The sequence below is a fragment of the Pseudophryne corroboree genome, chromosome 4, assembly GCF_028390025.1.
Source record: "Pseudophryne corroboree isolate aPseCor3 chromosome 4, aPseCor3.hap2, whole genome shotgun sequence".
Lineage (NCBI taxonomy): Eukaryota > Metazoa > Chordata > Amphibia > Anura > Myobatrachidae > Pseudophryne > Pseudophryne corroboree.
In genome coordinates, this window is record NC_086447.1 from 501038658 (window position 1) to 501110746 (window position 72089).

General features: G+C 45.6%; 1 protein-coding gene across 2 annotated transcripts; it reads left to right on the forward strand.

Annotated features, from left to right (window-relative positions):
* The first annotated feature begins 10628 nt into the window (after positions 1–10628).
* On the forward strand, positions 10629–40565 carry LOC134911556 (uncharacterized). 2 transcript variants are annotated; one of them, XR_010176669.1, is made up of 4 exons: positions 10629–10726; positions 22779–22864; positions 23019–23069; positions 40282–40565. XR_010176669.1 is itself a non-coding variant. In XM_063919701.1 (4 exons), exon 4 carries the CDS (start codon positions 34635–34637, stop codon positions 35889–35891), a length of 1257 nt encoding a protein of 418 aa, XP_063775771.1. In that variant the 5' UTR covers positions 10629–10726; positions 22779–22864; positions 23019–23069; positions 34605–34634; the 3' UTR covers positions 35892–37882. The 2 variants fall into 2 exon arrangements, 1 of the variants encoding a protein (XP_063775771.1); XM_063919701.1 differs by lacking the exon at positions 40282–40565 and adding an exon at positions 34605–37882.
* The last annotated feature ends 31524 nt before the right edge of the window (positions 40566–72089 follow it).

The window sequence follows — 72089 nt, forward strand, 5'->3', positions numbered from 1 at the left end:
TACACGATACTGAGGTGTACAGACGGCTCACATCAGACCTTACAATGACGTTTAAAAAGGAATTGGATGCCATCTTATTGGAAGCTGTCAACAATGGTTTCATTACTGAGAAGGTCTGTCAGGCATTGACTACAAGTTTTCCTAAGACCCCTGTTTTATATTCTATTCCAAAACTGCACAAAAATTCTACTCACCCACCTGGTCGTCCCATCATCAATGCCCGAGACTCCATCTATTATATTATATCACAGTACTTGGACAGTTTTCTTCAGGAATTGATTCAAGATCAACCCACCTATCTTAAGGACTCCTCCACCTTCCTCAGAAAATTGGTCACTCTACCTACTTTGCCGGAAGGATGTCACCTATGTACACTAGATGTGGTTTCATTATATACTAACATCCCCCATGACAGCAGCGTACAGGCAATCCGCAGATTCCTCACAGGCAACTTAGCCTATCGGTGCCCAGACATCAACTTCTTTTGTGACCTACTTAAGTTATCCTTAACAAGGAATTATTTTTTATTCAACCGACAATGGTACGTCCAACTGAGAGGTTGTGCCATGGGATCGTGTGTGGGGCCGTCCCTGGCCAACATATTCATGTTTTGACATTGACAAGGACCTTTTCTTGCTGAATCCCATGATGCGATCCAAAATTTTGTACCTAACTAGGTACATAGATGACCTTTTTATCATTTGGTCCGGTACCAGCCAGGAATTCAGTTCCGCGATGGACTATATAAACACACTGGACGTTAACATACAATTCACTTACACCATCAGTGATAAAGTGGTCCATTATTTGGATGTTGAAGTATCTCTGCATAATGGGAAGCTGGTCACTGACCTTTTCAAGAAACCTACAGACCAAAACACTATTTTGAGGGCAGACAGCCAACACCCTAGTTTTGTTTCTCACAGTTTACCTAAATCCCAATTCCTGCGGGCAGTCCGTACCTGTGATACACTGGAAAAAGCGGAACGGCGTATTGATCTTATGATGCAGGACTTTGTTAGTCGTGGATATGCAATCACTCACCTAAGGAATATCAAGAAACAAGTCCTGGAAACATCGAGGGAAGATGGTCTCTCTATTAAGCCAGTGAACCGCAATTGTGATAATAAAGTCCCTTTTGTCCAGGAGTTTCACCCATTCAGTCACAGGAATATGCAGATTGGCAAAAAGTTGTGGCTTATCATCACAGCGTATCCTCAAGGACTGTAAATTGATGGCTAGCGATAAGCGGAGTCATAATATCTGTGACATTCTTGTCAGGAATGACATCTCCAACTTGGACATTGGAACTCCTAAGACCTTCCTGGCTCGGCAGCCAGGTTGTTACAAATGTTTAGGCTGTACTACTTGCCGCTCAATGGAATGTGGCTCAACTTTCACCCACCCACATTCTGGCGCTAAAATCAGAATTAGACATTTTCTTTCCTGCCTAAGTTCTTTTGTAATTTATTACATTAAATGCCCCTGCGGCTTGCTCTATATAGGCAAGACCATTCGCCAGTTCAGGGAAAGGATGGCATTACATCGCCAGGCCATCCGTTCAGCGCTAGAGGGTACCCCCCAGGATCAACCGGTAGCTCACCCCTTCCGTGAAGCCAAGCACACCCTAGCCAGTTTACGCCATAAGGTCATTGACCATGTCCCCATCAACATATGGGGGGTGATCGGAAAGCCCTTTTGCTCCGCAAGGAGGCCCGCTGGATTTTTGAGCTTCGTACACTTACATTGTACAGGCTCAATGAATCCAATAATCTAGTGATTAAACATTATTTGATAATTGATGGCCTCCACTAACCACATGATTTATTCCTTTTAGTTTAGAGTGTGATATATTAATTATATTACTTACATCTACAGTTTTGCTGCCGCTCTAACTCTCGGATTGAAGCATTATGATTTGCATTAATCTTATATGCACTTGCTATAAATAGTTTCTGCCTTACAGATACAGTATAGGTATTCACTTTATTTCTGTACGATGCACTGTCAAATAGTGTTATGTTTCTACCCGCAGCGCTGTGTGTGTGAGTCCGGCGGGTTGCTATGGTAACGGCGCTGGAGAGCTCACATCGCTGGAGGGTAACGTCATTGGCCCCCGTCTGGGACACGCTCACGCTGCGAGGGGATCTGTCTGTGTATGGTTTTGGTATTTAAGGTACTACTGTTATTCTTGTTATCTTGACCTGATGAAATTTAGAAATAAATGAAACGTTGACATTGACAGTAGAGATGAGCGGGTTCGGTTCCTCGGAAACCGAACCCCCTGAACTTCACCCATTTTACACGGGTCCGAGGCATACTCGGATTCTCCTGTATGGCTCGGTTAACCCGAGCGCGCCCGAACGTCATCATCCCGCTGTCGGATTCCCGCGAGATTCGGATTCTATATAAGGAGCCGCGCGTCGCTGCAATTTTTCACTCGTGCATTGGAAATGATAGTGAGAGGACGTGGCTGACATACTCTCACTTTGTTTCAGGGGGCTGCATATCTTTATTCTGGGGACCAGCAGTATTATAGGAGGAGCACAGTGCAGAGTTTTGCTGACCAGTGACCACCAGTATTATACGTTGTCTGCCTGAAAAACGCTCCATATCTGTTCTCAGTGTGCTGCATATATCTGTGCTCACACTGCTTTATTGTGGGGACTGGGGACCACCAGTATTATATAGGAGGAGTACAGTGCAGAGTTTTGCTGACCAGTGACCACCAGTATTATACGTTGTCTGCCTGAAAAAAGCTCCATATCTGTGCTCAGTGTGCTGCATATATCTGTGCTCACACTGCTTTATTGTGGGGACTGGGGACCACCAGTATTATATAGGAGGAGTACAGTGCAGAGTTTTGCTGACCAGTGACCACCAGTATTATACGTTGTCTGCCTGAAAAAAGCTCCATATCTGTGCTCAGTGTGCTGCATATATCTGTGCTCACACTGCTTTATTGTGGGGACTGGGGACCAGCAGTATTATATAGGAGGAGTACAGTGCAGAGTTTTGCTGACCAGTGACCACCAGTATTATACGTTCTCTGCCTGAAAAACGCTCCATATCTGTGCTGCATTGTAGTATATAGTAGGAGTACAGTGCATAATTTTGCTGACGACCAGTATATAATATATAGGAGTACGGTACAGAAGGCCACTGCTCTACCTACCTCTGTGTCGTCAAGTATACTATCCATCCATACCTGTGGTGCATTTAAGTTTTGCACAGTTTGCTGACCACCAGTATATAATATATAGCAGTACGGCACAGTAGGCCACTGCTCTACCTACCTCTGTGTCGTCAAGTATACTATCCATCCATACCTGTGGTGCATTTCAGTTTTGCACAGTTTGCTTACCACCAGTATATAGTATATAGCAGTACGGTACAGTAGGCCACTGCTCTACCTACCTCTGTGTCGTCAAGTATACTATCCATCCATACCTGTGGTGCATTTCAGTTGTACGCAGTATATATAGTAGTAGGCCATTGCTATTGATACTGGCATATAATTCCACACACTAAAAAATGGAGAACAAAAATGTGGAGGGTAAAATAGGGAAAGATCAAGATCCACTTCCACCTCGTGCTGAAGCTGCTGCCACTAGTCATGGCCGAGACGATGAAACGTCGTCTGCCAAGGCCGATGCCCAATGTCATAGTAGAGAGCATGTAACATCCAAAACACAAAAGTTCAGTAAAATGACCCAAAAATCAAAATTAAAAGCATCTGAGGAGAAGCGTAAACTTGCCAATATGCCATTTACGACACGGAGTGGCAAGGAACGGCTGAGGCCCTGGCCTATGTTCATGGCTAGTGGTTCAGCTTCACATGAGGATGGAAGCACTCATCCTCTCGCTAGAAAAATGAAAAGACTTAAGCTGGCAAAAGCACAGCAAAGAACTGTGCGTTCTTCTAAATCACAAATCCCCAAGGAGAGTCCAATTGTGTCGGCTGCGATGCCTGACCTTCCCAACACTGGACGGGAAGAGGTGGCGCCTTCCACCATTTGCACGCCCCCTGCAAGTGCTGGAAGGAGCAACCGCAGTCCAGTTCCTGATAGTCAAATTGAAGATGTCACTGTTGAAGTACACCAGGATGAGGATATGGGTGTTGCTGGCGCTGAGGAGGAAATTGACAAGGAGGATTCTGTTGGTGAGGTGGTTTGTTTAAGTCAGGCACCCGGGGAGACACCTGTTGTCCTTGGGACCAATATAGCCATTGACATGCCTGGTCAAATTACAAAAAAAATCACCTCTTCGGTGTGGAATTATTTTAACACAAATGCGGACAACAGGTGTCAAGCCGTGTGTTGCCTTTATCAAGCTGTAATAAGTAGGGGTAAGGACATTAACCACCTCGGAACATCCTCCCTTATACGTCACCTGCAGCGCATTCATCATAAGTCAGTGACAAGTTCAAAAACTTTGGATGACAGCTGAAGCAGTCCACTGATTACTAAATCCCTTCCTCTTGTAACCAAGCTCCTCCAAACCACACCACCAACTCCCTCAGTGTCAATTTCCTCCTTATACAGGAAAGCCAATAGTCCTGCAGGCCATGTCACTGGCAAGTCTGACGAGTCCTCTCCTGCCTGGGATTCTTCCGATGCATCCTTGAGTGTAACGCCTACTGCTGCTGGCGCTGCTGTTGTTGCTGCTGGGAGTCGATCGTCATCCCAGAGGGGAAGTCGGAAGACCACTTGTACTACTTCCAGTAAGCAATTGACTGTCCAACAGTCCTTTGCGAGGAAGATGAAATATCACAGCAGTCATCCTGCTGCAAAGCGGATAACTCAGGCCTTGGCAGCCTGGGCGGTGAGAAACGTGTTTCCGTTATCCACCGTTAATTCACAGGCAATTACAGATTTGATTGAGATACTGTGTCCCCGGTACCAAATACCATCTAGGTTCCATTTCTCTAGGCAGGCGATACCGAAAATGTACACAGACCTTAGAAAAAGAGTCACCAGTGTCCTAAAAAATGCAGTTGTACCCAATGTCCACTTAACCACGGACATGTGGACAAGTGGAGCAGGGCAGACTCAGGACTATATGACTGTGACAGCCCACTGGGTAGATGTATTGCCTCCCGCAGCAAGAACAGCAGCGGCGGCACCAGTAGCAGCATCTCGCAAACGCCAACTCGTTCCTAGGCAGGCTACGCTTTGTATCACTGCTTTCCAGAAGAGGCACACAGCTGACAACCTCTTACGGAAACTGAGGAAGATCATCGCAGAATGGCTTACCCAAAATGGACTCTCCTGGGGATTTGTGACATCGGACAACGCCAGCAATATTGTGCGTGCATTACATCTGGGCAAATTCCAGCACGTCTCATGTTTTGCACATACATTGAATTTGGTGGTGCAGAATTATTTAAAAAACGACAGGGGCGTGCAAGAGATGCTGTCGGTGGCCCGAAGAATTGCAGGCCACTTTCGGCATTCAGCCACCGCGTGCCGAAGACTGGAGCACCAGCAAACACTACTGAACCTGCCCTGCCATCATCTGAAGCAAGAGGTGGTAACGAGGTGGAATGCAACCCTCTATATGCTTCAGAGGATTGAAGAGCAGCAAAAGGCCATTCAAGCCTATACATCTGCCTACGATATAGGCAAAGGAGGGGGAATGCACCTGACTCAAGCGCAGTGGAGAATGATTTCAACGTTGTGCAAGGTTCTGCAACCCTTTGAACTTGCCACACGTGAAGTCAGTTCAGACACTGCCAGCCTGAGTCATGTCATTCCCCTCATCAGGCTTTTGCAGAAGAAGCTGGAGACATTGAAGGAGGAGCTAAAACAGAGCGATTCCGCTAGGCATGTGGGACTTGTGGATGGAGCCCTTAATTCGCTTAACCAGGATTCACGGGTGGTCAATCTGTTGAAATCAGAGCATTACATTTTGGCCACCGTGCTCGATCCTAGATTTAAAACCTACGTTGTATCTCTCTTTCCGGCAGACACAAGTCTGCAGAGGTTCAAAGACCTGCTGGTGAGAAAATTGTCAAGTCAAGCGGAACGTGACCCGTCAACAGCTCCTCCTACACATTCTCCCGCAACTGGGGGTGCGAGGAAAAGGCTAAGAATTCCGAGCCCACCCGCTGGCGGTGATGCAGGGCAGTCTGGCGCGAGTGCTGACATCTGGTCCGGACTGAAGGACCTGCCAACGATTACTGACATGTCGTCTACTGTCACTGCATATGATTCTCTCACCATTGAAAGAATGGTGGAGGATTATATGAGTGACCGCATCCAAGTAGGCACGTCAGACAGTCCGTATGTATACTGGCAGGAAAAAGAGGCAATTTGGAGGCCCTTGCAGAAACTGGCTTTATTTTACCTAAGTTGCCCACCCTCCAGTGTGTACTCCGAAAGCGTGTTTAGTGCAGCCGCTCACCTTGTCAGCAATCGGCGGACGAGGTTACTTCCAGAAAATGTGGAGAAGATGATGTTCATCAAAATAAATTATAATCAATTCCTCTGTGGAGACATTCACCAGCAGCAATTGCCTCCAGAAAGTACACAGGGACCTGAGATGGTGGATTCCAGTGGGGACGAATGAAATGATGGGTTTGTTAAAGTGTGCATGTCCTGTTTATACAACATAAGGGTGGGTGGGAGGGCCCAATTCCATCTTGCACCTCTTTTTTCTTTAATTTTTCTTTGCATCATGTGCTGTTTGGGGACTATTTTTTTTGAAGTGCCATCCTGCCTGACACTGCAGTACCACTCCTAGATGGGCCAGGTGTTTGTGTCGGCCACTTGTGTCGCTTAGCTTAGCCATCCAGCGACCTTGGTGCACCTCTTTTTTTCTTTGCATCATGTGCTGTTTGGGGACTATTTTTTTTGAAGTGCCATCCTGTCTGACACTGCAGTGCCACTCCTAGATGGGCCAGGTGTTTGTGTCGGCCACTTGTGTCGCTTAGCTTAGCCATCCAGCGACCTTGGTGCACCTCTTTTTTTCTTTGCATCATGTGCTGTTTGGGGACTATTTTTTTGAAGTGCCATCCTCGGTGCAAAATTTAGGACTACAAATAATATTGTGAGGTGTGAGGTGTTCAGAATAGACTGAAAATGAGTGTAAATTATGGTTATTGAGGTTAATAATACTATGAGATCAAAATGACCCCCAAATTCTATGATTTAATCTGTTTTTGAGGGTTTTTTGTAAAAAAACACCCGAATCCAAAACACACCCGAATCCGACAAAAAAATTTCAGGGAGGTTTTGCCAAAACGCGTCCGAATCCAAAACACGGCCGCGGAACCGAATCCAAAACCAAAACCCGAAAAATGTCCGGTGCACATCACTAATTGACAGTGATGCTACTCAGACAGCTCCTTTGATTTTGCTTCATGCATGCTGTATTAAGTCCTATGAGTGCCGTGTTCCAGTCATCTGCATATATATATATATATATATATATATATTCATTTTTTCTCAGTGAGATATTAACCGCTGAGCTAGGTTTTTTACTCATATAGCGCTGTTAGAGTTTCTCGGATATAAATGTCATTTTTTTCAATAGAACTTCTTTCAGTTAATTTATCCTGTTAATAAAACAACTGCACTCCAATATATCCTATGAGTGGGATGTAGATCTTCTGCTTAATGTATGGATGTTTTTTTTTCTCTGATTGCGACTATTAATCCATCTTCTCACAGTTGTGGGTTACACTAAAACTTATAACTTCTGCTATGTCCCTTTGATACAGTAGGAAATGAAATACTTTTTTTCTGGCTGTCATTCTATTGCGTACTGTAACTCAGCACTTAAACATTAATCAACCTGTTCTTAGGTACTGAATTCTGTCAGCTGTCTTATTGCCACAATATACGGTATATCTGCTTTGTAAAATGATAAGTCTCTGGTATTTGTTTGATTTTTGTTTTTCTCTTATACCTCAGATCTTACCTTTTCCTCTAGTTGCAGCGCCCACCCCACTGCCTGGACTTCCTGTCAGCTGCCACATGTTCTCACAAAGGGGGTCATTTCGAGTTGATAGCTCGCTAGTTATTTTTCGCAGCGCTGCGGACAGATAGTCGCCGCCTATAGGGGAGTGTATGTTTGCTTTGCAAGTGTGCGAACGCATGTGCAGCCAAGTGGTACAAAAAAGTTTTGTGCAGTTTCTGAGTAGCTCAGAACTTACTCAGCCGCTGCGATCACTTCAGCCTGTTTTTGTCCAAATTGACACCCGCCCTACAAACGCTTGGACACGCCTGTGTTTTTCCAAACACCCCGAGAAAACAGTCAGTTGACACCCACAAACGCCCTCTTCCTGTCAATCTCCTTGCGATCCGATGTGCGAATGGATTCTTTGTTAAATCCATCACTCAGCAATGATCCACTTTGTACCCGTATGACGCGCCTGCGCATTGCGATGCATACGCATGTGCAGTTGTGACCTGATCACAGCGCAGTGAAAAATCCTAGCGTGCGATCAGGTCGGAATGACCCCCAAAGCTCTTTACAGCTTCTCCTGCAAAGAGTGCTCTAACGTTTCAATATGGGCTGTCACACTGTACTGTGCATTCCACTTCTTGGCAGCTTTCTCTGCCCAGCGTCTACTTCGGCGCCTCTTCCTCAAAGCTCTGTGCAGCAGTTGCTGCTTTTCTGATGCTCACAGCTCTAACTGACCCCTCTCTCCTACCTTTTCCACACATCTCTGATCAACACTCACAAAATTTCCAGCAGACTATTCTGCTGCATCTGTGTATAATGGGGCTAATTCAGTAAGGATCGTACAAACAAATTAGCAAAAACTGCGACCAATTGCAAATTTGCGAAAAGCATGCCCAAACAGAATATCTGCAACACTAATTTAATGTTACAAAAAAAAGGTGGACTTGTCAAATTTGCAAATTTTGCGATAAGATTTAAAATTCCACATTTTTTGCAAAAAACTTACACTTAGTCACATTTTTTGCGTAAAGGTTTCTGATGTCACAATTTAACATCAGCCACACATAACATTGAGCCAACCATGCCTACTGACAGGATGCGTCGAACAACAGACGAGCTACTTCCGCTGGTGAATCTAAACACGCAGGCGGAAAAAGGAACCAAAAAATAGTTTTTTTTATGTTGAAAGTTTACATACAGTACATGACATATTAATGTTTCTTTGTTATTATTAACATTCCTTATGTTATTGTTAATGTGAAAATACAAAAAAAAAAGTGGTGAATAATGAAAACATACCTCTATGACCCTCTCCAGGAGGGACAGAATGCTCTGCTCCTGGACTTTTCTCTTCATTTGTGATTTCCATCACATGTGCTGAGACACCTTTCTTATCCATTAGCCTGTTCAAAACAGGTGCCGGCAATCATACATTAAGAGAAAAGTCCAGAAGCAGAGCATTCTGTCCCTCCTGGAGAGGGTCACATTGGGAGGTATGATTGAAATGTCCACAAAATCACAATTATTGTGGTGATGTTATTGAACATATGTTTCTTTTTCAAGGGGAGAAAAAAAAAGCCTCACACATATATGTGGGTATGATTTTTGAAGATAATAATTGTTTGTTGCTTTAAATCAGAAAAAAAAACTCAGCTTTTAAATAAAAAGCAATTAATCAAACAAAATAAAAACTTGCTTGTAAATGTTATTGTATATGTTTAAAGGAAAACAAGTGTGTTCTTGACAAACCTGCATTGTTATTGGGTGTAGTACGGTATGCCGGCGCTCGGGCTCCCGACGACCAGCATACCGGCGCCGGGAGCCCGACCGCTGGCATACCGACAGCGTGGCGAGCGCTAAGGAGCCCCTTGCGGGCTCGCTGCTCTCGCCGCGCTACGCGCGCCACACTATTATATTCTCCCTCCAGGGGGGTCGTGGACCCCCACGAGGGAGAATAGCTGTCGGTATACTGTGCGCCGGGATCCCGACATTCGGCATACTGAAGACCACCCTTGTTATTAACTTAAAGAATTATTAGGTTACTACTAACTAGTGATGAGCGGGTTCGGTTTCTCGGAAACCGAACCCCCCCGAACTTCACCCTTTTTACACGGGTCCGAGGCAGGTTCGAACCTTCCCGCCTTGCTCGGCTAACCCGAGCGCGCCCGAACGTCATCATCCCGCTGTCGGATTCTCGCAAGATTCGGATTCTATATAAGCAGCCGCGTGTCGCCGCCATTTTCACTCGTGCATTGGAGATGATAGGGAGAGGACGTGGCTGGCGTCCTCTCCGTTTATTGTTGAAGTTGATTGCTTTATTGCTTAATTGTGGGGAGGACTGGGGAGCAGCTGTTAGCAGGGACGTGCAGTCAGGGGAGGCAGGGGAGGCAGTGCCTCCCCTGTCATTAATGATTAAAATAATACAAAGAAGATACATAAGACACATATTCTGTCATATGTATCTCCTTTATATTACTCTAATCATTTTAGTCTAGAAATCTAGTTCGGGAGGCACCGATAGCAAGTGCCTCCCATACACAGTGGGAACGGGGATGAAGCGGGAGGCAGGGCCAAGTAGTGGGCTGTAAAAGCCCATTAGAAAATAAGGGGAATGCGGCACTTATACAAGTGCCTCGCTGGCAGGGAAAGCACGCCCCTGCCAGCGAGGCACATGTGATTGGACAGCGGATCCAGTGCTGGATCCGCTGGCCCAATCACACATACGCGGCGGGGGGAAGTGGTGGCGGGACCCGGCAGTTACATGGAGCTGTCCCGGGTCACTACAGCAGCGGTGGCCTCGGTAAACCCAGAGCAGGTGTGTATGTGGCAGCAGTACTGGACAGCACTATCCCCTCTCGTTCCTCCGCCGGGTCCGCCCTCCCAGCCAGCAACAGCGGCATCATGATCCCAGGTTAGAGAGGGGGGCAGCTGCAGTGAGGTGCAACCATTGGCGTGCACCCCCTAATGTCCACCCCCTCCCCCACCCCCCCAGCAGCGCGCTGGTTAGTCTGCCCGTTGTCTGGGTGATCTCCCCTCTTTCGTCAGGAATGTATGTGTATGACAGGCAGCCGTTCGGAGACACTGCGGGGCCAACGGACCGCATTATTGATGACAGGTGTGTGGGTACTGAGGGGCCAGAGTCCAGACAACTAGCTGACACAGAGCCGGGGCTGGGCTGAGTAGCGGGCAGAGCTGAGGGAAGCGCTCAGAGTTCTCCAAATTATTCAGTCAGCTGGCTGTGCTTAGAGCTCGGCTGACTGACGAACAACTGAAATGAGAGGGCCAGTAATAACTTGCATACTGGTGTGGTGGGAGGCTGGTGGTGGGTTAAGGTGGATATACAGGAAGGACAACTGACAGAGGGACACGCTAGTGCTGATGATCGTGACTGCAGCCTGCTTCTCACTCACAGGCACATGTATGCCTGTGATAGTGTGAGCAAGAAGCAGCTCAGGACTGGGATCATCAGCACTAGCGAGATCCACTGCCAGCCTTTGCTTTACATCTAGTCTTAAAAAGGTGGCATGGGGGTTGTGTGTGCCCCCCTCCCCAACGGACATTTTCATTCTGAATCTGAACTTATCTTCCTCTCCTCACTCGTGTCGCCCCGTCCCCACATGACAGCTCCTACCTTCTCCCTGACCCTCTGCTTTCCCTGGCTGGGGCTGGGCTACAGAGACACTCAGAAGACATTCCCCAGCTGTGTCTCTGCTCCTCCCCCCTTCCCCCTTTGTGTTTGCTCCCCCCCCCCTTCCATGCCTCAGCTCCCTCTCCCATTTGTACCTCATCCACTTAACCTCCTCTGTGCCTCTGCCCATTTGCTTCCTGTAATTCTGACACATCCCCCCCCCACCCCCATGTGTGCCCCTGCCCCTGCCCCTTTATTGATACCTCTGCTGCTTCCTCATTTGTTCTTCTCCCCCCCTCAACCCGCTATGGCTGATGACTGTGATCAGTGGCAAAGACCATATACAGTACCATATAATTCTTTTAAAGGATAAAAGGTAAGCACAATTCTCCATTGATAGTCATTTTATAATCATTTTATAACTTTTATGTGTGCGAATATATATATATATTTTTTTTTAAATTTACCTCTTGTTTTACATATGTTTATATATACTTATTTACAGTACATATCTGTTTTATGAGTGTGTGTGTGTGTATATATTTATTTTACATTCCTATTCTATGTGTCTGTGTATGTGTGTGTGTGTATATATATATATATATATATATATATATATATAAAATGTTTTTTTACACATTTATTTATATTTCTACCTTATCGGTAGAAATATAGACTGTGAGGTGTAACGGGAATTTCTCCTCATACTGTGTGGTGTAACGGGAATTTCTCCTCATACTGTGTGGTGTAACGGGAATTTCTCCTCATACTGTGTGGTGTAACGGGAATTTCTCCTCATACTGTGTGGTGTAACATGAATTTCTCCTCATACTGTGTGGTGTAACGGGAATATCTCCTCATACTGTGTGGTGTAACGGGAATTTCTCCTCATACTGTGTGGTGTAACGGGAATTTCTCCTCACACTGTGTGGTGTAACATGAATTTCTCCTCATACTGTGTGGTGTAACGGGAATTTCTCCTCATACTGTGTGGTGTAACATGAATTTCTCCTCATACTGTGTGGTGTAGCGGGAATTTCTACTCATACTTTGTGGTGTAATGGGAATTTCTCCTCATACTGTGTGGAGTAACAGGAATTTCTCCTCATACTGTGTGTCGTAACGTGAATTTCTCCTCACACTGTGTGTCATAATGTGAATTTGGCTCATGCTCATACTGTGTGGCATAACACGTGACTTTCAGCTCATACCGTGTGGCATAATGTGGATTTTGGCTTATGCTGTGTAGGGTAATGTGACTAAGGGGCACCACTGTCAGTTGCTGGTAAGCATGGGGACATGTGTTACAAATGCTGGTGTCCTGCACATGTGTACATTTTAAACTTTACTTGCATTATTTTAAAAGTCATATGTTCAGCCCCCTAAATATCCCGTACTTTTCAGAGTAGCCCACTCAAAATTAGAGCGTAGGTGCTGGGGGTGCAGAATGCATATGCACCTAGGTCCACCACTCTCTATTTCCGCCACTGGGTCAAGAGTAGGTTGGGGAAGTGTAAGCAACGATATGGTGCAGCGCCAACTAGGGCTCAGGGTTATGCCATAGCACCATTAAGTTTAATTTTATTTCACTGGGGTTTATGATATCTACATGTATTATTAGGAACTAGGGAGAAATTAGATTAAGCCATGTGACGTTACTGAGAGAATGTAAAATAGTGCTAGACACGCCCCTGGGTTGTGCTAGACACACCTAAAAGGTGGTTATAGACACACCCAAAAGGTGGTGCTTGGCATGCCCCTCCTGCTGTGCACCCCCTAATAAAATTAGCTGCGCACGCCTATGGGTTGTCTGTGCCTCCCCAGCCAAGCACCTCACCGCACGTCACTGGCTGTTAGGAGGAGTACAGTGCAGAGTTTTGCTGATAAGTGACCACCAGTTTTATCCGTTCTCTGCCTGAAAAAAGCGCTCCATACCATATCTGTGCTCAGTGTGCTGCATAATATATCTGTGCTGAGTGCTCACACTGCTTAATTGTGGGGACTGGGGAGCAGCATATAGCAGGAGTACAGTGCAGAGTTTTGCTGACAGTGACCACCAGTATACGTTGTCTGCCTGAAAAACACTCCATATCTGTGCTCAGTGTGCTGCTTTATTGTGGGGACTGGGGACCACCAGTATAATTAATATTATATAGGAGGAGTACAGTGCAGAGTGCACTGCTGTACCTACCTCTGTGTCGTCATCCATTAAGTATACTATCCATCTACATTCTATACCTGTGGTGCATTTTAGTTTTGAAGTTTGCTGACACAGTGACCACCAGTATACTATATATAGCAGTACGGTAGGCCACTGCTGTACCTACCTCTGTGTCGTCATCCATTAAGTATACTATCCATCTACATTCTATACCTGTGGTGCATTTTCGTTTTGCAGTTTGCTGACACAGTGACCACCAGTATACTATATATAGCAGTATGGTAGGCCACTGCTGTACCTACCTCTGTGTCGTCATCCATTAAGTATACTATCCATCTACATTCTATACCTGTGGTGCATTTTAGTTTTGCAGTTTGCTGACACAGTGACCACCAGTATACTATATATAGCAGTACGGTAGGCCACTGCTGTACCTACCTCTGTGTCGTCATCCATTCAGTATACTATCCATCTACATTCTATACCTGTGGTGCATTTTAGTTTTGCAGTTTGCTGACACAGTGACCACCAGTATACTATATATAGCAGTACGGTAGGCCACTGCTGTACCTACCTCTGTGTCGTCATCCATTAAGTATACTATCCATCTACATTCTATACCTGTGGTGCATTTTAGTTTTGCAGTTTGCTGACACAGTGACCACCAGTATACTATATATAGCAGTACGGTAGGCCACTGCTGTACCTACCTCTGTGTCATCAAGTATACTATCCATCCATACCTGTGGTGCATTTCAGTTGTGCGCAGTAAATATAGTAGTAGGCCATTGCTATTGATACTGGCATATAATTCCACACATTAAAAAATGGAGAACAAAAATGTGGAGGTTAAAAATAAAATAGGGAAAGATCAAGATCCACTTCCACCTCGTGCTGAAGCTGCTGCCACTAGTCATGGCCGAGACGATGAATTGCCATCAACGTCGTCTGCCAAGGCCGATGCCCAATGTCATAGTAGAGAGCATGTAAAATCCAAAAAACAAAAGTTCAGTAAAATGACCCAAAAATCAAAATTAAAATCGTCTGAGGAGAAGCGTAAACTTGCCAATATGCCATTTACGACACAGAGTGGCAAGGAACGGCTGAGGCCCTGGCCTATGTTCATGGCTAGTGGTTCAGCTTCACATGAGGATGAAAGCACTCATCCTCTCGCTAGAAAAATGAAAAGACTTAAGCTGGCAAAAGCACAGCAAAGAACTGTGCGTTCTTCTAAATCACAAATCCCCAAGGAGAGTCCAATTGTGTCGGTTGCGATGCCTGACCTTCCCAACACTGGACGGGAAGAGCTTGCGCCTTCCACCATTTGCACGCCCCCTGCAAGTGCTGGAAGGAGCACCCGCAGTCCAGTTCCTGATAGTCAAATTGAAGATGTCACTGTTGAAGTACACCAGGATGAGGATATGGGTGTTGCTGGCACTGGGGAGGAAATTGACAAGGAGGATTCTGATGGTGAGGTGGTTTGTTTAAGTCAGGCACCCGGGGAGACACCTGTTGTCCGTGGGACGAATATGGCCATTGACATGCCTGGTCAAAATACAAAAAAAATTACCTCTTCAGTGTGGAATTATTTCAACACAAATGCGGACAACAGGTGTCAAGCCGTGTGTTGCCTTTGTCAAGCTGTAATAAGTAGGGGTAAGGACGTTAACCACCTCGGAACATCCTCCCTTATACGTCACCTGCAGCGCATTCATCATAAGTCAGTGACAAGTTCAAAAACTTTGGGTGACAGCAGAAGCAGTCCACTGACCACTAAATCCCTTCCTCTTGTAACTAAGCTCCTGCAAACCACACCACCAACTCCCTCAGTGTCAATTTCCTCCTTACTCAGGAAAGCCAATAGTCCTGCAGGCCATGTCACTGGCAAGTCTGACGAGTCCTCTCCTGCCTGGGATTCCTCCGATGCATCCTTGAGTGTAACGCCTACTGCTGCTGGCGCTGCTGTTGTTGCTGCTGGGAGTCGATCGTCATCCCAGAGGGGAAGTCAGAAGACCACTTGTACTACTTCCAGTAAGCAATTGACTGTCCAACAGTCCTTTGCGAGGAAGATGAAATGTGACAGCATTCATCCTGCTGCAAAGCAGATAACTCAGGCCTTGGCAGCCTGGGCGGTGAGAAACGTGGTTCCAGTATCCATCGTTAATTCAGAGGCAACTATAGACTTGATTGAGGTACTGTGTCCCCGGTACCAAATACCATCTAGGTTCCATTTCTCTAGGTAGGAGATACCGAAAATGTACACAGACCTCAGAAAAAGAGTCACCAGTGTCCTAAAAAATGCAGTTGTACCCAATGTCCACTTAACCACGGACATGTGGACAAGTGGAGCAGGGCAGACTCAGGACTATATGACTGTGACAGCCCACTGGGTAGATGTATTGCCTCCCGCAGCAAGAACAGCAGCGGCGGCACCAGTAGCAGCATCTCGCAAACGCCAACTCGTTCCTAGGCAGGCTACGCTTTGTATCACCGCTTTCCAGAATAGGCACACAGCTGACAACCTCTTATAGCAACTGAGGAAGATCATCGCAGAATGGCTTTCCCATATTGGACTCTCCTGGGGATTTGTGACATCGGACAACGCCAGCAATATTGTGCGTGCATTAAATCTGGGCAAATTCCAGCACGTCCCATGTTTTGCACATACATTGAATTTGGTGGTGCAGAATTATTTAAAAAACGACAGGGGCGTGCAAGAGATGCTGTCGGTGGCCCGAAGAATTGTGGGCCACTTTCGGCATTCAGGCACCGCGTACAGAAGACTGGAGCACCACCAAACATTCCTGAACCTGCCCTGCCATCATCTGAAGCAAGAGGTGGTAACGAGGTGGAATTCAACCCTCTATATGCTTCAGAGGATGGAGGAGCAGCAAAAGGCCATTCAAGCCTATACATCTGCCCACGATATAGGCAAAGGAAGGGGAATGCACCTGACTCAAGCGCAGTGGAGAATGATTTCAATGTTGTGCAAGGTTCTGCAACCCTTTGAACTTGCCACACGTGAAGTCAGTTCAGACACTGCCAGCCTGAGTCAGGTCATTCCCCTCATCAGGCTTTTGCAGAAGAAGCTGGAGACATTGAAGGAGGAGCTAAAACAGAGCGATTCTGCTAGGCATGTGGGACTTGTGGATGGAGCCCTTAATTCGCTTAACCAGGATTCACGGGTGGTCAATCTGTTGAAATCAGAGCACTACATTTTGGCCACCGTGCTCGATCCTAGATTTAAAACCTACGTTGTATCTCTCTTTCCGGCAGACACAAGTCTGCAGAGGTTCAAAGACCTGCTGGTGAGAAAATTGTCTAGTCAAGCAGAACGTGACCCGTCAACAGCTCCTCCTACACATTCTCCCGCAACTGGGGGTGCGAGGAAAAGGCTAAGAATTCCGAGCCCATCCGCTGGCGGTGATGCAGGGCAGTCTGGAGCGAGTGCTGACTTCTGGTCCGGACTGAAGGACCTGCCAACGATTACTGACATGTCGTCTACTGTCACTGCATATGATTCTCTCACCATTGAAAGAATGGTGGAGGATTATATGAGTGACCGCATCCAAGTAGGCACGTCAGACAGTCCGTACATATACTGGCAGGAAAAAGAGGCAATTTGGAGGCCCTTGCACAAACTGGCTTTATTCTACATAAGTTGTCCTCCCTCCAGTGTGTACTCCGAAAGAGTGTTTAGTGCAGCCGCTCACCTTGTCAGCAATCGGCGTACAAGGTTACTTCCAGAAAATGTGGAGAAGATGATGTTCAACAAAATGAATTATAATCAATTCCTCCGTGGAGACATTCACCAGCAGCAATTGCCTCCAGAAAGTACACGGGGACCTGAGATGGTGGATTCCAGTGGGGACGAATTAATAATCTGTGAGGAGGGGGATGTACACAGTGAAAGGAGTGAGGAATCGGAGGATGATGATGAGGTGGACATCTTGCCTCTGTAGAGCCAGTTTGTGCAAGGAGAGATTGATTGCTTCTTTTTTGGTGGGGGCCCAAACCAACCAGTCATTTCAGTCACAGTCGTGTGGCAGACCCTGTCGCTGAAATGATGGGTTCGTTAAAGTGTGCATGTCCTGTTTATACAACATAAGGGTGGGTGGGAGGGCCCAAGGACAATTCCATCTTGCACCTCTTTTTTCTTTCATTTTTCTTTGCATCATGTGCTGTTTGGGGACAATTTTTTTGAAGTGCCATCCTGCCTGACACTGCAGTGCCACTCCTAGATGGGCCAGGTGTTTGTGTCGGCCACTTGTGTCGCTTAGCTTAGCCATCCAGCGACCTCGGTGCAAATTGTAGGACTAAAAATAATATTGTGAGGTGTGAGGTGTTCAGAATAGACTGGAAATGAGTGGAAATTATGGTAATTGAGGTTAATAATACTATGGGATCAAAATGACCCCCAAATTCTTTGATTTAAGCTGTTTTTTAGGGTTTTTTGAAAAAAACACCCAAATCCAAAACACACCCGAATCCGACAAAAAAATTTCGGTGAGGTTTTGCCAAAACGCGTCCGAATCCAAAACACGGCCGCGGAACCGAATCCATAACCAAAACACAAAACCCGAAAAATGTCCGGTGCACATCACTAATACTAACATATATTTTAAAGTAATACATGTGTTAAATAGTTTAAAGCTCCCTTACATGTTGATAAATTTCAATGCAGCTGAATAAACTGCATTGTGGTCTGCAGTGTGAGCTGCTTCAGCTGTGTGTAATAAAGCAATGATTGCAGTATACATCGAACATTCTACAACTGAGGTCAGATTGTGCAGATTTTAAGGTTGACCTGTAGTCACTCAGAAAGTGCACACCATAAATGTGCGTTCAGTTGTAAAAATGTGTATGCTCCGCCTATCTAAAATCTGCATACGCCCACAACACGCCCCTGCTCGTAGTTTTTGCGAGTCCAGACCTTTAGTATGCCGCCTACAGGCCTAGTTTTCGTAGTGTATACGCAGTTTTACTGTCTCAGATTTAGTATTTTATGTCTCAGATTTCATGTATTTTCGCAATTTTTGCAGTTTTGCGTTCCTTGTTGAATTAGCCCCAATACCCACATGAACCCTTTGGTTTATATATTGTGTGTAAACCTGTCTCTGGTACTAGCAAGTGCCACCTGAGCCATTTCATTTACCTTACGCTGCCACCAATTATGTATAAATTGTAGAGATGAGCGAACCCCCCTGAACCTAGGGGATCTAAGGCAATCTAAGCCACTATTTGGATCTCCCTGCCTGCCCTGGATCCCCAATTGAGGCAAAACCTCAGGATCCCGCTGTCAGATCCTGAGGTTTTGGCTCGGAAAGCAAAGTCCCCATTATATTAATAGGAGACCGCTAATCGGCTCAGAGAGTCGCCTGTCACGGCTCTTAGCCAATCAGCTTGTCCCCATTGACTATAATGGGGCAAGATGGATGCCCCCACTGTGTGCGCCATGGCTCACACTGCCGACACAGCCGCCCGCACTCCTGCATTGCCGAGACGGCTGCCCACATCTCCACACTGCCGACACTGCTGGCACCCCTGCACCGAGGACACCTCCAGCACTCCCGCATTACTGACACTGCCGGCACCCCTGCACTGCCACCACTGCTGTCACCACCTCACTGAAGACACCGCTGGCACCCTTGCACTGCTGGCACCACAACACTGAGGACACCGTTGGCTCCCGTGCACTGCCGACACTGTCAGCACCACTGCATTGAGGACACAGCTGGCATCCCTGTACTGCTGACACTGCTGGCACCACTTCACTGATGCCACCGCTGACACCCCTGCACTGCTGACACTGCTGGTACACCACGCTGAGGACACCGCTGGCACCCTTGCACTGCCAATACTGACCGCACCACCGCACTGGGGACACCGCTGGCACCCCTGCACTGCTAACACTGCTGGCACCACTGCACTGAGAACACCGCTGGCACCCCTGCAGTGCCAACACTACCGCACTGAGGACACCGCTGGCACCCCTGCACTGCCTACACTGCTGGCACCACCACACTGAAGACACCGCTCACAACTTCGCACTGTGGACCCTCTGTCACAGTAAATGCACTATTGGTCTAACCTGCACTGTATCCACCCTGCACTGTAACCCATGCTGTATCTGACCCACACTGTATCCAACCCACATTGTATATGACCTGCACTGAAACCCGTGCTGTACCTGACCCACACTGTATCCGACCCCCATTGTATTTGTCCTGCACTATATCCTACCCACACTACCCACACTATATCCTACCCACACTTTATTTGACCTGTGCTGTATCCAACCCACACTGTATCCGACCTGCGCTGTACCCAACCCACACTGTATTTGATCTGCACTGTTACCTGCACTTTTTCCGGCCCACGCTGTATACTGTATATACAACTCATAGTTTATGCGACCCATACTGTATCCTACCTGCACTGTATCTTGCACTGTGTCCGACGTGCACTGTATCTGACCTTGCACTGTAGCCAACCCTTACTATATAGCGACACACACTGTATCCAACCTGCACTGTAGCCTACACTGTATCCATCCCGCACTCTGACCAGCACTGTATATGACCCAAACTGTATCTCATACTGTAGCCAACATGCACTATATCCAACCTGCACTCCGATCTGCACTGTATCCAACCCGCACTGTATCCAAACCGCATTGTAACCTGCACTGTATCCGACCCGCACTGTATGAGATCTGCACTATATACAACCCACAGTGAATTCCACCTACACTGTATCCGAGCTGCCCTGTATCCACCTGCACTGTATCTGACCCACAATGTAACCTACATTGTATCCGACCTGCATTGTATCCAACCCACTTTGTATCCAACCTGCATTGTAACCTGCACTGTGTCTGACCTGAACTGTATACGACCAGCACTGTAACCTGGTCAATATTTAACTGTGTGTCCCAAAGTATTCTGCACTGTACTAGGCAGGTACAGAATGCTGTTTTTTGTGATTGGGGAGAATTTGGGGAGCTGCATAACAAAAATGCTGATTGATCGGGGCTTTACATGGGCACAGAGTGCCAGTCAGAAGTGGCCCAAGGCCCCCAGGAGGGTGGTACAGACTGGGCACTGAGAATAGGCATGTGCTGGGGGCATGTGCACTTGTGTAGGGGGCATCGATGTCTGCTGTTGCTATTTTATACATGGTTTCTTTTTTTTTCTTTGCGGTTTGGTAACTACTTGATATTCTACACACGATTCTCAGGCAATTGTTTTCAATTGATAGTACTTATGAATTGGTTTGATTGGTTATTGCTAATACAGTACTAATTTGTAAATCATTTTGAAACAGAAATAAAGTTTATGTCACTGCTCTGTTGCTTAGTGTAGCCAGCCAAGTTTTGGCCTATGTTGGTAAACAATATTTTGAGTGAGGTTGTCAAAATTGAGTGGAAATGAGTGGAAATTTATGTTATTGAGGTTAATACTGTAGGAACAAAAACATCCCCAAATTCTGTTATTTTAGCTGTTTTGATGATTTTTTCGAAAAAATACAGACTCAAAACCAAAACCCGCAAGGGTGGTTTTAGCAAAACCAATCCAGATCCAAAACATAAAGGAGATCCAGATTCAATACCAAAACACAAATCTGAAAAATGGCCCGGTGCATAATACATTGGCTTACCATACTATCCCTTTAAACTAGGAACACAGGGGGTAGTTCAGAGTTGACCGCAGCAGCAAATTTGTTAGCAGATGGGCAAAACCATGTGCACTGCAAGGAGGGGGGGGGCGGGGGGGCAGATATAACATGTGCAGAGACAGTTAGATTTGGGTGGGGTGTGTTAAAACTGAAATCTAACTTGCAGTGTAAAAATAAAGCAGCCAGTATTTACCCTGCACAGAAACAAAATAACCCACCCAAATCTATCTCTCTCTCTGCACATGTTATATCTGCCACACCTGCAGTGCACATAGGGGGTAATTCCAAGTTGATCGCAGCAGGAAATTTTTTAGCAGTTGGGCAAAACCATGTGCACTGCAGGGGGGCAGATACAACATTTGCAGAGAGAGTTAGATTTGGGTGGGTTATTTTGTTTCTGTGCAGGGTAAAAACTGGCTGCTTTATTTTTACACTGCAATTTAGATTGCAGATTGAACTCACCACACCCAAATCTATCTCTCTCTGCACATGATAAATTTGCCTCCCCTGCAGTACACATAGGGGGTCATTCCGAGTTGTTCCCTCGCAAGCTGCGTTTTGCAGCTTTGCACACGCTAAGCCGCCGCCTACTGGGAGGGTATCTTAGCTTATCAAAATTGCGAACGAAAGATTAGCAGAATTGCGAATAGACACTTCTTAGCAGTTTCTGAGTAGCTACAGACTTACTCGGCATCTGCGATCAGTTCAGTGCTTGTCGTTCCTGGTTTGACGTCACAAACACTCCCAGCGTTCGCCCAGACACTCCTCCGTTTCTCCGGCCACTCCCGCATTTTTCCCAGAAACGGTAGCGTTTTTTCACACACTCCCATAAAACGGCCAGTTTCCGCCCAGAAACACCCACTTCCTGTCAATCACATTACGATCACCAGAACGAAGAAAAAACCTCGTAATGCCGTGAGTAAAATACCTAACTGCATAGCAAATTTACTTGGCGCAGTCGCACTGCGGACATTGCGCATGCGCATTAGCGACTAATCGCTCCGTTGCGAAAAAAAAATAACGAGCGAACAACTCGGAATGACCCCCATGGTTTTGCCCAACTGCTAACAAAATTCCTGCTGCGATCAACTTGGAATTACACCCATGGTTTTGCCCAACTGCTAACAAATTTGCTGCTGCGATCAACTCTGAATTACCCCCACAGTTCTGTGGCTAGCTGTCTCTGACCTTGCATTTCACCTGGTTTTAATCAGCAACAGAACCTGTGTAATCCATGAGCGTCCAGGTTTAAAGGGAAATTATGATAAGCCTATGTATAAGTACACATATCCAACACATATTTGTGGTACAGTAATATATCATAACAAATATTTAATCACAATACCACCTATATACAGTTAATTACCTTTTTTTTTCTTATAACTGTAACCCATTCTTTAGGCTAATGGGCTAATGGGGCAGTGCCTCCATCCAAATATGTAACAACCACTTCTGTGGCTTTGGGGCCTACTTGGAAAAACCCTCCGGTGAGTGTGTTATATTTATCATATATACTTTATGTAATAGGTGCAACATGAAAAGTATTGTGCTGTCTATACATATTTGTATAACCACTTACACTGTCTAGAACAAGTTTGAAGAACTATTTTATTTATACAGTATCTTTCCCACTTTTCCTAGGTACTCCTCCTTCTTCACCAGCAACTGGAGTTACAGTACAGTGAATAACCGGTAAGTCTATTTATATACAGTAACTCTATTACATTCTATCTAGTAACACCATACATATGCCCTGATTCAATCATTGATAATACTGTGAATTAGGGGTGCCTTAAGTGGATGAGTTTGGCATCCCATCGGTCACTATGTTGGCAGTCATGTGACCGACACTGGGATCCCACCACCTCTCAGAAGACCGGTATTGGGACACTAACAGCCGACATTCTGCAGGTGAGTATAGGGCACCAGGGGGGTTAAGGTTAGGCACTAGGGTTTTTTTGGGTTATGCAATATGCAGGGGGTTAGCCATAGCCAACACACCTGAAGTGTTAGCCTTCGCTGATACCCCTAGAGGGTCAGCTCTAGCTGACACCCATGGAGGGTTAGGGTAGGGGAGGGGGCAGGGGTAAATAACTTATCCGGCATTTTATACACAACCCACCTTAAGTATTATTAATTGCTTAGAACAAGAAAACATATATACAGATGGGTCCACGTTTATCTTGACCTTTAATAGGATTAACTGAGACTGGCCAGTCGGACTTAATCCCCTGCTGTAATGACTTAATTCCCTACTGTATTGTTCTCTGTATTGTATTGCAGCTGAAAACAATAGATGAAGGGTTTATGTTAATAAACCGTGTTGTGCCTAGGCACAGCAAACTAGTCAAAATAACCGTGGACCCATCTGTATAGGGCAGCACAGATGGTGTAATGGTTGGCATTACTGCCTCACAGCACTGAGGTCATGGGTCAATTCCCACCATGGCACTAACTGTGTGGAGTTTGTATATTCTACCAGTGCTCGCGTGGGTTTCCTCCAGGTACTCTGGATTCCTCCCACAATCCAAAAATATACTGGTTCATTGGCTCCCTACAAATTAACGTTAGCGTGACTGTGTGTGCGAGTACATGTGGTAGGGAATATAAAATGGTCAAAATACTCTCTGTAAAGTGCTGCAGAATATGTGTGCGCTATGTAAATAACTGGTAATAAATTTTATATATATACATACATACACACACTGCTCAAAAAAATAAAGGGAACACTTAAACAACACAATGTAACTCCAAGTCAATCACACTTCTGTGAAATCAAACGGTCCGCTTAGGAAGCAACACTGATTGACAATCAATTTCACATGCTGTTGTGCAAATGGAATAGACAACAGGTGGAAATTATAGGCAATTAGCAAAACACCCCCAGTAAAGGAGTTGTTCTGCATGTGGTGACCACAGACCACTTCTCAGCTCCTATGCTTTCTGGCTGATGTTTTGGTCACTTTTGAAAGCTGGCAGTGCTTTCACTCTAGTGGTAGCATGAGACGGAGTCTACAACCCACACAAGTGGCTGAGGTAGTGCAGCTCATCCAGGATGGCACATCAATGCAAGCTGTGGCAAGAAGGTTTGCTGTGTCTGTCAGCGCATTGTCCAGAGCATGGAGGCGCTACTAGGAGACAGGCCAATACATCAGGAGACGTTGAGGAGGCCGTAGGAGGGCAACAACCCAGCAGCAGGACCCCTACCTCCGCCTTTGTGCAAGGAGGAACAGGAAGAGAACTGCCAGGGCCCTGCAAAATAACCTCCAGCAAGTCACAAATGTGCATGTGTCTAATCAAATGATCAGAAACAAACTCCATGAGGGTGGTATGAGGGCCCGACATCCACAGATGGGGGTTGTGCTTACAGCCCAAAACCATGCAGGTCGTTTGGCATTTGCCAGAGAACACCAAGATTGGCAAATTCGCCACTGGCACCCTGTGCTCTTCACAGATGAAAGCAGGTTCTCACTGAGCACATGTGACAGATGTGACAGAGTCTGGAGACGCCAAGGAGAACATTCTGCTGCCTGCAGCATCCTCCAGCATGACCAGTTTGGCAGTGGGTCAGTAATGGTGTGGAGTGTCATTTCTTTGGGGGCCGCACAGCCCTCCATGTGCTCACCAGAGGTAGCCTGACTGCCATTAGGTACCGAGATGAGATCCTCAGACCCCTTGTGAGACCATATGCTGGTGCGGTTGGCCCTTGGTTCCTCCTAATGCAAGACAATGCTAGACCTCATGTGGCTGGATTGTGTCAGCAGTTCCTGCAAGACGAAGGCATTGATGCTATGGACTGACCCACCCGTTCCCCAGACCTGAATCCAATTGAGCACATCTGGGACATCATGTCTCGCTCCATCCACCAACGTGACGTTGCACCACAGACTGTCCAGGAGTTGGCGGATGCTTTAGTCCAGGTCTGGGAGGAGATCCCTCAGGAGACCATCTGCCACCTCATCAGGAGCATGCCCAGGCGTTGTAGGGAGGTCACACAGGCACGTGGAGGCCACACACACTCCTGAGCCTCATTTTGACTTGTTTTAAGGACATTACATCAAAGTTGAATCAGCCTGTAGTGTGTTTTTCCACTTTCATTTTGAGTGTGACTCCAAATCCAGACCTCCATGGGTTAATAAATTTGATTTCCATTGATAATTTTTGTGTGATTTTGTTGTCAGCACATTCAACTATGTAAAGAACAAAGTATTTAATAAGAATATTTCATTCATTCAGATCTAGGATGTGTTATTTTAGTGTTCCCTTTATTTTTATGAGCAGTATATATATATATATATATATATATATATATATACACATACACAGTATAAAGGCACAGTTGTTACATTAACCACTTGCGTGGCATGGTCACATCAGATGTGACCATACCAGACTGTGCTTTCCCTGACACAGTCACATCTGATGCCACCTGTCAGAAAGCTCACTGTGCGGCTGCAGGGAGAGAAGCTCCTGCTGTTGCAGCTCCCAGAAGGACCTGTGGTGCCTCTGGTTCCTGTTTACCTCTGCCCCAGTACCAGTGGTACTGCTGATCATTGCTGATCAGTCAACCCAGAAACACTCCCCACCTAGCTGCTGCAGACATTAGCAGTCACTGGGGAAATGTAAAAAATAGCAGCCCTCACCTTCCCTGAGGAGGGGGCTGTTCTGAACCTAATTCTGTGCCCCCTTCTCTTTGCTCCCTGTCCCCCTGCTCTGGAAACAATAACATTGGGAAAAATTTTGAATATGTAATATGAAGAAGTAGGAGGTGTTAAGAATACCTCCAATATAGTGTACTTTTGGGCTAGAGGAGATGGTCAATAGATGATGAAATTGAGGAAGGTAAGGTTATCTGAGAGGATGGAAAGATTATCAACTCAGTCTTATGCTGGCCATACATCAGGATGGCCAATATTAGATGCAAGTCATCTCCGATTACCCCCTGCAGCTCCCCGGCATATGATATCATAAAGTCAGACTTTGTACCTTACGATCTATCGTACAAACTTTAATTCCAGGCTACCAAGATCGTCTGATCATATGTGCAGCACATATGATCAGATGGGATGCGGACAACATCCCGCCGGACGGAATCCCGGCAGTCAAAATACCGCCGCCGGAATCCCGACTGGCACAATCCCGACATATTCTCCCTCCGTGGGTGTCCACAACACCCATAGAGGGAGAATAAATTAGTGTGCCGAGCGTAGCAAGGCACCGTGCCCGCAGCATGGTGAGCGAAGCGAGCCCGCAAGGGGCTGCATTCCGCTCGCCACCCCTGTCGGGATTGTGTGGTTGGGATTCCGGCGTCGGTATTTCGACTGCCGGAATCCCGTCCAGCGGATTTAGTACTGATCCCGATCAGATGATGTGACATTTGACCTGCGTGACCGCGCATCGCATCATAATCGTACCCCAGAAATGCACGATGTGCAACGATGAATCGTACGAGGCTTTGAAATCATGCATTTGTATGGAAAATCGTCCTAGTGTATGGCCAGCTTTAGACATTTTAAGTTTAAGAAAGCATTGGAACATCTAGAAAATTGCAGAGAGACAGTTGGAGATACAAGTGGTGAGAGAGGATGAAAGTTCAGGGGAGGAGAGGTAGATCAGAGTGTCATCAGCATAGAGATGATATTGGAGGCCAATAGAACTGATGAGCTCTAAAGAGGATGCCACTTAGTAAATTTACCCCTTAGAGGTAAATTTACTGCTGTTTTAACTACTTCAAAAGGGTATAGTAGAGGAACCAGACGTGTTTTGTGATTTCTAGGATTGATGTTTGTAGGTGTTCAATCAGTAGATTTATCTTGTATTATTTAGTCCTGTCTTTTTGTGGTCTGTTTGCATTACCAACTTGTGCCTATTTTTTAAAGTGCTCTGTGGGTTTTACTGTACTTGTATGTTAGTGTGGTGTCATTGGCTTCAATGCAGTTATTGATTATCCATTGTGTTTGTATTTTTGTATTATTTTTTGTGTTAAAAATGGAAAGAGAGATTAGTTGAACAAACAGAAAAATCACTGCGCTGGTTAAGAGATTTTAGGAAAAAAGAGTGTGTCACAGACCACCCTGAACATGCAGTTTTGGACAATATAGTCCAAATTGACTGACATGCACGGGTGATGGCTATATCATTAATGACCCATGGGAGCACACATCGTTAACAATATAGTGCATAGACACTGGGTGATATTACAAACAATATCAATCAGAAGGGTGATAATGAGCGATATCACGCATAATACTGTATTATCTAGTGTGTATGAGCCTTAAGATATCACAGGCCCATATCTATATGAAATGATCTCTTACAGTAGCTACAGTATGACTATGTTGATAGGTGATGGTGTGGCTGAGAGATGATGTAGGGATGTATGATGGTGTGCTGAGAGTCAATGCAGGGGGAGATAATGGTTTGCTGAGAGATGATGCAGGGTAGAAGATGGTGTGCTGAGAGATGCAAGGGGAGAGGATGGTTTGCTGAGAGATGATGCAGGGTAGAAGATGGTGTGCTGAGAGATGCGGGGGGAGATGATGGTGTGGCTGAGAGATGCAAGTGGATGATGATGGTGTGCTGAGAGACAACACAGATGTGCTGAGAGATGATGCAGGGTAGAAGATAGTGTGCTGAGAGATTCAGGAGGAGATGATAGTGTGGCTGAGAGATGCAAGTGGACGATGATGGTGTGCTGAGAGACAATGCAGATGTACTGAGAGATGATGCAGGGTAGAAGATAGTGTGCTGAGAGATGCAAGAGGAGATGATGGTGTGGCTGAGAGATGCATGTGGATGATGATGGTATGCTGAGAGACAACAGATGTGCTGAGAGATGATGCAGGCTGGGAATAATGGTGTGCTTAGAGATGACGCAGGGGGTGATGGTGTGCTGAGAGATGTTGCAGGGGGGAGATGATGGTATTCTGAGAGATGACACAGGGGAGAGATAATGGCATGCTGAGAGTCAATGCAGGGTGGAAATGGCGTCAAGCTGAGAGACGGGGATATAATGGTGTGGCTGAGAGCTGCTAGGGGAGATGGTGTGGCTGAGAGAGGCAGGGGGAGATGGTATGGCTGAGAGAATACAGAGAGTAGATGATGGTGTGCCTGAGAGAAGCAGGGGGAGATGATGGTGTGGCTGTAAGACACACAGGGAGATGGTGTGGCTATGATACACAGGCAGGAGATGATGGTGTGGTTGAGCGATGCAGTGAGGATATAGTATGGCTGAGAAGCAACACAAGGGGGAGATAGTTTTAGTCATCAGTTTGTGTGTTCCTATATAACTCTGCAACATCAACAGCTGCACGCACATAATTTCCATCAGGTTATGGGGCCAGGCCGCCAAAAACCTAGACACACAAACTACTAAGGCACTCAGAGAGGCACATAGACACCATCTTATGCATATAAGAGAGAGTAGTAATGGCGAACTCGGCCTGAGAGAGTAGTAATGGTGAACTCGGTCATTACTTTTGAAAATGGGCTAGATAAATTCCTAATGGATAAGCATATACAGGGTTATAGTGGTTAGATCACGCACACTATAAAAAAAGAGGAATAAACATAACAGCCAACATTCACAACAGATAAAATTGTCCTAAAAATAATACAGTGTAGGAGACCACTAATAGGTTGAACTCAATGGACAAATTGTCTTTTTTAACCAGAGAAACTATGTAACAATATAATATTATATGTGGTGTAGACTGCACAAGTTTACCCAGCAAAGTGTGTTAGCACCGCATTTATTCAGTACACAGAAGCTACATAGAATACATAGAGAAGACAGCACAGAGTGTTTCCAGCTCAGTGTAGCAGCATAGAAGCTGTTTAGGTCACAAAGGCTGTATAGTTATGTCTGTGGGAGGTACAGGATGAATACAGGAGCTTTACTCACAATGGGGTTTACAGTATCAGGTTAGAAGGTGCCAATAATTATACAACCGGGATATTTGCTATGGAAATGAAATTGAAGTGTGAAAGATTGTGGATGGTCCTGTGCAGATTCATGCCCAGGGGGTTTAGAGAGGACCACTATGGCACTATGGGCTTGAGTGTGGATCAACATGTGTACTCTGTTATACATGGGAAAACATCAGCTAAAGACATAGGCATCATACCAAGATAAAGGTCCCATGAGGATAATACATTTAAGAAGTGTTCTATATAACTCAAAACTGCACTAGTATGAGCAGGGCCGGCAACAGAAATTTTGGGGCCCGGCACACTGATATCTCTGTGCCCCCCCCCCCCCCCCCCCCCACCCCCTTCTCCCCCTCAGTAAATAGGACAGGGACCCATATAACCTACAGGACACAAGTATATTAAAAATAAAATTAGAGACTCTCTAACGTCTGGAAAACAAAACTTTAGTGGAACATCCACAGTATATAATTACAAAATAATACAACTCTCTGCAATACAGAAAAAGGAAGATTCTGTAATATTTAACAAACAATGTGATAAACAACATCAACATTTTTCTTTTTACAAACCAAAATAAATGACACCCTGTGCATTGAAAGTTACAAGAGTCTTCTTACTTTCAAGGAAGCAAAATCTTTTATAACATCAGTGAAATCAATATTCCGTGCTATTTCATGTTCAATTGACAACAATGCTAAACCATTTAAGCGGCTTTCAAGCATGGTATGTGGTTTTTTATAATCGCAAGTTTGCTGAATGCTCGCTCCCCTTCTGCGACTGTAATTGGAAGAGTGCAGAAGATTCGTAATCCAATACAAACTTCTCCGAAAATGTCTTCCAACTGCAGCTTGTAAATTGCATTCAGCAGTGAAAGAGGGCCAGAGACATGTTCTCCAAAGGTTGCTTTGCAGATACTTTTAAGGTGGATTATTTCGTTTTCCAAACTGGAAGTAAGGTCATCTGGATAATTGTCCAGCAGTGATTTGCATTGTTGACGGATCTCAACTTCACTCAGGAGATGGAAATTTAGAAGTGGTGAAAACAAGCTTGAGATGAGGTCCATGTGCTGAAACCTATCTGTGAGTTCAGATATAATGGAATCCATTATTAAAAAGAAGACATCTCTCTTAAATGTATCCTCAGGAGTGACAACAGCAGCATGTTCACTTTGGTTATTTTTGCCAGTTTCTCTGGGCTGTTTAAGCTTTGCAGGGATATTCAAATTTCCAGCAACAAGTTTGGCTTCAGAGAGAAGAAGTGGCCATTGTTCTCTTAGTGATTTCATTTCTAACGTTAGGTCATTTATGTTTGCTGCTGCAATTTCAAGCGTGATGGCTCTTGACTGAAGAATGACATTTCTTTCATCAAAACTTTCTAGAATCTTAACCCAGAAGGCTGCCATTAGTACAGCCTTGAAACTTGAAAAATAGCGACGTAAACCACCGAGTTCAGAGAAAGCATTATGCGAAAGTTGTTTCTTTTTGGTGGCAATCAATTCGTCTATTGCTTCAATAACACTGGGAAGGTGTCGAGCAACTGGGCGAATCGCTTCTTTTTTAGCACTCCAACGGGTGTCACTTTGACTGTGTAGAGAACATCCTGTTTTTTCAGTGATTAACTTCCATCTTTCAGGGCTGCCACTAAACAGAGCATACAGGCGATTAACACATCCAAAAAAAGTGATAGCTTCATCGCAGCATGATGCAGCATGTACACCAACAAGATTTAGCGAGTGTGCAGCGCATGGTGAATAAATCGCTGTTGGATGTTTTTCTGTAATACGTGCCTGAACACCTTTAACGTTTCCAGACATGTTACTGTCATTGTCATAGCCTTGTCCTCTGCAATCAGCTATGTTTATGCCATTGTCAAAGTCAGAAAAATATCTCTATGCACACTACCATATTTGCACCTCACACAGGTCCGTGCTGCGCATGCGTACGCTCTCCCGTACGTGCGCATACTCACAGTCGCGGGCACCCGCAGGCGCACGGTATGCGTATTTACGGTAGAGTTTATGTGATCGTAGCGTGCGACTCAATCATTACATATTTTCACTATATAATGTATTTTTTAGATCATGGTCCCTTTGATAGATTCTGAAAGTTTGGATAATATAGAATGTTCATGAACAGAGAAATCCCTCTTTGTTTGATCCGAAGGGTCAGACAGGAGTAATACAGTGGTGTTTAGTATCCATCGGAAGAATATTTAATTAGAAATATTCCGGTGTTGGTTTGAAGCAGATCAATCGCTCGTGCGAATAGTTATGGACATAAGAAGTTTATGAACATTTACTTTATTTGCACTTTATTACCCATGCGGCGGGAAACCCAGTTTCCCTCCCACCTGAGCTGTTGGAAATAGTCACAGCCCACCTGTATGAATCAACCTATGACCTTTTGTTATAATGCGAGGAGGAATTCCTGTGTCCAATGAACAATGAGATTGTAGGGACCATTGAATTGCATTGTGTGTGGGGCATAAATAGAAAGGCCGATCACATCCAGCTCTCACTCTTCAACGGTTATCATTGCTGAAAATCGGGAGCTGGATGTCCAGAGGCGCATGCGATCGTTTCCTTTGTGCGTAAGTTTTTCTCCGTAATCATACTGTTTCTCTCTTGTTATTATGGGCCATATCTTTCTCTCTCTTCTCTTTCTCTCATTTTTCTCTTAAACTTAATTGTATTGTATTTACTGAGTAGTTACCTGGTTAGTTAGTCTATGTTATATTGTAGTGTATGATTTGTATTTGTATTAATTCTTTTGCAAGTATATCATTCAAAATATATATATATTAGGCGTTGGACCCTAAGCCCAGGTATCTGTGTATTTCTTATAGAGTTAAGTATTCTCAGAGCGTCGGTGACGCTCAAACTGCTTTTAAGTTAGTAAGGTTATACTGTGTTGCATTTACACCATATCACTACACAAAGGGTTTGCTGCATAATACACTGTTTATGGTTTAGATATAAAGGTTTAACATTGTGAGCGTATGCGCCGCTGGCGATCTCCTCGTGGTCTCGAGCGGTCGCATCGCTATAGCAAATCATTACGGTAGTCGGCAGCCAATAGCGTGCCTGCCAGTGATCTCTTGGCCGTGAGCGAACGTAACGCTTGAGCGTCTCGACCACGGCTAAGTGATTGTTACGCAACGTGCGTACCCTTACGGTACTTCATACGTAGTTAGCGTACAGTGTTCTTAGACCTCATAAAGGGTATTATATAAGATAAATAATCTGCTTTAACAATTGCGGGCTCGTCCTGTCCTTCACATATCTGCACTAGGTAATTTCAGCAGACATTATCCAGCAGCAAAGGGCGGGAGATCATATTCCTCGTAGTGCTGTTTGGATAAGCGTCTGCTTCTCTTAGTAAAGGGTGCTGAAGGAATCCGGGAACCGGAGGTAAGAACAACACGCTAGTCTCTTTTAAAACTGTTTATTTTTCTGTCTTGCGTACACACGCACGCATATCTGCATTTCTTTTCATTCGTGTATTTTCGTATATCACTCTCCTGTTTGCTATTGTATAGTTGATAAACGTGCTAAGAGAGATTTGCCGCTATTTCATAGTTTAAGAGTAAAGGTAATATAGTTAAAGTATAGACAAACACACAGCTGTGCCTGAGAGACAAGGCGAAGTCAGTGTGGTGCGTGGTCGATGATAAAGGATCATCTACATTGATAAACGTATAAATTGTGTTACGGTGGATCTTTGCTTTGCGTACACGTGTCTCTAACAAAGGACTGAGACTTGTGTACGCAATCCAAGGGCCGACGCACGCAGCGTATATTACGCAACGGAGCGTACGGGTACGCCCACGTAACTCAAATCACAAGTGTTAAATTTTTTTTTTCCAACGCGATAAATAGCGCAACGCGGTAAGTAACGCAACAGGCGATAAATAGCGCAAATCTATTTTTATATCCAAAATTTAGATTAACAGATCCTTCTCCAAATTTACAACACATCTGGTTTAAAGAAAATTTCTGCGCAGAAATAGAAATAGAAACAAAAGTGTACATGTGGTGAGTGAGTGTTTGCAATTATACAATTTTGAGGTTGAACCACAAGAAAAGTATCGAGTTCTCGTGAAGGTACATACATGTAAGTGACGTGCATGGTGGCTAGGGAGGCATCTCTGGTTAAACATAAAAAATTTGAGCATTAGAGTGTAGCAGACCAGGAGGTCATACTGTAACAGACCAGGAGGTCGCATAACAGACCAGGAGGTCCAGGTACAGCAGACAAGGAAGTCCGCTATAGAGACAAGTAGCACAACACCAAGAAGGGTTGGTGCGGAACCCATATAGGCCATTAAGCTCTGGCTGAAGGAATTCGCAGCCGAAATTTTCGATTCCACTGGTCGCTCCACACATAAGATTAGTTGCTTATGTGCTGAACGATTGTACCGCACGTAATTGTGTGCATTAGTAAACCTGACCGGTACTATTTGTGTACGAAGGTCATAAACGCTATTTGTACATTTTAACGTGATTTGTGTAATTTTTTTTATTTTAAGGGAAGTTCGCTGGTCACTCAGGAACTATCCAACAACCGATACTTGCTGGGGAACGCGCCCCAGTAAATAAAGGTTCACAGGGGCCCTAGGTTGGGTACAACAGCTCTGGATACAGTGATTGTGTTACTGGCCAACGTGGGCGAGAAGTGAGTGGAGTACTCGGTAAACTTCACCGCCAGCCTGCCCCGGACATCTTGGTTTTTGTAAGGGTTCGCTGAAGAAAAGCAACACCTGCAAGTTATGGGGGCCAGTTGTTCAGGTAGGGGGCGATCAACCTCGGTTCGGGTTGATTTAGTAAAACGACCAATAGGGTCGGCCAGGTATGTAATGTGTGAAAAATACGGTTCACACACAGAGGTTTTATGTGATGAATGGGAAAGAATGACTGTACATGACGGGGAGAAATTCCCAAGAATAGGTAGCTTTAGCCCAGAAGTGTTACTAAATCTAAGGAGAAGGATAGGTCTTATTGAACCAGCAAAGAGACGGATCAAACATTATGACTGTTTAAAGTTATGGCAACAGGAAAGTGAAATGCAAAAAGAGCTAACTGACATACCTGACTCTCATCTTGGGAGGAGAGATGTGGCAATGGAGAGGATTATGGTTGCGGAGAAAGGCACAATGTTGAACAATAAAAACGCACTTAGCAACTGTAGTATAGATGATAAGAATAAGTGTAATAAACATAACGATGATAATTGTAATGCTATTAAATGTACAACTATTAACCCGTGCAATTTGCACCCCATGTCAAACTTCCCTCAGGAATACGAGCAAGAAAGTGAACTCAACACGATGTCGGCACCACTTCCAGCAGCCATCACACAAGACATCCAGGTGGACGCGACCAAATCGGTAAAGGCAATAATCAAACCCCCTAACGGAGGGTCAGGTGAGGTCGTGTCCACAGGTACGTACAATGCTTTATATCACGCACAAACAAATGTACCCCATATTGTAAGACCAAAACAAGGTGATGTAATTGAGTTTAGTCCTGTCAGGGTGATCACAGTCCCCAATGGGAAGACTGACGATCAGGGAACCATTCCCGTCCAGGACAGTGCAATGCGCTGTCCCTGGTCCCGGACCGAATTGAGATCAATTATGTCCGAATTTCCTGATCCAAGGAAAAATCTAGTCGCATGTCAAAGGTTCATTAAAGAACTAGGAAACTCAACAGAACCCACCAACAAAGATTGGCGGACAGTGCTGAGGGCATGTTTGCCCTCCAGTGTTGACCCTGCGAAATTTATTACTGATTGTCAATTAGACACAGAAGTACCTCAAACAGAGGAACACAATCAGGAATGTATTAAGCAGATAAACCAACAGTTGGAAGTATATTTCCCTGCCGTTGTCAAGTGGAATGAAATCTTCTCCATAAGACAAAACGAAAGGGAAAGTATTTCCAATTATTTCAATCGAGCACTGCAAGTAATGGCTAGGAACACTGGGATCACAGACATCAAAACATGTGCACAGCATAGAGAAATAGCGGTTAAGGTATTAATGAATGGTTTAAAGGAGGTATTGAGAACAAGGGTACAGACCACCAACCCAAACTGGAGAAATATCTCAGTGGCCGCATTAAGAGAGGCCGCTATTGATATTGATCGAAATACCACCAGATACAGAGAGTCACAAAGTGATAAATTAATGGCCGCAAGTATACAGGCCCTAACCACAAGACCACTCCAGCATAAGCCCCAAACCCCTGCGAGAAATTCAAATGTGGAAGTCTGTTACAATTGCCAGAAGGAAGGTCATTTTGCAAGAGATTGTAGATCAGGAAGTAGACAAAAGTCACATCAGCCCCCTAGACAACGACATAATCATAATATCCAAGAAACCAGGGAAGCACAGGGAAAACGGTTGATGGCGATGAGCATCCGAGCGTTTGAGGAGGCATCAAATCAACCAAGACCTCAGGTCATTGACACTTGGAGGAAACCCAGGGTTTGTTATCATTGTAGAAGAGAAGGGCATTATGCCAGCGACTGTAATAACCCACATAAAGTCAGACCCCCTAGACCAAGAAATGAGCAAAATTAAAACACACACAATTATAAACAGGGATCATATAGGAAGAATTTTGAGCCACACCCATAATGTGCAATCAAGAAAGGTGATCATTAGGACTGATGGTAAGCCTGAGGTTATAGTTAATAAATTGGGAGGTCATTCCCTGAAGACACAGGAATGACCGGGTGAAACGTTGTAAATGTATCTGTGAAATGTTTCTTTTTCTCTCTCCCCATCTCTGACGATTATTGGTAGGATTCAAACATTACATATATACTCGGTCTTTGCAGAAGTCTACCAAACCCCAGCATGACCTATCCGCATCAATGTATTCTGGCCAGATACAGACAATGGAATGTGGAAGTGCTGGGGGGGAGGGACTGCGCAAGGAAACCATTGGACATGTAGATATGACAGCCTGATGATCTGACAATGTTTTAGAAAATGTTTATGTTGAAAAATGTTTCTTTCTTTTTCTGGTGTTTATTGATGTGTTATGTTATATATACATATATGAATTGTTCTCTCTCTCTCTTTTGTTTTTTTCCTCTTCTCACTCATGTTTTAAAGATGGTATGTCACACCTCAGTTAGACAAATGGCAATGCAAGATTTTTTTTTCTCCTTACAGAAAGATCGCTGGTTTGGAGGGAAAATTGCATCACCGGAATGTTCGTTTGGAAGACTGAGAGACAGCACCTTTGAGATGACAGCAGAACAAGAAGAACAACAAGACTAGAGAACTTAATTATCGTGACAAGTTTCTCTCCCCCTCAAACTGTTTTTTTCTGTACCCCCATTACAAATTTCTTCTTTTCTCCTCCTGTAAGATGGACTTGCCCAAAGAGACTGTGATATGGATTTTCCTGTTGACCATGATGTTGACCAGAGCAGTCTGTTCCGGCGAGAGTACCATGGAGGTCGAGAAAGGATCCAGAAAGGTTCCGATGACTGAGACGGAGGTGTAAATTTCCAATAGCAATACAACCACCAAGCAAAAGGCGAGTACCAGAAACGATCTAGCCATGTTAGTTGTAAACATTTTTCTCTTAAGGATTGTTAGCTGAAAAGAGAACTGTATCTGTAGGCTCTGTGACAATGTAGTTGAGGATGGGTGCATAAAGAAATGCCAATCCAGTTTTAATATCCATATGGACCGGCATCCATTGAGTGACTATCACTCCTTAGTGGGTAGTGTGTTAAATCAAACAGATTGTTGGGTATGCTCTCAAGTACCTCAAGGTCATAGCAAATCAGGGCTAGTACCATTTCCTTTAACGGTAGGGGAGGTACTTGAGCTAAAGGGTAGGAGACCGGTGGACAGGAGGTTTAATATCTCCAGTCCTCCTAGTTTGAAGCTCCACCAATATCATGTGGATAGATCCCTCATATGTTTTAACATTTCCAATCCCCGAAAGCCGGGAAATTGGGAAGTGTCATGGAGTAATCAAACCATGACCTTTTCGCATAGAGCAGATAGAATGCCTACAGATACAGAGCTTATACGCCACATAGCCAGTAGAGGAAAATCTTTCCGGTATAGGTATACCCTAGGAAGTAGGATTACGAGAGTTGGAGAGGTATCACTAGGATACAGTGCACAGATCGTCCAAACTGATAGGTGTACTAAGCAGATGGAAGAATTAGGGTTAGGAGATTTCACATGGAAGGTGTGTAATAGGGTTATGTCCTATTCCGTCCCATATGTTCTCCCCGATGATGCATATTTCATATGCGGGAGAAAGGCGTATAAAGTGGCTTGCCCCAAACTCTGAAGGATTGTGTTATATTGGAAAAGTACTACCTGAGGTAATGAGTCTAAGGAGTGAGGAAACTGTAATTCCAATGGACATGATTTATGACCCAAATGTAGAAACAATAATGTGATGAAAATGCGATTTCTACGGTCCGTTTCTTTCACCTGTTTTTCCGTTTCCTCCAAGGTAAAAAGACCCACTTGGACGAGGAATTTGATGAGCCGATATACAGACAACAGAGGGATTAAAGAAGAAGTTTTGACAACCTGATACACAGATTTTTGATGAACTATGCCATGGATCCCCAGTTTCCCTAGAAATTTTAAAATTACGCTAGCCCAACACTTTTGTAAATCTATGGACATTGACAGCTTTGCTCGCACCTTATGAGCAAAAGCACAAAGAAGACTGCATTCAACAGACACCAAACAAGACCTCAATCGACGAATGTACATTTACCTGACATAGAATACCACCGCATTTACCGTAATTATGTCTTTTCTTCATTTCTACAACCCTCAGGTAATGACACACATAGTCGATAGGGAATACAGGCACAGATATCAGCAATCACATATCTCCCCCATTCATGTATCATCAACTAAAATGTGCTCCCCATTTTGTTACAACCAAAGCCAAAAAGAGCTCGGTAAAGTTTGACAGCCCATCCACAGACCCGTACCCCGGGATAAGAAGGAATTCAAATGTATACTTCGCAATACCTCGAAGCTTGATTTAAAACACGTACGGCACGATGATACATGACCCCCAAGCACGGATTCATACACACATGCTTCTGCTATCTCACTAGGTCATACCCTTTTCCTACCTTCTCCTCTCCTCCCTTACCCAACCATGTAAATGTATTAACCCCTAACATATATTTTTCTCTTTTTGAAATGTTTTCAGGAAGTGGCAGTTATTGTTGACTGCCAAAGGGTGGACTGTCAAAGTCAGAAAAATATCTCTATGCACACTACCATATTTGCACCTCACACAGGTCCGTGCTGCGCATGCGTATGCTCTCCCGTACGTGCGCATACTCACAGTCGCGGGCACCCGCAGGCGCACGGTATGCGTATTTACGGTAGAGTTTATGTGATCGTAGCGTGCGACTCAATCATTTCATATTTTCACTATATAATGTATTTTTTAGATCATGGTCCCTTTGATAGATTCTGAAAGTTTGGATAATATAGAATGTTCATGAACAGAGAAATCCCTCTTTGTTTGATACGAAGGGTCAGACAGGAGTAATACAGTGGTGTTTAGTATCCATCGGAAGAATATTTAATTAGAAATATTCCGGTGTTGGTTTGAAGCAGATCAATCGCTCGTGCGAATAGTTATGGACATAAGAAGTTTATGAACATTTACTTTATTTGCACTTTATTACCCATGCGGCGGGAAACCCAGTTTCCCTCCCACCTGAGCTGTTGGAAATAGTCACAGCCCACCTGTATGAATCAACCTATGACCTTTTGTTATAATGCGAGGAGGAATTCCTGTGTCCAATGAACAATGAGATTGTAGGGACCATTGAATTGCATTGTGTGTGGGGCATAAAAAGAAAGGCCGATCACATCCAGCTCTCACTCTTCAACGGTTATCATTGCTGAAAATCGGGAGCTGGATGTCCAGAGGCGCATGCGATCGTTTCCTTTGTGCGTAAGTTTTTCTCCGTAATCATACTGTTTCTCTCTTGTTATTATGGGCCATATCTTTCTCTCTCTTCTCTTTCTCTCATTTTTCTCTTAAACTTAATTGTATTGTATTTACTGAGTAGTTACCTGGTTAGTTAGTCTATGTTATATTGTAGTGTATGATTTGTATTTGTATTAATTCTTTTGCAAGTATATCATTCAAAATATATATATATTAGGCGTTGGACCCTAAGCCCAGGTATCTGTGTATTTCTTATAGAGTTAAGTATTCTCAGAGCGTCGGTGACGCTCAAACTGCTTTTAAGTTAGTAAGGTTATACTGTGTTGCATTTACACCATATCACTACACAAAGGGTTTGCTGCATAATACACTGTTTATGGTTTAGATATAAAGGTTTAACATTGTGAGCGTATGCGCCGCTGGTGATCTCCTCGTGGTCTCGAGCGGTCGCATCGCTATAGCGAATCATTACGGTAGTCGGCAGCCAATAGCGTGCCTGCCAGTGATCTCTTGGCCGTGAGCGAACGTAACGCTTGAGCGTCTCGACCCCGGCTAAGTGATTGTTACGCAACGTGCGTACCCTTACGGTACTTCATACGTAGTTAGCGTACAGTGTTCTTAGACCTCATAAAGGGTATTATATAAGATAAATAATCTGCTTTAACACCATGGTGCTGCAGTCTTTTTAATACCTCATCTGCAATTTCCAGCCCCGTTTTCTGTGAGAAATCAAAAAACTCAATAAACCTTTCTCGCGTGGACCATTGACTTGTTTCTACATCTTTATGAATGTAGCGCAAAATCAGGACATTTTGCTCAATGTGAGCTGTGTCAGGTGTTGCATCACATATCAGAGAAAAAAAATAGATTCGGATCTTTCATTCAGAATAACACCCAAGACACGTTTCCCACACAAATCAATGAACTCATTTTGTGTTTCATGTGACAAATAGTGAGCTTGAAGCCGTTTACCACTTTCTTGGCTCTTCTTCACTTTAGCTAAGTGCTCTTCTAGCAAAGGATCATAATGAGAACATAATTCAAGACATCCTAGAAAGTTACCATTATGTACATCTCCTATTTTATCTGAGCTGCCTCTGAATGCCTGACTACGTGAGCTCAAATGAATGGTAACATCGAGAAAACGTTTCAATAAGGAAATCAACTTCTCTCTTTCAGATACCAACTGTTGTTGTAGTTGACTGTCAATTGCTCTACTGTCTCCCCTAATAGCATGTTCAAGTGTTCTCCATTGCAAATAAAACTGCTTGTGTTGAAAACTACTCTCATGCTCTGGAAGTCTTCGGTACAGTTTCCTCCATTTCTGTTTTTTAGGATTAAAACCCTCTTCAGTGGCAAGCGAGCTTACATGATGCTTAGCCTGAGAAGCAGATGCAAAGAGTCGGCAGGGGGCACAATATAGGGTATTATTTGCTAGACTTGGAAATAGCCAAACTCTGGGTGACTTCTCACGTCCATTTGGTGTACGTGTGTGAAGTAGATAAGTGGGAAATGAATTGCCTTCAACATCTACAGGCAGTTGCCCAACCAATTCTTTCAGTTTAGCTTCAGAGTTTAGACCAAATTTCACAATGACTTGCCGGTCATTGTCTGATAGCACTTCAGGCCATTCACTTGGATCCTTTGGGTTAAATGTGTTCTTCTGGTTCACATCCAGCTCCATATTGCTTTGGCCAGGCATCTCTTCATCAGTAGTGAGAGGTACAGTCCCAGAAGGTATTTCCAGGTTGGATAAACTTGAACTTGATGCTTCACAAATTGCATTTAGTTCATCCTGGAAATGCGCCGCAGTCTCAGATGACTTCTCAAAACTTCTCTCCTCTTCGTCAGTCTTCTGTCTCTCCTCTTCGTCAGTCTTCTGTCTCTCCTCTTCGTCAGTCTTCTGTCTCTTCTCAAAATACTTAAAAAGGACATTTTTCTTCTTGAGGCCTTCATCTCTCTTTTCATTGTCTTTCTTTTCCTTCCTTTTTTGGGCCCCAGATTTATATCGATTCATCTTGAAGATACCTGAAAAGGTAATACAATCATGTAGTCCAGTGTTTCCCAACTATTAGGCACACTTATAGTTAGTGATGAGCGGGTTCGGTTCCTCGGAAACCGAACACCCCCCCCCGAACTTCACCCATTTTACACGGGTCCGAGGCATACTCGGATTCTCCCGTATGGCTCGGTTAACCCGAGCGCGCACGAACGAGATCATCCCGCTGTCGGATTCTCGCGAGATTCGGATTCTATATAAGCAGCCGCGCGTCGACGCCATTTTCACTCGTGCATTGGAAATGTTAGGGAGAGGACGTGGCTGGCGTCCTCTCCGTTTATTAATCTTGATGCAAAAATATTTGTGCTTATTCCTTAATTGGGGAGCAGCTGTATTATATAGGAGGAGTACAGTGCAGAGTTTTGTTGACAGTGACCACCAGTATACGTTGTCTGCCTGAAAAACGCTCCATATCTGTGCTCAGTGTGCTGCATATATCTGTGCTCACACTGCTTTATTGTGGGGACTGGGGAGCAGCAGTATTATATAGGAAGAGTACAGTGCAGAGTTTTGCTGATCAGTGACCACCAGTATTATACGTTCTCTGCCTGAAAAACGCTCCTTATCTGTGCTGCATTGTAGTATATAGTAGGAGGACATTGCAGAATTTTGCTGACCACCAGTATAACTATATATATAGCAGTACGGTACAGTAGTCCACTGCTCTACCTCTGTGTCGTCAAGTATACTATCCATCCATACCTGTGGTGCATTTCAGTTGTGCGCAGTATATATAGTAGTAGGCCATTGCTATTGATATATTACTGCCATATAATTCCACATATTAAAAAATGGAGAACAAAAATGTGGAGGGTAAAATAGGGAAAGGTCAAGATCCACTTCCACCTCGTGCTGAAGCTGCTGCCACTAGTCATGGCCGAGACGATGAAATGCCATCAACGTCGTCTGCCAAGGCCGATGCCCAATGTCATAGTAGAGAGCATGTAAAATCCAAAAAAATAAAGCTCAGTAAAATGACCCAAAAATCTAAATCAAAATCGTCTGAGGAGAAGCATAAACTTGCCAATGTGCCATTTACGACACGGAGTGGCAAGGAACGGCTGAGGGCCTGGCCTATGTTCAAGGCTAGTGGTTCAGCTTCACCTGAGGATGGAAGCACTCATCCTCCTGCTAGAAAACTTAAAAGAGTTAAGATTTCAAAAGCACAGCAAAGAACTGTGCCACTCCTAGATGGGCCAGGTGTTTGTGTTGGCCACTTGTGTCGCTTAGCTTAGTCACACAGCGACCTTGGTGCGCCTCTTTTTTTCTTTGCATCATGTGCTGTTTGGGGACAATTTTTTTGAAGTGCCATCCTGACTGACACTGCAGTGCCACTCCTAGATGGGCCAGGTGTTTGTGTCGGCCACTTGGGTCGCTTAGCTTAGCCATCCAGCGACCTCGGTGCAAATTTTAGGACTAAAAATAATATTGTGAGGTGTGAGGTGTTCAGAATAGACTGAAAATTAGTGGAAATTATGGTTATTGAGGTTAATAATACTATGGGATCAAAATGACCCCCAAATTCTATGATTAAACCTGTTTTTGAGGGGGTTTTTTTGTAAAAAAACACCCGAATCCAACAAAAAATTTTCAGGGAGGTTTTGCCAAAACGCGTCCGAATCCAAAACACGGCCGCGGACCCGAATCCAAAACCCGAAAAATTTCCAGTGCACATCACTACTTATAGTATATGTTTTAAGGATATGATATATCTATGTTTGTGCACAATCAAAATAAAAGGTACTGATTAAGTCAACGGTGCTCAAGTATGGCTATACTTAAAAACTGGACTGTTAGGCTAGGGCCCCACATAGCGGCCAAGCGGGTCCCGCTGAACGAGACCCACTTGGCTGGGAGGTGGTTTTTGTGTTCACACGTATACTGTTCTGCGGCATGCCGCAGAACAGGATCCGGTCAGTGACACATGGGATTTCATAGAACACAGTGCGGCACAGCCACATTGTGTGAACATATGCATTGAAATGTATGTGTTCACACTGAAATCCCGTCGTCCGGCCCAACCATTTGGATCCTCCGCCGGCGGGACTGCCGCACATGTGTGGGTGCCTGCATAGGTGCCCATTTGCATTGGCCACTATGTGTGGCCCTAGCCTTAGTGTGCTTTGAGAACTGAGGGTGGTAAACACTGATCTAGACTCTTCCTTCACTTAATCCTCCCCTGCACAGCGGTATCACTAACCATAAAGGTGTCCTGTTTTGTACTGTGATTTCTAGCTTCTTGGCTCGTCTTATGTACTGTACATCAGGGTTAGCCAACCAGTCAAAACTAAGCAAAACAAAGATCTACAGATACCAACAGGACCTTTTTATGTGTTTGTACTACTACTACTACTAATACTTATAGGGGGTCATTCCAACCCGTTCGCACGTTGCGGTTCATCGCAGCGGTGCGAACGGGTCGGTTCTGTGCATGCACGGCAGCCGCATTGCACAGGCGCGTTGTTGCCGCAGCAATGCCGCATACGAAGAAACCGGTCGCAGCAGCAACCACAAGAAGATTGAAAGGAGGAAGGCGTTCCAGGGCGTCAACTGACTGTTTTCTGGGAGTGGATTCGGCGAACGCAGGCGTGTCCAGGCGTTTGGAAGGCGGATGTCTGACGTCAATTCCGGGACCTTCATCGCTGGAATCATCGCACAGGGTGAGCAACTGCAGGGCTGGTCTTGTTTTACACAAAACTTTTTTAGCATAGCAGGGCTGCACAAGCGATCGCACACTTGCTATGCTGACATACACTCCCCCATAGGCGGCGTCTAGTTGATCGCACAAGCAGCAAAAAGTTGCTATGGGCGATCAACTCGGAATTACCTCCATAATACAGTTTTAAAAAAACACATACATGCTGTAAATTTGTTTTTAACATTCCCCTCATACCTTTCGTCCTGGCAGCTCCTGCTGTGCGCTCCGTGCCTCAGTCCGGCTCCTCACTCACCCAGCAGAGAGAGACAGGGAGGCAGCGTGCGGTGAGGACGCTGGAGGGGCGGTCCTGGCTGGGGACTGGCTGACAGGTTAACAGGTGACCTGTCCAGCCGAGCTTCCTGGCTGGGGACTGGTTGGCAGGTGACCTGGGGCTGGGGTCACTGAGGGGTGAACAGGGCACTGAGGGGTGAGGTGAGTAGCACACACGATTCGGGAGAGAAGGGGGCGGGGGCGCGCGCACGCAAACACGCATGCGGGGTTGAGCTGAGCTGAGCAGCACACGGAACTCGGGAGGGGGGGGCGGCGGGGGCCGCCGCTTGCAAACACAAACAAGCACTTAAATTACTCCGCAGCGGCCGGCCCGCAAATCCGCGATGCCGGGAGGAAACTGTTTTTTTTTAACACTTGTTATAAACTGCAGCCGCTGCTGCGCGCTGCCTGGACCTTGGGGCCCCTAACAAAGGCGGGGCCTGACTGGTGTCCCCTTTGACCCCCCCTGTCGCCGGGCCTGCATAATACAGTTTTAAAAAAACACATACATGCTGTACATTTATTTTTAACATTCCCCTCATACCTTTCGTCCTGGCTGGCAGCTCCTGCTGTGCGCTCCGTGCCTCAATCCGGCTCCTCACTCACCCAGCAGAGAGAGACAGGGAGGCAGCGTGCGGTGAGGACGCTGGAGGGGCGGTCCTGGCTGGGGACTGGCTGACAGGATAGCAGGTGACCTGTCCAGCCGAGATTTCTGGCTGGGGACTTGTTGCCAGGTGACCTGGGGGCGGGCTGGGGTCACTGAGGGGTGAACAGTGACATGATTCGAGAGACAAGGGTGAGGGGGGCGCGCACGCAAGCACGCATGCTGAGCAGCACACTGAACTCGGGACGGGGGGGGGTGCGGGCGACGGGGGCCGCCACACACACAGGCACTTTAATCACTACGCAGTGGCCGGCGGGAGGAAACTGTTTTATTTTTAACACTGCACCCGCTGCTGCCCGCTGCCTGGACCTCGGGGCCCCTAACAACGGCGGGGCCCGGGACGGATGTCCCCTTTGACCCCCCCTGTCGCCGGGCCTGAGTATGAGTGATTACAAAATGATGTCTGTTTCTCTGCAACTAACATCTAGTGCAAATATATTATGAAGAGATTGTTACAACAATGCTGTAGAACTTGATGCCTGAGTTGGACTTCCTAGTTGTGGCATTGGAAGAAAATACAGCAAAGTTAACCACAGATGCAATCAGAGCAGTTGTAACAGTTTCAAGAACATGTGCTCTGTGAGGCAAATGCTGAGACTACTGCATTGCATGCAAAAAGTGAAACATTCAGAAAATTAACGTTCAAGTGCTACAATTGTCACAAGATAGATCACAAAGCATATGAGTGCAAGTAAAAGAATGTGAATCATATGAAAAGCAGGAAACACAACATCAAACATGAGTAATCTGAGTGATACAGGGCCTAATTCAGCATGGATCGTTGATGTGTGAAAAATCACACATCTATGACCCATTACACTGACATGCCCACCACAGGGCAAGTCTACCCCATATGCTGGGTCCTGCCACCCTCCCGCAAACATGTGAATGCATCACACAACGGAAATGTTTTTGCATGTTTAGGGTTGCCCTCTGCCTGCGCAGCCTAGCTGCTAAAGCAGACATCAACCCGCCATCTTTTGATGTCACACAGCCACCGTGGCCCACCCCAAAAATGGTCTGGACAAGTCTCTGTTTTCTGGAACGCGCCCCCCCCCCCCCAATGCCACCGTAACGTCCCTAACACGCCGCTGTGACGCCCCCCCGCCCCACGAACTCCTCTGCCTGTCAATCAGGCAGAGACATTCGCACATGTGAGATGCTGTCACATCTCACTGTGTGCGCATGTGCAGTGTGGCTTCTGCAATGCACACAATGTTATCCAGTTGTGACCCTATTACAAGCAAAAGGATTGGCAATCAAGTCCTTACAGCTACAAAAGTTGAAACAATTAAAGTATGCTTCAGAGTTGGAGCAAGGGCAAAAGTCACAGAGAACAAAAATGTGCTTTGTGTACCAAAAATGGGAACAACTCTTATAGTCGTAAGTGTCATAGAACATAGAGGCCACAGAGTTCACTTCCCTATAGGAAAATGTACTGTATTGTGAAAAACAGAAAAGGGAAAGTCATATCTACAGGCACAAGGTGTCAGTAATTATATGTCCTTGATACACAGCACTGTTACATAATGATTACCACTAATTCACAGTCATTGGAACTTTAGCATAATTTTTTTTTTTTTTTATCTTGGACATGGCAGTATTCAAAAGCTATAACACAGGATGGTCCCAGGTACAGTATTACAGGTATTTTGTGATGTTTATAGATGACTTCACAAACATGACATGTGTACTTCATCATAGAGAAGTCTGAAGTAACTGAAAAGATTGCACACTGCAGGAGACTTGTAGAAAATCAAACAGATTGCAAACTCAAGACTGAGATCTGATAATGGTGAAGAATATCTCAACAGAGAGGTGAAACAATTCTTAAGAAAATATGGAATAGAGCATCAATTGACCATTACCTATACTCCTGAACAAACCAGTGTAAGTGAACGAGCAAACCGTACACTGCTGAAGAAAAAGGAAGCAGGCCTAGTTAAACAGTTTTGGTCGGAAACCGTGTCCACAGCAGTTTATCTCAAAATATTTTTTGGTACAGTTGCCCTAAAGGACATAACACCTATTGAATCTATTGGAAAACCAAGTATAAGTCATCTCAGAAGTTTTGGAAGAAAGATGATTCAAGCTGAATTCAAAATCAGGGAATTGCATCACTATGATACATTTTTAAGCATGCCCAAAAATATGCAATAACTGCTGCTCAGATCTGACAGTGGATATATACTTAGCAATAGTAATAAAGTAAGTATGCAAACTGCCCTTTTATTAAAATCATTAATTAACAAAAAAAAAAACATCAGGCAGTAAACACACAGAACAGCAAAGAAAGATAGCATTCTGCCTTCCACCAGATAGACTAGAACTGGTTTTCAAAGTGGTGACTATTAGCTTACAAAATACATTTTCAACTTTAACAAATAGTTTTAACATGTTGGATATATCTCATGACAATCAGTTTCCAGAAATACATACCCTGAACCAAAAATATGTCTGTAGTATTTTTTTTGTTTTGTTTTGTTTTTTCATTTTTGATACAGCCAAAACTGAATGACAAAGTCTGTGTGGCAACACGGGTGAATTTAATAATAGCTTTCAAATTGTAAATGAACCACAGGTGTGAAAATTTAGATCACGTGTGTTTCTGTGTAGGCAGGAAAACTTTATATCGAAAATATTTTTTTTTAAAGTGTAAAACTCTACACTGTAGTTAAAAAATATTTAACACAATACACAGACATACAGTACTGTACTGTAGGCTTTTTTATCTCCTGGTCAAATAGGACAAAGTTATGTGACATTAAGTTTATTTAATGTTCTACCACCTTCAAAAGAAGAAGATGAGTCAAAGTAACAAGAAGAGATGCAGCAACCTGCAACGCAACCTACCAGCAGATATATTTGACTTGATCTAGCGGAGTCCATTTCACAGTTTCAAGCCAAACAAATTATATTATGTCTACTTAAACCCATTAGATAAATCAAATATTGTACCATCTAAAACAAGTACACAGATCCCAGCATTAAGCTACTAGTTGTAGAATAGTTACAACTATAGAGCAACATCATATACTGTACATACTATAATAAATAATGCTTCAAAACAGAATCTAATATTTTAATGTGTGGACATAAAATGCACATTTTTCAAATGTATGTCCATTTTAATATATAAAATACAAAATATTGAAAATGATGTGTCATGACAAGTGGGAAAGAAGAAAAGGCTCAAATTTTGGGTATCATAACAGAAAACTTTACATTTTGCATTACATAACTGTAAAACAAACAAAAAAAAATTACGTGTGAAATATATGTCAATGACTCTGCATAAAATACCCACACCCTACAATTGACTGCACACCGCTATATTGCATATTAACTGTTGTCTACTGCATTATCCAAAGGCAGTGGCTGTTGTAATGCAAGATTATGCTGCAGGCATATCCCGGACTTCCCAAGTCTAAAGATACAGTAATTTCTAAAATGTATCTGGTGGCCATGTGGGTCTCACATACCTCCCAACATGACCCTCTACAGGAGAGACACAATGCTCCGCTCCTAGACTTTTCTCTTAATTTATAATTTTCATCACCTGTGCTGAAACATCCTTCTTATCCATTTATTAGTTAAACACAGGTGACAGCAATCTTAAATTAAGAGAAAAGTCCAGAAGCAAAGCATTGTGTCCCTCCTGGAGAGGGTCATGTTGGGAGGTATGGTCTCAGTATAATACTATTGAGTTTGGGTGCAACAGAGGAGTAAGAAACCAGGAGTGACCACCATCACAACTAGAAATGTGCGGCGGGCACTATCGTGTTTTGTGTTTTGGTTCTGGTTCCATGCTCGTGTTTTGGATCTGGATTGGATTTTCCAAAACCACCCTTTCATGTATTGGTTTTGATTTTGGATGTGGATAATATTGGGGGAAAAAACATAAAAACAGCTAAAATCACAGAACTTGGGGGTAATTGTGATCCTACGGTATGGTTAACCTTAATAACATTCATTTCCACTCATTTCCAGTCTATTCTGAATACTGAACACCTCACAATATTGTTTTTAGGCCAAAAGGTTGCACCGAGGTGGCTGTATGACTAAGCTAAGTGACACAAGTGTGCGGCACAAACACCTGGCCCATCTAGGAGTGGCACTGTAGTGGCAGACAAGATGGCAGATTTAAAAAATAGTCCCCAAACAGCACATCATGCAATGAAGAAAAAGAGGTGCAATGAGGTAGCTGTATGACTAAGCTAAGCGACACAAGTGTGCTGCACAAACACCTGGCCCATCTAGGAGTGGCACTGCAATGGCAGACAGGATGGCACTTAAAAAAGCTAGGCCCCAAACAGCACATCATGCAAAGAAGAAAAAGAGGTGCAATGAGGTAGATGTATAACTAAGCTAAATGACACAAGAGTGCAGCCTAAACAACTGGCCCATCTAGGAGTGGCACTGAAATGGCAGAGAGGATGGCACTTTAAAAAAAAGTCCCCAAAGAGCACATCATGCAAAGAAGTAAAAAAGTGCAATGAGGTAGCTGTATGACTAAGCTAAATGACACAAGTGTGCGGCACAGACACCTAGCCAATTTAGGAGTGGCACTGCAATGGCAGACAGGATGGCACTAAAAAAAAATAGGCCCCAAACAGCACATCATGCAAAGAAGAATAAGAGGTGCATTGAGGTAGCTGTATGACTAAGCTAAGCGACACAAGTGTGCGGCAGAAACACCCTGCCCATCTAGGAGTAGAACTGCAATGGCAGACAGGATGGAACTTGACAAAACTAGGCCCCAAACAGCACATCATGCAAAGAAGAAAAAGAGGTGCAATGAGGTAGCTCTATGACTAAGCTAAGTGACACAAGTGTGCGGCACAAACACCTGGCCCATCTAGTAGTGGTACTGCAGTGGCAGACAATATGGCAATTAAAAAAATAGTCCCCAAAGAGTACCTCATGCAAAGAAGTAAAAGAGGTGCAATGAGGTAGCTGTATGACTAAGCTAAGTGACACAAGTGTGCGGCACAAACACCTGGCCCATCTAGGAGTGGCACTGCAATGGCAGACAGGATGGCACTTAACAAAACTAGGCCCCAAACAGCACATCATGCAAAGAAGAAAAAGAGGTGCAATGAGGTAGCTCTATGACTAAGCTAAGTGACACAAGTGTGCGGCACAAACACCTGGCCCATCTATGAGTGGTACTACAGTAGCGACAGGATGGCACTTAAAAAATTTTTCCCCAAAGAGCACATCATGCAAAGAAGTAAAAGAGGTGCAGTGAGGTAGCTGTATGACTAAGCTAAGTGATACAAGTGTGCGGCAGAAACACCTGGCCCATCTAGGAGTGGCACTGTAGTGGCAGACAAGATGGCACTTTAAAAAATAGTCCCCAAACAGCACATCATGCAAAGAAGTAAAAGAGGTACAGTGAGGTAGCTGTATGACTAAGCTAAGTGACACAAGTGTGCGGCACAACACCTGGCCCATCTAGGAGTGGCTGTCACGATCCGGGTATCTGGACGCCATTACTTACCCTTCAGATGCCTCCTAAGGCTGGCTCAGCGTTCCAGGACCGGATCCCGCTGTTCCTGAGTTTCCACATGCAGAATGTCAGAGTGGTGATTTCATCAGCCGCGGCCTCTGCTGTGCCCGCGTGGTTAAATGTGCGCTTGTCAGTCTGGCGTCTCCTGTCTCCTGTGGCCGGCGTCGCCATTACTGTTTCAATTCTCACATGGATTACAAACCAAACTTCCCTCCAAGTGTCTGCATGGGCGCAGCCATCTTGGATTTTGTCATCTGATTATTTCCACCAATCTGCTGTCTGTATTGTTGATTTGCATAATTGCCTAGCCAACCCCTTCCTTGCTGCAGGTATAAGTATGCTGTGCCTGAGCAAGGAAGGCGTCAGTGCTTTGGTTGTCTAACCTAGTTCCAGTTTGTCTCTCTCCTGTGGTTGTCTTCCAGGTTCCAGCTCCTGTCTCCAGACTTCTGCTATAGAGACCCGCACCAGCATTCCATCTGCGGTGTAGCCTGACTCTCCGATCCATTCTGGACTCACCTGTTTCCAGCTACAACAATCACCTGCTTCCAGCCCAGCTTCCAGCAGTGTACAGCTTCTCTTAAAGGGCCGGTGTCCTTTCTGCAGTTTACCACTCTCCACCGGTATTATTATTTCACCGCTCTCAAACTCCAAACTTCATTATTATTTCACCGCTCTCAAACAATCACCTGCTTCCAGCCCAGCTTCCAGCAGTGTACAGCTTCTCTTAAAGGGCCGGTGTCCTTTCTGCAGTTTACCACTCTCCACCGGTATTATTATTTCACCGCTCTCAAACTCCAAACTTCATTATTATTTCACCGCTCTCAAACAATCACCTGCTTCCAGCCCAGCTTCCAGCAGTGTATAGCTTCTCTTAAAGGGCCGGTGTCCTTTTCTGCAGTTTACCACTCTCCACCGGTATTATTATTTCACCGCTCTCAAACTCCAAACTTCATTATTATTTCATCGCTCTCAAGTTCGTTTATTATTTAACTGGTTCCAGCCAGTATCCACTCCGTACCAACAACAGTCTGGTTCCAGCCAGTATCCACAGCAGCCGTTTTACCTTCAGCAGCCCAGCCTTTCCTGGAACATCAGCTGGTACGATCCTGGGTTCTCTCCATTGCTACAGTCAGGCCTGGTAAGGACTTTCCAACTAGAAGATTATAAGAACTGTCTCACACTACCAGTGCCTGTGGCCCTTGCCACCCTGTAGTACCCAGGAATTGTATTTATCCTCTGTTGACTTTTATGTTTCCTTTTACTGCTGCTGTGTTACGGAGTTTGTCATAATAAACATCATTGACTTTTATCCTGGTTGTCGTGGTCACGCCTTCGGGCAGTTATTCTACATGTTACTTACATGTCTAGGGGTCTGATACAACCTCCCAGGTTCCGTTACATCTCAGCCCCTACAACTGAGGCTGCCTCCCGTCAGCTCAGGCCCTCAGTTGTGACAGTAAGCACTGACCTAATGAATCCAGCCGGAGACCAGGATCAAGCGGCCAGGCCGATGCAAGAACTGGCAGCCCGACTTGAACATCAGGAGGCTGCACAGGGCCACATCATCCGCTGTCTCCAGGATCTCTCTACACGGCTGGATGGGATTCAAACGACCCTCCGTGGACCTGGCACGTCCGGTGCGTCCACTACAGTAACACCAGCTGTAACCCCACCCACCTTACCAATTTCCAGTCCACATCTTCATCTTCCAACGCCAGCAAAATTTGATGGATCTCCAAGGTTCTGCAGGGGATTTCTCAATCAATGTGAAATCCACTTTGAGCTTCTACCTGGCAATTTCTTCAGTGACCGTACCAAAATTGCCTATATCATCTCCCTTCTCAGTGGCTCAGCCCTTGACTGGGCATCACCTTTATGGGAGAAGTCTGATCCCCTGCTCTCCTCCTATACTGACTTTGTAGCTACATTCAGGCGCTTCTTCGACGAGCCAGGCCGGATAACATCTGCTTCATCTGAGATTCTCCGTTTACGCAAGGGAACACGTACTGTGGGACAGTATCTTATACAGTTTAAAATCCTGGCATCCGAACTGGCATGGAACGACGAGGCCCTGTATGCTGCATTCTGGCATGGCTTATCAGAACGCATCAAGGATGAGTTAGCTACCAGAGACTTGCCCTCTAAGTTGGATGAGCTAATTTCTCTTTGCACGAAGGTTGATCTACTTTTCAGAGAGAGAGCAACCGAGCGAGGAAGATCATCTACTCCTAAATCTTCTGCTCCTCCTCCTCGTCAACCATCTCCATCCAAGGATGAGCCTATGCAAATTAGTCGTTCCCGTCTATCTCCCGCTTAGCGCCGAAGACGTCTCTCTGAGTCTCTCTGTCTCTACTGTGCAGCTCCGTCGCACACTATCAATGCCTGTCCCTAACGTCCGGGAAACTCCAGATCCTAGCTCGCCAAGGAGAGGGCCGGCTAGGAGTAATGATCTCCTCTCCATCTCCTCATGACTGTAACCTCCCAGTGTCGCTCCAAATTGCTCAACGTTACAGGAACGTCATTGCCCTCCTTGATTCCGGAGCAGCTGGGAATTTCATAAACGATGCTTATGTTAAACGGTGGTCCCTACCCACCGAGAGACTGTCCTCGTCCATCTCTTTGACTGCCGTGGATGGCAGCAAGATTTTTGACGCAGTCATTTCCTTAAGGACTCTTCCAGTTCGTCTGAGAGTGGGAGTTCTTCATTCTGAGTATATTTCTTTTTTAGTGATTCCAAGAGCCACACATCCAGTGGTTTTAGGCCTTCCATGGCTCCGTCTCCACAACCCATCAATTGACTGGACGACTACGCAAATACTGGCATGGGGTCCCTCCTGTGCTGAGACTTGTTTAGCCAAAGTTCTTCCTGTTTGTTCTTCCTTCCCCAGGTCATCTGATGTTCCGCCTCCTCCATATCAAGACTTCACGGACGTGTTCAGTAAGCCTCTGCTGATATCCTTCCTCCTCATAGAGAATGGGACTGCCCAATCGACCTCATTCCAGGGAAGGTTCCACCGCGAGGCCGAACTTATCTGTTGTCTCTGCCTGAGACACACTCCATGGAAGAGTACATCAAAGAGAACCTGGCGAAGGGTTTCATCCGACCATCTTCTTCTCCAGCCGGCGCAGGCTTCTTCTTCGTTAAGAAGAAAGACGGTGGTCTGCGTCCGTGCATCGACTACAGAGGTCTGAACGACATTACCGTCAAGAACCGATACCCTTTACCCCTGATTACCGAGCTCTTTGATAGAGTTAGTGGTGCAACTATTTTCACAAAGCTGGACTTGAGGGGTGCCTACAATCTCATCCGAATCCGTGAGGGTGACGAGTGGAAGACCGCCTTTAACACCCGTGACGGACATTATGAGTACCTCGTCATGCCCTTCGGATTGAGCAACGCTCCAGCAGTCTTCCAGCACTTCGTGAATGAGATTTTCAGGGACATCTTGTACCGCCATGTCGTGGTTTATCTAGACGACATCCTCATCTTTGCTAATAATCTCGAAGATCATCGTTTCTGGGTAAAAGAGGTTCTTTCCCGTCTCCGTGTCAATCACCTCTATTGTAAATTGGAGAAGTGTGTGTTTGAAGTTAAAACCATTCCGTTTCTAGGTTACATTGTGTCCGGTTCCGGACTAGAGATGGATCCTGAGAAACTCCAAGCAATCCAGAATTGGCCTATACCCTTAAGCCTCAAAGGGGTCCAGAGGTTCTTAGGGTTCGCCAATTATTATAGAAAATTTATACGAGACTTTTCCACCATTGTGGCGCCTATCACTGCATTAACCAAGAAAGGTGCTAATCCGTCCAAGTGGTCCGAGGAAGCTACACAGGCCTTTCACCTTCTGAAGCAACGGTTCATCTCTGCACCAGTTCTGAAACAGCCCGACACCGACTCTCCTTTTATCTTAGAGGTAGATGCCTCCTCCGTTGGAGTAGGAGCAGTGTTATCCCAGAGGGCCAAAGATGGACATCTACATCCTTGCAGTTTCTTCTCCCGGAAGTTCTCCCCAGCTGAGCGCAACTATGCCATTGGCGATCAGGAGTTGCTAGCCATCAAGCTCGCTCTGGAGGAGTGGAGATACCTGTTGGAGGGAGCTTCCCACTCAATCACCATACTTACCGACCACAAAAATCTTTTATATCTCAAAGGCGCACAATGTCTGAATCCTCGTCAGGCCAGATGGGCACTTTTCTTCTCTAGGTTTGACTTTAAACTCCAGTTCTGTCCGGGTTCTCAGAATCGTAAGGCCGATGCCCTTTCCCGCTCATGGGAGCAAGAAAATGAGTCCGAGTCTGCAGACAAGCATCCTATTATTAATCCGTTGGCATTCTCCACGGAAGGGATGGACTCTACGCCTCCACCAGGGAAAAGTTTTGTTAAGCCAGTTCTAAGGAAGAAGCTCATGCATTGGGCCCATGCTTCCCGTTTTGCTGGACATACAGGCATTCAGAAAACCCTTGAATTTATTTCTAGGTCCTACTGGTGGCCAACTCTGAAGAAGGACGTTATGGAATTTATTGCCTCCTGCCCAAAGTGTGCCCAACACAAAGTCTCCCTCCAGTCGCCTGCGGGGCAACTGGTTCCATTATCTGTTCCCCGTCGACCTTGGACCCATTTGTCGATGGACTTTGTTTCCGATCTACCTATCTGCAACAAGTTTAATACCATCTGGGTGGTAGTTGACCGGTTCACCAAGATGGCACATTTCATCCCTCTCACCGGTCTTCCGTCAGCTTCCAAGTTGGCTCAAGTGTTTATACAAGAGATCTTCCGACTTCACGGTCTTCCTGAAGAGATCATCTCGGATCGTGGAGTACAATTTGTAGCCAAATTTTGTCGAAGTTTGTGTCAAGCCCTCCAAGTCAAGTTAAAGTTTTCCACGGCTTACCATCCTCAGACCAATGGTCAAACCGAGAGGGTGAATCAGGACTTGGAGGCCTTCCTCCGTATATATGTGTCTTCCTCTCAAGATGACTGGGTTCAACTCCTTCCTTGGGCCGAGTTCAGCCACAACAATCAATACCATTCCTCATCTTCTTCTACACCATTCTTCATTAATTATGGATTCCACCCTAAAGTCCCAGAATTCCAACCGCTTCCCGCAACTTCTGTTCCAGCAGTGGATGTCAGCTTGCGTCAGTTTTCAAATAACTGGAGGAACGTCCGCGCAGCCCTGCTTAAAGCCTCATTCAGGTATAAGAAGTTTGCCGATAGGAAGCGTAGAGCGGTTCCTGCTCTCAAGGTGGGTGATCGTGTGTGGCTGTCCACGAAGAATTTGAGGTTGAGAGTTCCCTGCATGAAATTTGCACCTCGCTACATCGGACCCTTCAAGATTGAACAAGTCATCAATCCTGTTGCCTACAGGTTACAGTTACCATCCTTCTTGAAAATACCCAGGACATTTCATGTTTCTTTGTTGAAACCGCTGATCCTGAATCGGTTTCATTCCGCACTTCCTCCAGCTCCCAAAGTTCAGACTCAACGGGGAGTCGAGTACGAGGTGGCCAAGATTTTGGACTCACGTTTCCGTTACGGTCAGTTACAATACCTCATTGACTGGAAGGGCTATGGTCCTGAAGAACGCTCTTGGACCAATGCCTCAGACGTCCATGCTCCTGCCTTGGTCCGAAATTTCCACGCAAAGTTTCCTTTAAAGCCTAAGAAGTGTCCTGGGGCCACTCCTAAAGGGGGGGGGGGTGCTGTCATGATCCGGGTATCTGGACGCCATTACTTACCCTTCAGATGCCTCCTAAGGCTGGCTCAGCGTTCCAGGACCGGATCCCGCTGTTCCTGAGTTTCCACATGCAGAATGTCAGAGTGGTGATTTCATCAGCCGCGGCCTCCGCTGTGCCCGCGTGGTTAAATGTGCGCTTGTCAGTCTGGCGTCTACTGTCTCCTGTGGCCGGCGTCGCCATTACTGTTTCAATTCTCACATGGATTACAAACCAAACTTCCCTCCAAGTGTCTGCATGGGCGCAGCCATCTTGGATTTTGTCATCTGATTATTTCCACCAATCTGCTGTCTGTATTGTTGATTTGCATAATTGCCAAGCCAACCCCTTCCTTGCTGCAGGTATAAGTATGCTGTGCCTGAGCAAGGAAGGCGTCAGTGCTTTGGTTGTCTAACCTAGTTCCAGTTTGTCTCTCTCCTGTGGTTGTCTTCCAGGTTCCAGCTCCTGTCTCCAGACTTCTGCTATAGAGACCCGCACCAGCATTCCATCTGCGGTGTAGCCTGACTCTCCGATCCATTCTGGACTCACCTGTTTCCAGCTACAACAATCACCTGCTTCCAGCCCAGCTTCCAGCAGTGTACAGCTTCTCTTAAAGGGCCGGTGTCCTTTCTGCAGTTTACCACTCTCCACCGGTATTATTATTTCACCGCTCTCAAACTCCAAACTTCATTATTATTTCACCGCTCTCAAACAATCACCTGCTTCCAGCCCAGCTTCCAGCAGTGTACAGCTTCTCTTAAAGGGCCGGTGTCCTTTCTGCAGTTTACCACTCTCCACCGGTATTATTATTTCACCGCTCTCAAACTCCAAACTTCATTATTATTTCACCGCTCTCAAACAATCACCTGCTTCCAGCCCAGCTTCCAGCAGTGTATAGCTTCTCTTAAAGGGCCGGTGTCCTTTTCTGCAGTTTACCACTCTCCACCGGTATTATTATTTCACCGCTCTCAAACTCCAAACTTCATTATTATTTCATCGCTCTCAAGTTCGTTTATTATTTAACTGGTTCCAGCCAGTATCCACTCCGTACCAACAACAGTCTGGTTCCAGCCAGTATCCACAGCAGCCGTTTTACCTTCAGCAGCCCAGCCTTTCCTGGAACATCAGCTGGTACGATCCTGGGTTCTCTCCATTGCTACAGTCAGGCCTGGTAAGGACTTTCCAACTAGAAGATTATAAGAACTGTCTCACACTACCAGTGCCTGTGGCCCTTGCCACCCTGTAGTACCCAGGAATTGTATTTATCCTCTGTTGACTTTTATGTTTCCTTTTACTGCTGCTGTGTTACGGAGTTTGTCATAATAAACATCATTGACTTTTATCCTGGTTGTCGTGGTCACGCCTTCGGGCAGTTATTCTACATGTTACTTACATGTCTAGGGGTCTGATACAACCTCCCAGGTTCCGTTACATCTCAGCCCCTACAACTGAGGCTGCCTCCCGTCAGCTCAGGCCCTCAGTTGTGACAGTGGCACTGCAATGGCAGACAGGATGGCACTTAACAAAACCAGGCCCCAAACAGCACATTATGCAAAGAAGTAAAAGAGGTGCAATGAGGTAGCTCTATGACTAAGCTAAGAGACACAAGTGTGAGGCACAAACACCTGGCCCATCTAGGAGTGGCACTGCAATGGCAGACAGGATAGCACTTAAAAAAAATAGTCCTTAAAGAGAACATCATGCAAAGAAGAAAAAGAGGTAAAATGAGCTAACTGTATGACTAATCTAAGCAACACAAGTGTGCGGCACAAACACCTGGCCCATCTAGGAGTGGCACTGCAATGGCAGACAGAATGGCAGTTAAAAAAACCAGGCCCCAAGCAGGACATCATGCAAAGTAGAAAAAGAGGTGCAATGAGGTAGCTGTATGACTAAGCTAAGCGACACAAGTATGCGGCACAAACACTTGGCATATCTAGGAGTGGAACTGCAATGGCAGACAGGATGGCACTTAACAAAACTAGGCCCCAACAGCACATCATGCAAAGAAGAAAAAGAGGTGCAATGAGGTAGCTGTATAACTAAGCTAAGTGACACAAGTGTGCAGCACAAACACCTTGCCCATCTAGTTGTGGCACTGCAATGGCAGACAGGATGGCACTTAAAAAAAAAAAGTCCCCAAAGAGCACATCATGCAAAGAAGTAAAAAAAGTGCAATGATGTAGCTGTATGACTAAGCTAAATGACACAAGTGTGCGGCACAGACACCTAGCCAATCAAGAAGTGGCATTGCAATGGCAGACAGGATGGCACTTAAAAAAGCTAGGCCCCAAACAGCACATCATGCAAAGAAGAAAAATAGGTGTATTGAGGTAGCTGTATGACTAAGTTAAGCGACATAAGTGTGCGGCACAAACACTTGGCACATCTAGGAGTGGAACTGCAATGGCAGACAGGATGGCACTTGACAAAACTAGGACCCAAGCAGCACATCATGCAAAGAAGAAAAAGAGGTACAATGAGGTAGCTGTATGACTAAGCTAAGTGACACAAGTGTGCGGCACAAACACCTGGCCCATCTAGGAGTGGCACTGCAATGGCAAACAGGATAGCACTTTAAAAAACTAGTCCTCAAAGAGAACATCATGCAAAGAACAAAAAGAGGTAAAATGAGCTAGCTGTATGTCTAATCTAAGCGACACAAGTATGCGGCACAAACACCTGGCCCTTCTAGGAGTGGCACTGCAATGGCAGACAGGATGGCACTTAACAAAACTAGACCCCAAACAGCACAACATGCAAAGAAGAAAAAGAGGTGCAATGAGGTAACTGTATGACTAAGCTAAGTAACACAAGTGTGTGGCACAACACCTGGCCCAGCTAGTAGTGGCACTGCAATGGCAGACAGGATGGCACTTAAAAAAAGCTAGGCCCCAAACAGCACATCATGCAAAGTAAAAAAGAGCTGCAATGAGGTAGCTGTATGACTAAACTAAGTGACACAAGTGTGCGGCACAAACACTTGGCCCATCTAGGAGTGGCACTGCAATGGCAGACAGGATGGCACTTAAAAAAAACTAGGCCCCAAACAGCACATCATGCAAAGTAAAAAAGAGCTGCAATGAGGTAGCTGTATGACTAAAATAAGTGACACAAGTGTGCGGCACAAACACTTGGCCCATCTAGGAGTGGAACTGCAATGGCAGACAGGATGGCACTTAACAAAACTAGGCCCCAAACAGCACATCATGCAAAGAAGAAAAAGAGGTGCAATGAGGTATCTCTATGACTAAGCTAAGTGAAACAAGTGTGCGGCACAAACACCTGGCCCATCTAGGAGTGTTACTGCAGTAGCGACAGGATGGCACTTAAAAAAAATAGTCCCCAAAGAGCACGTCATGCAAAGAAGTAAAAAAAATGCAATGAGGTAGCTGTATGACTAAGCTAAATGACTCAAGTGTGCAGCACAAACACCTGGCCCATCTAGGAGTGGTACTGCAGTGGCAGACAGGATGGCACTTAAAAAAATAGTCCCCAAAGAGCACATCATGCAAAGAAGTAAAAGAGGTACAGTGAGGTAGCTGTATAACTAAACTAAGTGACACAAGTGTGCGGCACAACACCTGGCCCATCTAGGAGTGGCACTGCAATGGCAGACAGGATGGCACTTAACAAAACCAGGCCCCAAACAGCACATTATGCAAAGAAGTAAAAGAGGTGCAATGAGATAGCTCTATGACTTAGCTAAGAGACACAAGTGTGAGGCACAAACACCTGACCCATCTAGGAGTGGCACTGCAATGGCAGACAGGATAGCACTTAAAAAAAATAGTCCTTAAAGAGAACATCCTGCAAAGAAGTAAAAGAGGTAAAATGAGCTAGCTGTATGACTAACCTAAGCAACACAAGTGTGCGGCACAAACACCTGGCCCATCTTGGAGTGGCACTGCAATGGCAGACAGGATGGCACTTAAAAAAAACAGGCCCCAAACAGGACATCATGCAAAGAAGAAAAAGAGGTGCAATGAGGTAGCTGTATGACTAAACTAAGCGACAATAGTGTGAGGCACAAACACTTGGCATATCTAGGAGTGGAACTGCAATGGCAGACAGGATGGCACTTAACAAAACTAGGCCCAAACAGCACATCATGCAAAGAAGAAAAAGAGGTGCAATGAGGTAGCTTTATAACTAAGCTAAGTGACACAAGTGTGCAGCACAAACACCTGGCCCATATAGTAGTAGCACTGCAATGGCAGACAGGATGGCACTTAAAAAAAAAGTCCCCAAAGAGCACATCATGCAAAGAAGTAAAAAAAAGTGTAATGAGGTAGCTGTATGACTAAGCTAAATGACACAAGTGTGCGGCACAGACACCTAGCCAATCAAGAAGTGGCATTGCAATGGCAGACAGGATGGCACTTAAAAAAACTAGGCCCCAAACAGCACATCATGCAAAGAAGAAAAAGAGGTGTATTGAGGTAGCTGTATGACTAAGCTAAGTGACACAAGTGTGCGGCACTAACACCTGGCCCATCTAGGAGTGGAACTGCAATGGCAGAGAGGATGGCACTTAACAAAACTTGGCCCCAAACAGCACATCATGCAAAGAAGAAAAAGAGGTGCAATGAGGAATCTCTATGACTAAACTAAGTGACACAAGTGTGCGGCACAAACACCTGGCCCATCTAGGAGTGATACTGCAGTAGCGACAGGATGGCACTTAAAAAAAATAGTCCCCAAAGAGCACATCATGCAAAGAAGTAATAGAGGTGCAATGAGGTAGCTGTATGACTAAGCTAAATGACTCAAGTGTGCAGCACAAACACCTGGCCCATCTAGGAGTGGTACTGCAGTGGCAGACAGGATGGCACTTAAAAAAATAGTCCCCAAAGAGCACATCATGCAAAGAAGTAAAAGAGGTACAGTGAGGTAGCTGTATAACTAAACAAAGTGACACAAGTGTGCGGCACAACACCTAGACAATCAAGGAGTGGCATTGCAATGGCAGACAGGATGGCACTTAAAAAAACTAGGCCCCAAACAGCACATCATGCAAAGAAGAAAAAGAGGTGTATTGAGGTAGCTGTATGACTAAGCTAAGCGACACAAGTGTGCGGCACAAACACTTGGCCCATCTAGGAGTGGAACTGCAATGGCAGACAGGATGGCACTTGACAAAACTAGGACCCAAGCAGCACATCAAGCAAAGAAGAAAAGAGGTGCAATGAGGTAGCTGTATGACTAAGCTAAGTGACACAAGTGTGCGGCACAAACACCTGGCCCATCTAGGAGTGGTATTGCAGTGGCAGACAATATGGCACTTATAAAAAATAGTCCCCAAAAAGTACATCATGCAAAGAAGAAAAATAGGTGCAATGAGGTAGCTGTATGACTAAGCTAAGTGACACAAGTGAGCGGCACTAACACCTGGCCCATCTAGGAGTGGAACTGCAATGGCAGAGAGGATGGCACTTAACAAAACTTGGCCCCAAACAGCACATCATGCAAAGAAGAAAAAGAGGTGCAATGAGGAATCTCTATGACTAATCTAAGTGACACAAGTGTGCGGCACAAACACCTGGCCCATCTAGGAGTGATACTGCAGTAGCGACAGGATGGCACTTAAAAAAAATAGTCCCCAAAGAGCACATCATGCAAAGAAGTAATAGAGGTGCAATGAGGTAGCTGTATGACTAAGCTAAGTGACACAAGTGTGCGGCACAAACACCTGGCCCATCTAGGAGTGGCACTGCAATGGCAGACAGGATGGCACTTAACAAAACTAGGCCCTAAACAGCACAACATGCAAAGAAGAAAAAGAGGTGCAATGAGGTAGCTGTATGACTAAGCTAAGTGATACAAGTGTGCAGCACAAACACCTGGTCCATCTATGAGTGGTACTGCAGTGGCAGACAGGATGGTACTTAACAAAACTAGGCCCCAAACAGCACATCATGCAAAGAAGAAAAAGAGGTGCAATGAGGTAGCTGTATAACTAAGCTAAGTGACACAAGTGTGCGGCACAAACACCTTGCCCATCTAGGAGTGGCACTGCAATGGCAGACTGAATGGTACTTAAAAAAAAAGTCCCCAAAGAACACATCATGCAAAGAAGTAAAAAAATTGCAATGAGGTATCTGTTTTACTAAGCTAAATGACACAAGTGTGCGGCACAGACACCTAGCCAATCAAGGAGTGGCATTGCAATGGCAGACAAGATGGCACTTAAAAAAACTAGGCCCCAAACAGCACATCATGCAAAGAAGAAAAAGAGGTGCATTGAGGTAGCTGTATGACTAATCTAAGCGACACAAGTGTGCGGCACAATCACTTGGCCCATCTAGGAGTGGAACTGCAATGGCAGACAGGATGGCACTTGAAAAAACTAGGCCCCAAACAGCACATCATGCAAAGAAGAAAAAGAGGTGCAATGAGGTAGCTGTATGACTAAGCTAAGTGACACAAGTGTGCAGCACAAACACCTGGCCCATCTAGGAGTGGTACGGCAGTGGCAGACAGGATGGCACTTAAAATAATAGTCCCCAAAGAGCACATCATGCAAAGAAGTAAAATAGGTGCAGTGAGGTAGCTGTATGACTAACCTAAGTGACACAAGTGTGTGGCACAACACCTGGCCCATCTAGGAGTGGCACTGCAATGGCAGACAGGATGGCACTTAGCAAAACTAGGCCCCAAACAGCACATCATGCAAAGAAGAAAAACAGGTGCAATGAGGTAGCTGTATAATTAAGCTAAGTGACACAAGTGTGCGGCACAAACACCTGGCCCATCTAGGATTGGCACTGCAATGGTAGACTGGATGGCACTTAAAAAAAAAGTCCCCAAAGAGCACATCATGCAAAGAAGTAAAAAAATTGCATTGAGGTATCTGTATGACTAAGCTAAATGACACAAGTGTGCAGCACAGACACCTAGCCAATAAAGGAGTGGCATTGCAATGGCAGACAGGATGGCACTTAAAAAAAACTAGGCCCCAAACAGCACATCATGCAAAGAAGAAAAAGAGGTGCATTGAGGTAGCTGTATGACTAAGCTAAGCGACACAAGTGTGCGGCACAATCACTTGGCCCATCTAGGATTGGAACTGCAATGGCAGACAGGATGGCACTTGAAAAAACTAGGCCCCAAACAGCACATCATGCAAAGAAGAAAAAGAGGTACAATAAGGTAGCTGTATGACTAAGCTAAGTGACACAAGTGTGCAGCACAAACACCTGGCCCATCTAGGAGTGGTACTGCAGTATTAAACAGGATGACACTTAAAAAAATAGTCCCCAAAGAGCACATCATGCAAAGAAGTAAAAGAGGTGCAGTGATGTAGCTGTATGACTAAGCTAAGTGACACAAGTGTGCGGCACAAACACTTGGCCCATCTAGGAGTGGCACTGCAATGGCAGACAGGATGGCACTTAAAAAAACTAGGCCCCAAACAGCACAACATGCAAGGAAGAAAAAGAGGTGCAATGAGGTAGCTGTATGACTAAGCTAAGTGACACAAGTGTGCGGCACAATCACTTGGCCCATCTAGGAGTGGAACTGCAATGGCAGACAGGATGGCACTTGAAAAAACTAGGCCCCAAACAGCACATCATGCAAAGAAGAAAAAGAGGTGCAATGAGGTAGCTGTATGACTAAGCTAAGTGACACAAGTGTGCAGCACAAACACCTGGCCCATCTAGGAGTGGTACGGCAGTGGCAGAAAGGATGGCACTTAAAATAATAGTCCCCAAAGAGCACATCATGCAAAGAAGTAAAATAGGTGCAGTGAGGTAGCTGTATGACTAACCTAAGTGACACAAGTGTGTGGCACAACACCTGGCCCATCTAGGAGTGGCACTGCAATGGCAGACAGGATGGCACTTAGCAAAACTAGGCCCCAAACAGCACATCATGCAAAGAAGAAAAACAGGTGCAATGAGGTAGCTGTATAATTAAGCTAAGTGACACAAGTGTGCGGCACAAACACCTGGCCCATCTAGGATTGGCACTGCAATGGCAGACTGGATGGCACTTAAAAAAAAAGTCCCCAAAGAGCACATCATGCAAAGAAGTAAAAAAATTGCATTGAGGTATCTGTATGACTAAGCTAAATGACACAAGTGTGCGGCACAGACACCTAGCCAATAAAGGAGTGGCATTGCAATGGCAGACAGGATGGCACTTAAAAAAAACTAGGCCCCAAACAGCACATCATGCAAAGAAGAAAAAGAGGTGCATTGAGGTAGCTGTATGACTAAGCTAAGCGACACAAGTGTGCGGCACAATCACTTTGCCCATCTAGGATTGGAACTGCAATGGCAGACAGGATGGCACTTGAAAAAACTAGGCCCCAAACAGCACATCATGCAAAGAAGAAAAAGAGGTACAATAAGGTAGCTGTATGACTAAGCTAAGTGACACAAGTGTGCAGCACAAACACCTGGCCCATCTAGGAGTGGTACTGCAGTATTAAACAGGATGACACTTAAAAAAATAGTCCCCAAAGAGCACATCATGCAAAGAAGTAAAAGAGGTGCAGTGATGTAGCTGTATGACTAAGCTAAGTGACACAAGTGTGCGGCACAAACACTTGGCCCATCTAGGAGTGGCACTGCAATGGCAGACAGGATGGCACTTAAAAAAACTAGGCCCCAAACAGCACAACATGCAAGGAAGAAAAAGAGGTGCAATGAGGTAGCTGTATGACTAAGCTAAGTGACACAAGTGTGCAGCACAAACACCTGGCCCATATAGGAGTGGTACTGCAGTGGCAGACAGGATGGCACTTAAAAAAATAGTCCCCCAAAGAGCACATCATGCAAAGAAGTAAAAGAGGTGCAGTGAGGTAGCTGTATGACTAAGCTAAGTGACACAAGTGTGCGGCACAACACCTTGCCCACCTAGGAGTGGCACTGCAATGGCAGACAGGATGGCACTTAACAAAACCAGGCCCCAAACAGCACATTATGCAAAGAAGTAAAAGAGGTGCATTGAGGTAGCTGTATGACTAAGCTAAGTGACACAAGTGTGCGGCACAAATACCTGGCCCATCTAGGAGTGGCACTGCAATGGCAGACAGGATGGCACTTAAAAAAAACTAGTCCTCAAAGAGAACATCATGCAAAGAAGAAAAAGAGGTTAAATGAGCTAGCTGTATGACTAATCTAAGTGACACAAGTGTGCGGCACAAACACCTGGCCCATCTAGGAGTGGCACTGCAATGGCAGACAGGAAGGCACTTAAAAAAACTAGGCCCAAACAGCACATCATGCAAAGTAAAAAAGAGGTGCAATGAGGTAGCTGTATGACTAAGCTAAGCGACACAAGTGTGCGGCACAAATACTTGGCTCATCTAGGAGTGGTACTGCAATGGCAGACAGGATGGCACTTATCAAAACTAGGCCCCAAACAGCACATCATGCAAAGAAGAAAAAGAGGTGCAATAAGGTAGCTGTCACGATCCGGGTATCTGGACGCCATTACCTGCCTTTCAGATGTCTCCTGAGGCTCGCTCAGCATTCCAAGGCCGGATCTCATCTGTGTCCACATACTGCACATTCCTACTGTCACGCTGAGATGCTGTCACAGCGGCGCCATATTTGAATCCTGCATGGCGTCTCCCGTTCTCCGCGGCCTCCGCCGCCGCTCCTGTGTTATAGGTGCAGGTTGTCAGTGTGGTGTTCCATGCCTGCCGCGGCCTCCGTTGTCATCCACGAGTCTCAGCATACATTTGTCAGTCTGGCGTCTCCTGTCCTCTGTGGCCGGCGCCGCCATTACAGTTATGTTTCCACATGGTTTCCCAAGCCAGTTTTCCCTCCAAGTTCTAACATGGGCGCAGCCATGTTGGATCTAATCACATGCTTCAGTTCCTCCAATCCACTGCCTGGAAATCTGCATAATTGCCCAGCCAATACCTGCATTGCTGCAGGTATAAGTATCCTGTGCCTGGGCCAGGAAATGGTCAGTGCTTTGTTTGTCATACCTTGTTCCAGTCTCTCTCCTGTGGTTGTGTTTCCAGGTTCCAGCTCCTGTCTCCAGCATCCACCAAAGAGACCCGCACCTGCCTACCATCCTGCGGTGCAGCCTGACTCTGCAGTCCTCCGTGGCTGATCCAGTTTCCAGCTTCCAGCTATTTCATCTGCTTCCAGCAGTATCCACTACCACCGGTAATCATCCTTCAATTCCTCTGTTTCCACGCTCCCTAGCATCTTACTATATTCACTCCGTGTTTCATCACCTGGCTGGTTCCACCCAGCATTCATTCAGTGACTTTATCATCTGGCTGATTCCATTCCGCATTCACTCCGTGTCTTACCACCTGGCTGGTTCCATCCAGCAATTACAACAGCTGATTCAAGTTACCAACTTCATCTGTTCCATCTACTGGCATGTTCCTTGGATATCTTCACTTCTACAGCCAGGCCTGGTAAGGTTATTCCATCTAAGGACTGTAACAGCTGTTCTTACCTACCAGTGTCCTGTGTAACCATTTCATGGTCAGAGTGCTCCAGGAATCATATTATTTATCATTGCCATTATTTACCTTGAATGCTGTTTGTTAACACGGAGTCTGTTAAAAAACTTTTATTTTTACTTTTACCTGGTTGTCATGGTCACACTTTCGGGTTTCCTTTTAACACTTACATGTCCAGGGGTCTGATTAAACCTCCCCGGTTTAAGTTCTTCTCAGCCCCTACAACTGAGGCTTTCTCCTGTCAGCCAAAACCCTCAGCTGTGACAGTAAGCACTGACCATATGAATCCAGCTGGAGACCAGGATCAAGCGGCTAGGCCGATGCAAGAACTGGCAGCCAGACTCGAACATCAGGAGGCTGCACAAGGCCACATCATCCGCTGTCTCCTGGATCTCTCTACGCGGCTGGATGGGATTCAAACGACCCTCCGTGGACCTGGCACGTCCGGTGCGTCCACTACAGTGACACCAGCTGTAACCCCACCCACCTTACCCATTTCCATTCCACGTCTTCATCTCCCAATGCCAGCAAAGTTTGACGGATCTCCAAGGTTCTGCAGGGGATTTCTTAACCAATGCGAAATCCACTTTGAGCTTCAGCCTGGCAATTTCCCCAGTAACCGTACTAAAATTGCCTATATCATTTCCCTTCTCAGCGGCTCAGCCCTTGACTGGGTATCACCTTTATGGGAGAAGTCTGATCCCCTGCTGTCCTCCTATACGGACTTTGTGGCAACATTCAGGCGCATCTACGACGATCCAGGCCGGGTAACCTCTGCTTCATCTGAGATTCTCCGTTTACGCCATGGAACACGTACTGTGGGACAGTATCTCATACAGTTCAAAATCCTGGCATCCGAACTGGCATGGAAAGACGAGGCCCTGTATGCTGCATTCTGGCATGGCTTATCAGAACGCATCAAGGATGAGTTAGCTACCAGAGACTTGCCCTCTAAGTTGGATGAGCTAATTTCTCTTTGCACGAAGGTTGATCTACGTTTCAGAGAGAGAGCAACCGAGCGAGGAAGATCGTCTGCTCCAAAATCTTCTGCTCCTCCTCTTCGTCAACCGTCTCCATCCAAGGATGAGCCTATGCAAATTGGCCGTTCCCGTCTATCTCCCGCTGAGCGCCGAAGACGTCTCTCTGAGTCTATCTGTCTCTATTGTGCTGCTCCGTCTCACATTATCAATGCCTGTCCCAAACGTCCGTGAAACTCCAAATCCTAGCTCGCCAAGGAGAGGGCCAGCTAGGAGTAATGATCTCCTCTCCATCTCCTCATGATTGTAATCTCCCAGTCTCGCTCCAAATTGCTCAACGTTACAGGAACATCATTGCCCTCCTTGATTCCGGAGCAGCTGGGAATTTCATAACCAAAGCTTATGTTAAACGGTGGTTCCTACCCACCGAGAGACTTCCTTCGTCCATCTCCTTAACTGCAGTAGATGGCAGCCAGATTTTTGACGCAGTTATTTCTCTAAGGACTCTACCAGTTCGTCTGAGAGTGGGAGTTCTTCATGCAGAATTTATTTCCTTCCTAGTGATTCCAAGAGCCACACATCCAGTGGTTTTGGGCCTTCCATGGCTCCGTCTCCACAATCCATCGATTGACTGGACGACTACGCAAATACTAGCATGGGGTCCCTCCTGTGCTAAGACTTGTTTGTCCAAAGTGCTTCCTGTTTGTTCTTCTTTCCCCATGTCGTCTGATGTTCCACCTCCTCCATATCAAGACTACACGGACGTGTTCAGTAAGGCTTCTGCTGATATCCTTCCTCCTCATAGAGAATGGGACTGCCCAATTGATCTCATTCCAGGGAAGGTTCCACCTCGAGGCCGAACTTACCTGTTGTCTCTGCCTGAGACGCACTCCATGGAGGAGTACATCAAAGAGAACCTGGCGAAAGGTTTTATCCGACCTTCTTCTTCTCCAGCTGGCGCAGGCTTCTTCTTCGTTAAGAAGAAGGACGGTGGTCTGCGACCGTGCATCGATTACAGAGGTCTGAACGACATTACCGTCAAGAACCGGTATCCTTTACCTTTGATTACAGAGCTCTTCGATAGAGTCAGCGGAGCAACCATCTTTACAAAGTTGGATTTGAGGGGTGCGTACAATCTCATCCGGATTCGTGAGGGTGACAAGTGGAAGACCGCTTTTAACACCCGTGATGGACATTATGAGTACCTCGTCATGCCCTTCGGATTGAGCAACGCTCCAGCTGTCTTCCAGCATTTCGTGAATGAGATCTTCAGAGACATCTTATACCGCCATGTCGTGGTTTATCTAGATGATATCCTCATCTTTGCCAATAATCTAGAGGAACATCGTTTCTGTGTAAAGGAGGTTCTGTCCCGTCTCCGTGTCAATCATCTCTATTGCAAATTGGAGAAATGTGTCTTTGAAGTTAAATCCATTCCGTTCCTAGGTTACATTGTGTCCGGTTCCGGACTAGAGATGGATCCTGAGAAACTACAAGCAATCCAGAATTGGCCGATACCCTTAACCCTCAAAGGGGTCCAGAGGTTCTTAGGGTTCGCCAATTATTACAGAAAGTTCATACGAGACTTTTCCACCATTGTGGCGCCTATCACTGCATTAACCAAGAAGGGTGCTAACCCGTCCAAGTGGTCTGAAGAAGCTACGCAAGCTTTTCATCTTCTAAAACAACGTTTCATCTCTGCACCAGTTCTGAAACAGCCCGACACCGACTCTCCTTTCATCTTAGAGGTGGATGCCTCCTCCGTTGGAGTAGGAGCGGTGTTATCCCAGAGGGCTAAAGATGGCCATCTACATCCCTGCAGTTTCTTCTCCCGGAAGTTCTCCCCAGCAGAGCGCAACTATGCCATTGGCGACCAGGAGTTGCTAGCCATCAAGCTCGCTCTTGAGGAGTGGAGATATCTGTTGGAGGGAGCTTCTCATTCAATAACGATACTTACCGACCACAAGAATCTTTTATACCTGAAAGGCGCACAATGTCTTAACCCCCGTCAGGCCAGATGGGCACTTTTCTTTTCCAGGTTCGACTTTAAACTCCAGTTCTGTCCGGGCTCTCAGAATCGCAAGGCCGATGCCCTTTCCCGCTCTTGGGAGCAAGAAAACGAGTCAGAGTCTTCAGACAAGCATCCTATTATTAATCCGTTGGCATTCTCCACGGTAGGGATGGACTCTACGCCCCCACCAGGGAAAAGTTTTGTGAAGCCGGTGTTAAGGAAGAAGCTCATGCATTGGGCCCATGCTTCCCGTTTTGACGGACATACAGGCATTGAGAAAACCCTCGAGTTTATCTCTAGGTCCTACTGGTGGCCAACTCTGAAGAAGGATGTCAAGGAGTTTATTGCCTCTTGCCCAAAGTGTGCCCAACACAAAGTTCCCCGCCAGTCTCCTGCGGGGCAACTGGTTCCATTATCTGTTCCCAGTCGACCGTGGACCCATTTGTCGATGGACTTTGTTACAGATCTGCCTATATGCAATAAGTTTAATACCATCTGGGTGGTAGTTGACCGGTTCACCAAGATGGCACATTTCATACCCCTCACCGGTCTCCCGTCAGCTTCCAAGTTGGCCCAAGTGTTTATCCAAGAGATCTTCCGACTTCACGGTCTTCCTGAAGAGATCATCTCCGATCGTGGAGTACAATTTGTAGACAAATTTTGGCAAAGTTTGTGTCAAGCCCTCCAAGCCAAGTTAAAGTTTTCTACAGCTTACCATCCTCAGACCAGTGGTCATACCGAGAGGGTGAATCAGTACTTAGAGGCCTTCCTCCGCATTTATGTGTCTTCCTCCCAAGATGACTGGGTTCAACTCCTTCCTTGGGCCGAGTTTAGCCACAACAATCAATACCATTCCTCATCCTCCTCAACACCATTCTTCATCAACTATGGATTTCACCCTAAGGTTCCAGAATTCCAACCGCTTCCAGCAACTTCTGTTCCAGCAGTGGATGTCACCTTGCGTCAGTTTTCAAACAACTGGAAGAATGTCCGCGCAGCCCTGCTTAAAGCCTCATTTAGGTACAAGAAGTTTGCCGATAGGAAGCGTAGAGCGGTTCCTGCTCTCAAGGTGGGTGATCGAGTATGGTTGTCCACGAAGAATTTGAGGTTGAGAGTTCCCAGCATGAAATTTGCTCCTCGTTACATCGGTCCTTTTAAAATTGTACAAGTCATCAATCCTGTTGCTTACAGACTCCAGTTACCTCCCTTCTTGAAAATACCCAGGACATTCCATGTTTCCCTGTTGAAACCGCTGATCCTGAATCGGTTTCATTCTGCACTTCCTCCAACTCTTAAAGTTCAGACTCAACGGGGAATCGAGTATGAGGTGGCCAAGATTCTGGACTCATGTTTTTGTTACGGTCAGTTGCAGTATCTTATTGACTGGAAGGGCTATGGTCCTGAAGAACGCTCTTGGACCAATGCGTCTGATGTCCATGCTCCTGCCTTGGTCCGGAATTTCCACTCGAAGTTTCCTCTAAAGCCTAAGAAGCGTCCTGGGGCCACTCCTAAAGGGGGGGGGGGGGGGGGGCTATCACGATCCGGGTATCCGGACGCCATTACCTGCCTTTCAGATGTCTCCTGAGGCTCGCTCAGCGTTCCAAGGCCGGATCTCATTTGTGTCCACATACTGCACATTCCTCCTGTCACGCTGAGATGCTGTCACAGCGGCGCCATGTTTGAATCATGCATGGCGTCTCCCGTTCTCCGCGGCCTCCGCCGCCGCTCCTGTGTTATAGGTGCAGGTTGTCAGTGTGGTGTTCCATGCCTGCCGCGGCCTCCGTTGTCATCCACGAGTCTCAGCATACATTTGTCAGTCTGGCGTGTCCTGTCCTCTGTGGCCGGCGCCGCCATTACAGTTATGTTTCCACATGGTTTCCCAAGCCAGTTTTCCCTCCAAGTTCTAACATGGGCGCAGCCATGTTGGATCTAATCACATGCTTCAGTTCCTCCAATCCACTGCCTGGAAATCTGCATAATTGCCCAGCCAATACCTGCATTGCTGCAGGTATAAGTATCCTGTGCCTGGGCCAGGAAATGGTCAGTGCTTTGTTTGTCATACCTTGTTCCAGTCTCTCTCTTGTGGTTGTGTTTCCAGGTTCCAGCTCCTGTCTCCAGCATCCACCAAAGAGACCCGCACCTGCCTACCATCCTGCGGTGCAGCCTGACTCTGCAGTTCTCCGTGGCTGATCCAGTTTCCAGCTTCCAGCTATTTCATCTGCTTCCAGCAGTATCCACTACCACCGGTAATCATCCTTCAATTCCTCTGTTTCCACGCTCCCTAGCATCTTACTATATTCACTCCGTGTTTCATCACCTGGCTGGTTCCACCCAGCATTCATTCAGTGACTTTATCATCTGGCTGATTCCATTCCGCATCCACTCCGTGTCTTACCACCTGGCTGGTTCCATCCAGCAATTACAACAGCTGATTCAAGTTACCAACTTCATCTGTTCCATCTA

Excerpts from the sequence above, each read along its gene's own strand:
- LOC134911556 (XM_063919701.1), top strand. The coding sequence starts at position 34,635 with ATGTCGGCACCACTTCCAGCAGCCATCACACAAGACATCCAGGTGGAC.